Raw genomic sequence first — 72,089 nt, forward strand, 5'->3', positions numbered from 1 at the left:
TTATCTCTGTCCGCATCCGTATGTAGGCAGGTATGTGTGTGTTGCTGTTTTCTGAGACCAAGTTACAGGCACCTTCAGGCCTGAGGGCATGGCCTGGCTTGAGGACTGGCCACACCTAAAGTCCTTGCCACACACCTGCTCCTCATCTGGGCTCGTTGGGGGAGCTATTTAGAAAAGTGATGGAGCTTCCACCGACGCTGGATTATTGCGTTTGACTTCATGTCAGTCTTCTAGCATAGTCAGAAAGCGTGAGTGTGTGCCTGCTGGGATATAGTGTGTTAATGGCTGCCACTATTGTTTTCCCTCAGGAGGAATGTGGAACGAGAGAGAGCAGTGAGCACGGGAGTGCAGAGACACTGGAGCAGAGAGCACTGCACTGGGGCTTCTTGGGAAGAAGACACGACACGGGAGTCTGGGACACTAGGGCATTTATTTTTGCTTACTTCACCACCTTGTAAATAAAACACTGTTTGCACTGAAGAGTCCGGCTTTTGGGTCCCGTTTCCCCACCTCCCCACGGTCTGCCGACACAGACCGTGACAACAGCATATCACTGCATCATACACCAGAAAATGCTGTGTGGTAAAGTCTTAAAAATGGAGCATGTAATGATCACCGTAACGCAAACCGTACATTTTATCTGAGCTAAAAGTTTAAATCACCTTTAATTTCAGTCTATTATGTGGGAAATAGATTAAGGGTTTGCCGACATTCCTTATCATACAGAGGTCCGTTGGTTGAGTTGGGGAAAAGTTCTCAATCGAGTTTTTGAGCTCAGCAAGAAAATCTGTCAGTTCATGGACATGGCATGTATGATGCTGTGAAGGCATTTCCAGTGAAGCTGTCACAAATGCACCAGTGCAACTTGCCTCACTTTCCCTGTTGTCAAGTAATGTTGAACAAAGTCGGCGTCTACATGCGGCTCGAACCTTGTATATGCTTTCATTTATTTTTTTCTGGGGTTTTGGCAGCATGTTCATATTTCTAACTTGCATATTTTTGACAGGATATATTATTATGGAGAGCAAAATATTTAAAGTTATAGTTTATTTTTTTAAGTTTATTTATTCTGGAATAATATTCCTGTCTGTTTTTATTCATATTTATGTTTAAAAAACATTGTTTTAGTGTGTTCAAAAAATGTTTATCTTGTTTGGCCCGCGACCTAAAGTGGGCCTTGAGTTTTGGCCCCCTATGCAATTGAGTTTGACACCCCTGGTTTAAACGATGTTAGGACAGAAAGATTAGCTTCTGTCATGACCAATAAAGTTACTAGTTAATACAGTTTACAGTAAAGTGATTAATCACAGCCACAGATTGACAGTAAATATCTTGATTAGCTACAGTGCATCTATAATAAATATGTGCACGTTTCAGTTTTTTCGAAATTCTATATGCGAAAAGTTAGCGCGAGAGCCCTCGGTGCGCCTTCTTGTTGCTGAAGTCAAAGTAAACTTTATTGTCATCTATGCTACATACAGTCCAGTATATAGAGAGACAAGACAACGAGGCTCCAGTTACAGCAGTGCAAGTAAACAAACGATAAATATAAGAAGAGTAAGAAAATAAATATACACTTTAGGACTCGGGGTAAAGGGCTCAATAACAATTTAAGATTTATATTTTTATAGTTTGATGATTTAAAGTCTCACACACAACCCGTCGAAAGGGGAGGGGGGGCGGCTGCTTCCAAATAGAGCACATTTCATTCATAATGTTGTAAATCCAAGCCCGTTACGTATTCATGATTTGAATCTGGTTGTGCGAAATCCAAGAAATAAACCTTAGACAAAGTGAATCTGTGAACTAAGGTGTAGGTCTGTTAGGTTATGTTGTGGTGATTCTCGGGTTGGGGGATGGGTGTTCATACTGGAGTGCAAAATTAAAACCAAGATGGACAAGAAACATTCAAAGCCATCAGGTCCTCAGTTTAGGAAAAAGAGAAAAGAAGAGGAGGAGAAACGAGCAAAAGATACAGGTAAGCAGATGTGTCATTGGATAATGGCAGGTCATCCTGAAACAATCAGAATCAGAGTCAGTGGGAGTGTTCGCCCAGGGCGCCAAACAGGCTAGGACCGGCAGGCACTGGTCCTAACTATCACAAGAACATTTATATAAGCCAGTAAAACTATGATAATTTCAGTGTGGAGAGTCCAAAATATCACTATCACAACCACAGCAGGAGTAAGACAGGATTTCTTACGGCGGTAGATTTTGTGCAATTTGCAGTAAATTGTGCGGCACAGACTTTGTAATTTACATTTGTGTCACTCATTTAAATCTTCTTCTCCTGAAAGTGAAACTCTTACAAATAAATATGTCATATCTTTGAGTCACAAACTGACACTGAGTCTCTTCAGTAAATCCAGCAGCTTTTTAACTTGAAAAGACGTCTTTGAGCTGCTGCACATGTTAGTAAATCTGACCCCAAATGTACATTTAGGGTCCTTCTTCTTTAACATTCAAATGTTGTAATGAAGGGAACTTTTTAACAGGCTGTTCTCGTTTGTACAACAGGGTTAAAACACATTGTGACGAAGTAAGATGTTTGTTTTGTAGTCCATCTTCTGCACAATGTAGTTTCAACAGGCGGACATCCGGTGGCACATCGTTACAGAGAGACGAGTGTAAGGCTGTTCCAATTCAGGGTCTGCAGCCTTAAAGGCCGCATTTTAAGGCCGATTACATCACAGCGATGCGGCGAAGGCTGTCCCAATTCAAAGGCTGCTCGAAATGCGGCCTTTATTTCCCTGAATTTGAAGGATGTGGTGCTGTAGACTTCATGGCCCAACATATCCCACAATTTATAGCGCGGCGGTGGGTGTGGATAATTTTGCCGAAACAAACGGAGGAAGCGGAGCGGCCGAAGAGTAAACTTTTAAAAGTACAGAATCTTATGTAACTTATGTGCAGTGTTGGTTGTAACGTGTTACTAAGTAACGCATTACTGTAATTAAATTACTTTTCCACTGAAAAAGTAGAGTAACTAATTACTGTTCATTTTTAGGTATTTTAATTACAGTTACTTACAATGTAATTGTGTTACATTGTAAAATAATTAAACTTGCTGAATATCATTATTTAATTTCAACAATTTATCTTCTAAACGTAGAAGTAAACTCTGCTGCTTTAACATCGCTGTAGTGCAGGTGTACGTCATTTTACGCCAGTTTGCTGCATAGTCGTATTCTACAGCGGAAGATGTCGGACTTGGCTGAAGCGAGTGGCTGTTTTATGACATGGACATATTCCCGTCTCTTCACTTTTCTGAAACAAGCAGACAAGAACATTACAGCAATATGTAAGCTATGTGCTGGGAAGAAAAAACTATCGGCTGCTGTTAATAGTGCGAGTAATCTACTGAAGCGCCTGACACAGAGCATAGACTAACACTTCTGAGTGATTCCTGTTCATCATCCATGGATAACACCGCGGCAACTCCTGCTAAGCAGCAAAACGTGATTTTACTTCAGCAGCAGTGAAAGCGTCTGAAAATGAGCTTAAAATAATGATTGCAGGCTACATTGTGGAAGAGATGCTACCGCTGCGTACTGTAGAGTCTCCGTCTTTAAAAAAATGTATTTATCATTTAAAGGGTTTAATTTCTATTGTTTGTCCACTCAAGGTTTATATGGATTTTAAGAAGTATTTAGTTAAATACTTATGTAGTAACTAAGTTACTTTTCTGACACAGTAATTAGATAAGTATTTTAAATACAATATTGACAAAGTAATTAGTAATTAATTACTTTTTTAAGTAACTTACCCAACACTGCTTATGTGCAAATGTTTAGTAGCAAAGAAAATTAAAACATTACTGTTGGCCATATGTCGGCAAAGTTATGTGACATTAGGGATGTTTGTACTAACTTGGTTTTAAAGTCTTTAAACTATACGAGGCACAATAGTTTACTTTAATATTACAGAGAATGTGATGATTTTATGGATAATTAAAGTCAGTCATCCACAAACACAACAAGCTGAAAGTCAGTGATGCTGCTCGGTTTGCAGTCCTGAATATGACGGCACAAGCAGGATTCACTGCACTGTTAATGTTAGCTATGTTATATTGCTGCCTCTGTTCGGTGGTGTCGAGCCAAACGGACTTTAACGTGTGTTTGAACGAGCTGACGGTTCACTCGTTAAGCTGAAAGAAAGATGCTTTAATCACAGGAGTCACACATGTGTCCACTGTACCATCTGGAACTCTTCTTGTTTAGCACTCGTAATAACACAAACACTAAATCCTCCTTCTCTTGTGCTGTTTTGTAGCAGTGTATACACCTGAGACTGTCACCTGTCTGTCTGTCCTGCACTCTCTCTCTGTTTCTTTCTCTCTGATTGTGTAATAAAAGTATGAACATGTATTTATAAGTTACACTTGGACTGCTAGAAAAGTTTAAAATAACTAATTGTCTGTCCTGAATCAGTCTTATTAGGTAATGTTCAAACAATTTTATCATTCCAGTGTTTTCAGTGTGGCAGAAAGTACTCAGGGCCTTCAAGTTACACACTATGAAAGGCAGCAACAAGTTTAATATTCAGAAACCTAAAGTATGTATCAGCAGCAGAATGGAGCTAAAAATAAATGTTTGTTTCAGTTCAATGAAGCTTTGAGTATTTTGGATTAGTAGCACTGCTGTGTTTGTTGCATCATGTTGCTGTAATTGTTTATATGCTTTATATATTCTGAGGTAAGTGAATACATCATATTCTATAAGGATGTTATGTGTTTGTATACTTTCTGCCCAGTTTGACCCATTTAGCAGAAGTCAGCCTGTTTAAGGCTCTGATATCTATTCTGTATGACTTAAAGCAGTTATGACATGGTCTGATTTTCTCACCCAATAAAGGAATATTTCATATATCAGTCTACTCTTCATTTTATCAGACACAGTTTTCACAGCATTTTCTTTTTATAAATATATGTAAGCATTGAGCCAAATTTAGTAATGCCAACATACTGAAGGAACAACATTTGTCTCCTATATATAATACATCTACATATACACTGTCAAAGAAACTTGTCTTTGAGTGACGATTTAAGGTGATAGGAAATATAAACAACCGCAACTTGAATCTTTACTGAAGCTCAGTATTTGACACAGAGTTCACTCACATGTGCTGTACCAGTGTACCTGCACATGTGATGTGACAATAAAAGTGATTTGATTTGAGACTTCAAACTCACTGCTGTAATAACTAATAATGATTAATATAATAAGTATAATATTGGCCACATTAAATTTACATTACCAAAGTGAGATGACTTTAGTCTCATGAACGACATTAGCTAATTGTTATTTACTAGCTAATCTTAAATGACTGTTGAAATGAAGCCCAACAATCATGTTTTACAGTCCTGTGGTCTCAGCCTCAGATACTTATTAAATCACACAAAGCTCGTGTAGAAACAAACAAATGAACAAAATATGTTCTCCTTCATTTCTGTCAAATAAAGCTGTATGAAACGTTTCCAACGGTTAGTATCATGGTTGCTAGGCAACCTGGGCAGTGCGACGGAGGTTAGACCGTCCCATTTCACAAGCCTCGCACTCAGTGTTGCCAACTTAGCGACTTTGTCGCTATATTTAGCGAGTTTTCAGACCCCCTAGCGACTTTTTTTCTATAAAAAGTCGCTAAAAAAAGACGTGAAAGCGCGTATCGCTTTTACTCTCAACAAGCAGCGGGTGCTGTAACGCAGTCAGTTCTTCTTTTAATCTTTTACTCTTCTGCTGTTTTGTGGATCACAAGGTTTAAAACTACTTATAAACACACACAAACACAAAGTAACTCCACCAGAGTGCCTATTTCGGGTCACTTTTGCCGGTCCAAGCCCGGGTAAAGGAGCAGGGTTGGAATTGTGACATTAAAAAAACAATAATTGCTAAAAGAAATTTAATTTGTAGTTCTAAATAAACTCTAAATGCATTTAGGACGTTTTTTACTCACTTTATGTCTCTTCCACGATGTTATTTCTCTCTCCAACAACATAGGTTACAATTATATTAGCGTGACCAATTATGCAAATTAGGTGATGACGTCATTTAGCGACTTCTAGCGACTTTTAGGACAGCCAATAGCGATTTTCCTTACTGAGGAGTTGGCAACACTGCTCGCACTTCCGGCCTTAGCGGTCTTTGAGTACGCGGCCCTTGTGGACCGGTAAGGCTGCGTACTTTAAGGCTGCAGAACCTGAATTGGGATACAGCCTAAGGCTGTTCCAATTCTCAGCACCGCTCCTCTCTTTCCCTGAGTCCTTAGCAAATCTCCTTCCCACGATTTCATCGAGGCCAAGAAAAAGAGTTTAGGAAAAGGAGATAGGCACTAATTTTGAAACAACACCCCACGTGGTTACGTTGCGCAGCTGAGTCACGTGACCGCACATTAACAAATCACCACAGAGCCAGGAAAAGGGGGCGGACAAAGTGAGTGTGTGCAGGAGAGGAGTCGAGCAGAGAGAGCTGCTTTTTCATGAAACGGGAGTAAAGTAGTGAACTTACAGGAACATATACCACTACCAACGTTTGGATCGATATCTGCATCGATCTGCACACCCTTGTCTCCTGGATCCTAGCTGAGATCAGCGTGAACCACGTGGGTCTCTGCGCCCTGATCTGTTTCTTAAGACTTCCAGCTTCATCACGGAGTTTATCTCGGTTTGTGGGCTCATCTAAAGGTAAGCACCGAGCTAACTTTAATGTGGGTTCAGTTTATGTTGAGTTTAGCTCTGTTGAGAATAATTGATTGCTTGGTAGACATTGGAGTTAGACAGACTGTAGAGTTTGTGATTGCTTGCAACATCATAATATGGCGGTTGCAAGGGGGAAAGAATACATACAGAAAAATAGTCTTGGAATATGAACAAAAGGATGGGGTGCAGGGCAGAAGAACAGCCAACCCCCACCCTCAGGACATGAAGCCACAGGTACGAGCGTGGGGGAGGGCAATCAACCTTTAGAATAGGACTTCATAGGATGATCTCCAGATGCATCCGTATTTTATTTTTTTCCAGGGCAAATAAAGACGCCTGATTTTGGAAGTAAAAGTAGCCTGATCGCTACCATCAAAAATCCGTGAAGTCGGCGAAGTGTGTTCACAGTTTAGAAAGAGTGAGAGACTGTTTGCAGAAAAACACCAACTAATCATTAGCTCAGCATGCTGGAAAAATGTTGAGAGTTTGCTTGCTTGTTCAATTATTTCCATCTGGCTTTGACTGTATATATAATGATATATATTAGGGATGTAAGAAAATATCGATACAACGAAATATCGCCATATTTCGTGCAATGATACTGAATCGATATTCAAAATCAGTGTTATCGATTTTTTTTAAATGAAAAATTACATGCACTTACTGTTTTTACTTTTGTATGTTGCAATTCAAACTCCGGCCACTGGTTTGCAGTTTTTACCGCCTTTACTTTGACGTAAAAACAAGGTCTCGCGATAACTGTAGAAGCGTCTATTTTGCCAAAACCAACGAAGTAGAACAGTGGATGTGTAGCCAATTGTGCTAGCTAACTGATGACTGAAGAGGAGAGGATACAGCCGGCCCCCGCAGCTTTCAAAGCTGATGTGTGGACTTATTTTGGATTTAGGACAAAAGAAGGCGGTAAAGACTATGACAAGAGCTATGCGGTCTGTAAAATCTGCACCGCCAGAGTCAAATATTCTGGTAACACAACAAATTTACGAACACACGTGTCTAGACACCATAGCGACGTAGCATCAAATGCTAATTTTAAAACGAAATGAGGTGACCCCGCTCAATGGACAATTGAAGAAGTTAACTTTTCGAAACTACCAGCAACTTCAACTCGTGCAACAAAAATAACGCAGTCAGTACTTGTTTATTTGCAAAGACATGCGCCCTCTGAGTGTTGTGGAGAATAAAGGATTTCGTAATATGATTAAAACGCTGGAGCCCCGTTACACCGTTCCTTTCCGACAACACATCACGGACATCGCTCTGCCAAAGTTGTACCAAGAAGTCAAAGCGACAGTGCTGGACTCCCTCAGCTCGGCAGAGACAGTTGCTTTGACATGCGACGCTTGGACTTCGAGAGCCACTGAATCGTACGTAACTGTTACAGCAGCAGACCAGTGGAACCTTCAGTCTCATGTACTACAAACCCGAGCCATGCATGACAGTCACACAGATGAGCACATTGCAGCGTTACTAACTGACGCTGTGGCTGAATGGGGATTGAACACAAAGGACCTTGTTGTTGTTACCGATAATGCACCAAACATGGCTCTTGCAGCTAGACTTGCAGGCATGATGCGCATACAATGTTTTGCACACAGTCTGAATCTCGCCTCACAGAAAGCACTGAAAATACAATCCGTGGTGCGACTTCTCGGGAGGATCTGACGTGTAACAGCCTTTTTTTGGCGCAGCACCACAGCCAGCAATCAGTTGAAGCAGAAACAGCGCCTCCTTCAGCTACCAGCTCACAGATTGATCATGGACACAATTACAAGATGGAACAGCTCCTATGATATGATAGAACGATCTTTAGAACAGCAACCAGCCATCTGTGCAACTCTGCTTTCTGCAGAAGTTAGGAAGAGTGAAAAAGAAATTTTCACATTAAGTGAGTCTGACATCACATGTGCAGAAGAGGTTGTCAGGGCACTCAAGCCTATGAAGGACGCCACCCTGGTAATGTCAGAGGAGAGCATGCCAACCCTGTCCATCATTGCTCCTCTTCATGCCAAGCGTGATGGGTGCACAAGAAAGTGTTGATGATACACCGACAGTAAGGGACATTAAGACTGCCATAGCAGAAGATCTGTGAAAGAGATATGTAAATGAGAGGGAGACGCTATGGATGGCATCAACAGTTGATCCTTGGTTTCAGGACCTGCCCTTCCTGTCTGAAGCAGAGACCAGTGAGACCTATTCCAGACTGTTTGAAAGTGTGGTGACTGTGATAAAGAAAGAAAAAATGTAAGTAAATAAATGAATTTATTTGGAAAAATTCAACTGAAGTTATAACCAAGTGAATAAAGTAAAAAAAAAAAACGCATATTGATGACATTTGTCATTAAATATTAGTGAAAAACAGGGTGAATCTTGGATTTGAATTTTGATTTTCTGACATTTTTCAGCAGCAAGAGAATAAGGAGACTGACGAACAGGTGGAGGAAGAGAATGCCACAGAGGAGGCTCATCACCCACATATCAAAGACCAGGGGTGTCCAAAGTTTTTTAACTGAGGGCCACATATATAAAAATATAGGAGGGGCTGGGCCACTTACTAGAAATTAGGTATATAGCCTTAACTTTAGTGTATTAAAGTTGGAAAAATCACTTAAAAGTGGTCAAATATGTTATATTGTTGAATATAATTAAAGACAAAACTGCCTTCATCACAGCTTTCCATAAATGGATCTTTATTGATTTATTCAGAAAAAGCTTTGGTAGCTCATTCTCAGAACAGCAACCTCAGAAGATTTACTGTACAGAGAAAAAAACAATAAAGGGGAAAATGGGGCGGGTAAATTTCAAGTTTGTTATTTGGCTATTAAGTTATTAGGTTTAGCAACACACCTATTAACGTTCGTTTGAAACCGTTATCAACATTAACAGACTGAACTGGACCCAATAACAGGAGTGGATAATTTTAGTAAATTATTCTGGTGAGTATCAGCTGCGCTGGGTATGTAAATCGGGCCATCCAGCTGCGGTGCTGATCAGACGCCACTTGTGCCAAAAATCCGGACAAATGTCACTTGATCAAGGAGCAGATCTGCATCAGATGAGATCAGCTGACTTTGTGTGTGCGTGCGCTGTGCACAGGGATGTGTACTCCGTGTGTTAACAAGAAAAACACATATAAGAAAGTGGTGCGCAAAAGCAGGGTAGTGACAGAATTGATGCGCATTGTTGATATTTGAAGCATGTGTACCTGCACATTAAAGCATGGGTACTGTGGAATATATTTTTTACTCACCTAAAGTGCTCGTGCTCTCATCCACTCCCTGCAAAAAAATTAGCAGCTGTGCGGCGTCTGTGGCATCAGTGCTCTAAAAATCAAAAGCACAGCTTTATCAGACAGTTGCAGTTTAATGTTGGCTGACGAGTCTTCAATGCGTAACACAACTGTATTTCTGGACATGCTGACGTTGTTGAAGTCCTGCACTTTTTCCGGGTACATTATTTCGGTGACTTTAACGAGGCCGTGTTTTATGAGGTCTCCATCTGAAAAAAGCTTGCCATGTTTTGCGATGAGTTGGGCGACCTCATAGCTGCTATTGTGGCCTTTTCCTGGACAATTTGAGCACGAAAAAAACGCTGTTGCTGACCCTGCAGGATAGCTACCCTTTGCTTTAATTTCTGCTCTCACTTAGCACCAGTGTAGGATGCATAGACCTGATGTTTGGTTTCATAATGACGTCGTACATTATACTCTTTCATAACTGCCACAGTTTCAGTGCAGATCAAAAAGACACACGTATATATGTATGTATATATATATATATATATATATATATATCTATATCTATGTATGTGTGCGTGCGTGCGTGCGTGCGTGTGTATGAGGTGCCGTAAGGGACATTATTACTGAAACGCTCTCACACACACTACTGAAACGCTCTCACACACACTACTGAAATTTTACCTCTCACACACACTACTGGAAAACCAAGGCATTTCAGTTAAACAGGAAGGCGTTTCAGTTGAACAGGAAGGCGTTTCAGTTAAACAGGAAGGCATTTCAGTTGAACAGTAAGGCGTTTCAGTTGAACAGGCAGTTAATTCTTGACAAGGAAACTGAAGGAAAAAGTGGTAGATTTCAACAAACTACTACACAGATGTCTACTCAGCAACCTGCTAGTTAGGGGTGGGTTTTTATAATCGATTTATGATTAAAATCGATTCTGGCTTGGATAACGTGAAATCGATTCATTAAACTCCTGAATCGATTTTTTAATATAAATTTATTTTGCCCGAAATGCCAGAATCTCAGGTGAAACCTCACAAAATTTCAACAACCACCAAACAGCTAAGACAGTAAATGAGAGCAGGTACACGGATTCTGCACAAGGACGTAAACACACAGCGCGGACCCGCGGATCAAAATCAGTGAGATGTCGCCTTTCTCACCCGACAGCACGGACTAACGGAGCCGACAGCTCGCTGATTCTGATCTGTCGGCGGGTCCGCGCTTTGTGTTCACGCCATTTTTGCGCTGATTCTAAAGCTGTTAGTTTTATCTCTCTCCAAACAATATTGACCGAACCGGCAGCAAAAGAAGATCCAAACTACGCTTCACATAAACATCGTCATGAATTCCCTCTGACGTTTACTGTTTTGCTTCCACCACGATAAAAATCACACTTCATGCACAGCTCTCTCTCGAGAGAGCTGTGCATGCTCTCTCTCTCTCTCTCTCTCTCTCTCTCTCTCTCTGTACTTCAAGAACAGTTTCCCGTCTAAAAATCTGTTTTCTGCATTATTCGCTTGCTTGTTACGCACAAGTCTACTGTTGTTTACAGCGCTGTCGGACGCTGGTTTTTTTTTTTTTGTTTTTTTTTCGTTTTACATACTTCCGAAAAGAAAACCTAATTTCTGCCGTTCAATACTGAACAAATTTAAACTTTTTAAAATTATGCAAAATGCAAAACGCTCAGCCGTGTCTCTAATAAAACCGCTGGAACATCAGAGGTAACATTCATATGTTGATTAATGGTTTTCTTTCATTTTTGATGTACTGCAGAATATTTTTTATAAAATCCCAGGCCAGGAAAACCACCTTCATGTTTTTCTGTGTTTTATCTTCAGCTACTTTGACACAAAGGCATCTGCTGTGACGCTTACACCTTTGATAAAGTCTTGTGTGTGTCAGCTTCCTTTTTATTGATACAAAAATATGTAAATGTACTGATCTGAATTATAATATTTCTGACTGTCAAAATTTCCCAGAATCAAATAGAATTGAATCGAATCGAATCAAATCGTGGATCAAATCGATTCTGGACCTTGTGAATCGGAATCGAATTGATTCTAGAAATCAGTGACGATACCCAGCCCTACTGCTAGTAGCCTAAGTGAAACAGCTGCATTACTTAACAATATATTAGCCTCAGCATAAGTCAAAATTTAGAATAGCAGACGGGCATTATCCTGGTTATTTTTTTTGGCATATGTGCTTTTTGTCTTTTTTAGCAAAGAAAAAAATATCTTAAAATCATCAATAAAACCAGGGAGAGAAGGCTTAGCGTTCCTCCATTTAGCACAATGGATACGATATTTACTCAAAAGTATGATGATGTTAATAATGTCTGAGACACCCAATGCTAGATGATCCATATAAAAAAATTATGATGTAATTCAAATAGTGGCACATCATTAATATTTAGGGAAATCCATTTTTTAAGTTGCACCAAATGCATTGTGTGATAGGGCATAGGAAAAAAGAGATGTTCTAGGGTTTCATTTTTATCAGTACAAAAAGAACACTGATCCACCTCAAAGCCAAATCTCTTTTTTTTAGAAATTCTGCCACAGGATTAATTTTGTTTATTACTTTAAAGTTTGTTTCTTTAACTTTAGGTAGAATAGGCTATTTCATAATTTTTTAGTGTGCTTTATCCAGTGTATATGAAATAACTAAATTAGAACCATGCAATGTAACCATTCTGTTGTAACTATGAAATATTTTGTCTTTGAAGAAACTACTAATAAATTTCTTATTGCGTTTTTATCAAACAGCTGACATTGCCCTAGCAATAAATTTGGGAGCACTGATGAGAAATTATTGTGTATCATAAAATATTTAATCAAATGAAGCAGAGGCAGTGGGACCAGTTCACAAAATTTGTTATATTCTCTTTGAGAACAGTTTAGACAATATTTTTCTGAAAAGTCTGTGTAACTTAGAATGACACCGTTATCATCCAACAAATCTGTTATGAATATAATCTTTTTGTTTAAACCAGTCACTCTTGAAAATTGATTTTTGATTAAGTGTTATTACCCTATTATTCCATAAGGTTGAATTATGGGGAGAAGTTGTGGGTAAATCTCATTTTCCCAAAAATGCAAAGTCTGTTTTGGAAAGTTTGATATCTTTATGGGGATTTTATTTACCGCAAAATCACATTTCAAAATAAAGTCTAATCCTCCTATTTTATTAAACAAGGATCATGGGATGTGGAGCTAAGTAGAGTCTGGCTGTGACAGACAAGATTTTAACCGTTTAATTCTAAGGGTGCCAACCATAAATTCTAATTCTGGAGTTTTGATACCTCCTTTATTGTATTCCTTCACAAGCTGAGATATTTCAATGTAATGGGTTTTATTCCTCCACAAAAATTCGAAAATAACTGTGTTAGCCTTATTAAGGCTTTTAGAGGAGATATATAGAGAGTGACAAGGATAAATCAATTTGGAGATGCCTTCAGCTTTAGATAGGATGTTTCTGCCAAAAATAGCGAGGTCTCTGATTAACCAGTGGCTAAGTGATTTCTTCATCTCCATGATACAGTTAGAAATATTGGTGTCTTTTCTGCTAATTGGGTTTTTTAGATATTATCAGCCCTATATATTTAACTTTAGATTCAACTCTAACTAAAGCTATTGAGGAGTCAGAACTTGTATGAATCGGGAGAAGTTCACATTTTTTGATACTGAGAGATAAAAGAGAAGCTTTAGAGAAAATTTCGTTTTCTCTACCACGTATTTATCTTTCAAAAAAATAGATGTATCATCTGTGAATTTACTTATTTTGAAGTCTTTATTAAAAATTGATATTCCTTGTCATTAGAATTTTTGATTAACAGTGTTAACAACTGAGTTGCCAATATAAAAAGCTTAGGGGAAACAGGACATACTTGCCAAATTCCCTGTTGCACCTTGAATCCATTCCTTGATTCAAGGAAGCTAAAATATTGTTAAGTAATGTGGCTGCTTCACTTAGGCTACAAGCACAGCCGTCCCCAACCCCCAATTCCTGGACCAGTACCGGTCTGTGAGTCGTTTGGTACCGGGTCGCAAGAGTTGAGGCTTGAGTTTGAAATTTATGGTTTTCAGGGTATTTATCGTTTTTTAAATTTTTATATTGTTTACGTGGCGCAAAAAAGGTTGGGGACCGCTGTACTAGCAGGTTGCTGAGTAGACATCCTTGTAGTGTTTTGAAATATACCACTTTTTCCATCAGTTTCCTTGTCAGGAAACAACTTCCTGTTCAGCGGAAATGCCTCTGTTTCAGTGGAGTGCGTGAGAGCGTTTCAATAGTGTGTGTGAGAGCGTTTCAGTAGTGTGTGTGAGAGCGTTTCAGTAGTGTGTGTGAGAGCGCTTCAGTAGTGTGTGTGAGAGCGCTTCAGTAGTGTGTGTGAGAGGTAAAATTTCAGTAGTGTGTGTGTGAGAGCGCTTCAGTAGTGTGTGTGAGAGCGTTTCAGTAGTGTGTGTGAGAGGTAAAATTTCAGTAGTGTGTGTGTGAGAGCGTTTCAGTAATAATGTCCCTTACGGCACCTCATATGTGTGTGCGTGCGTGTGTGTCCCAGCTGAGTAACAGGAGTCTGTTGGAGCAGCAGAGGAACAATTTTGGACTCAGCTCAGCTACTACAGAGGAAACAATGACTTCAACACAAAAGGTGAGAAAAGTATCACAGTTACATGGTTATTGAAACTGTGTGTTCAGCTGGTTGGTTTTTAAAAACATGTTAACAGCAGCTTTATCTTTTCCATTCTGCATATATACAGAATCTACAGTCACAGCCAAAAACCACTAAAGTTAGAAGAAAATACAAAGATCATATTTTATAGGCACACATTGAAACAACATTATCATCAGTTGAACTTGCAATTTCTTTTGCGTAAAAGATTTTCTCCGCTGATCAATATTTTTTTAATAATGCAATTTTCTTTACAACTCTCATTGTAGCACATCATTGTAATGTGATACTGTCACCAGAAGGTGGTGGTAACACACCTACAATGTGTTTGTTGACATGTTTGATTCCACTGACGGAGGGAGTTTCAGTTTGTTCCACGACTGCATTTCACTCACTGCCTCTGTTTGTATCTCTGTCACTGCAGGACCAACATGGAGCGAGAAGTCAGCGCTCTCAGGAGGCCGACAAACCTCACAGAAGAAAGGGAGAGAAAACCTACAGCTGTGATGAGTGTAGGAAGGATTTTACCCAGGCTGGACACTTAAAAACACACCAACTCTTCCACAGTGGAGTTAAAGCATACAGTTGTGACTTGTGTGGAAAATCTTTTACCCAGGCTGGAAGCTTAAAAAAACACCAACTCATCCACAGTGGATTTAAACCTTACAGCTGTGACTTGTGTGGAAAATCTTTTACCGAGGCTGGAAGATTAAAAAAACACCAACTCATCCACAGTGGAGTTAAACCGCATAGCTGTGACTTGTGTGGAAAGTCTTTTACCGAGGCTGGATCCTTAAAAAGACACCAACTCATCCACAGTGGATTTAAACCTTACAGCTGTGACTTGTGTGGAAAGTCTTTTACCCAGGCTGGAAGCTTAAAAACACACCAACTCTTCCACAGTGGAGTTAAAGCGTACAGCTGTGACTTGTGTGGAAAGTCTTTTACCCTGGCTGGAGGCTTAAAAACACACCAACTCATCCACAGTGGAGTTAAAGCATACAGTTGTGACTTGTGTGGAAAATCTTTTACCCGGGCTGGAAGCTTAAAAACACACCAACTCATCCACAGTGGAGTTAAATCGTATAGCTGTGACTTGTGTGGGAAGTCTTTCACCCTGGCTGGAAGCTTAAAAACACACCAACTCATCCACAGTGGAGTTAAACCGCATAGCTGTGACTTGTGTGGAAAGTCTTTTACCGAGGCTGGACACTTAAAAACACACCAACTCATCCACAGTGGATTTAAACCTTACAGCTGTGACTTGTGTGGAAAGTCTTTTACCCAGGCTGGAAGCTTAAAAACACACCAACTCATCCACAGTGGATTTAAACCTTACAGCTGTGATGAGTGTGGGAAGAATTTTACCCGGGCTGGACACTTAAAAACACACCAACTCATCCACAGTGGAGTTAAAGCACACAGCTGTGACTTGTGTGGAAAGTCTTTTACCAAAGCTGGAGACTTAAAAACACACAGACTCGTCCACAGTGGATTTAAACCTTACAGCTGTGAGTTGTGTGGAAAGTCTTTTACCCAGGCTGGACACTTAAAAACACACCAAGTCATCCACAGTGGAGTTAAAGCATACAGTTGTGACTTGTGTGGAAAATCTTTTACCGAGGCTGGAAGCTTAAAAAGACACCAACTCATCCACAGTGGAGTTAAATCGTATAGCTGTGACTTGTGTGGGAAGTCTTTCACCCGGGCTGGAAGCTTAAAAACACACCAACTCATCCACAGTGGAGTTAAACCGCATAGCTGTGACTTGTGTGGAAAGTCTTTTACCGAGGCTGGATCCTTAAACAAACACCAACTCATCCACAGTGGATTTAAACCTTAGAGCTGTGAGTTGTGTGGAAAGTCTTTTACCCAGGCTGGACACTTAAAAAGACACAAACTCATCCACAGTGGAGTTAAACCTTACAGCTGTGACTTGTGTGGAAAGTCTTTTACCCAGGCTGGAGATTTAAAAACACACCAACTCATCCACAGTGGATTTAAACCTTACACCTGTGATGAGTGTGGGAAGGATTTTACCCATGGTAAAGGCTTAAAATTACACCAACTCATGCACAGTGGAGTTGAAGCACACAGCTGTGACTTGTGTGGAAAGACTTTTGCTCAAAATAGCAGCTTACAGAGGCATCTAGTTACCCACTCTGGAATTAAGGCGTACAGCTGCGACTTCTGTGGAAAAAGTTTCAGCGACAAACACTACCGAAATATTCACCTACTGTTTCACACTGGAATTGATGTTTCCTGCTGTGATCAGTGTGGGAAACTGTTTACAACAGATGCACAGTTACAACGACACGTTTAGCCACACTGAGGAGAGACCTTATAAATGTGACCTGTGTGAGAAGACTTTTAAATCTCCACATCAGCTGAAAAAACACCAACAGATCCACACCAGAAAGTAACTCTACAAGTGCAGTTACTGTGAGGTATGCATTGATTTTTATCTTGTAATTTTAACCTGATTGTTTGGAACAAGTCTGATCAGTAAACTTATGGAGTTATACTGAATGAACTGTTTGGAAAAATGAAGACTCATTTTCGCTCAGTAAGCTCAGTGTTGTAATGTAAACAGTAAAATGTAATTGGCGTTGGCAGAGATGCTCTTTATTTCAGGCGACGTTCAGGATAAAAACGTTGAAGGAATTCCCTGACTTACACTGACTTTGTTTAGAAGTGGAGCAAAGCACATGGATCCAGTTCTCAGCCCTGTCGTCACTGTGGTGGTGGGAAAGAGTTTCTCTGTGACCTTTGTAGAAAAATCTCCAATCATGAACGGGACCTAAAACCACATCAATGTAGACACACTGGAGACAAAATGAACTACTGCAAAGAATGTGGGAGAGGCTTCCACACACCAAGTATATTAAAAATACATGAACTCTTCCACAGTGGGGTCAAAAAGCACATCTGTGACCAGTGTGGGTCATCCTTCACCACTGGACATGAGCTCAATGAAAAAGCATAAGGGAAACCACACAGAAGAGACACCATACAAGTGCAGACACTGTCACAAAAGCTTCTCACAATCAGATCATCATAACAAACATAAGCGTACACACATGGAAGTGAACTTCAGCTGTGACCAGTGTGACAAGAGCTTCAGGAATCTCAGTTCATACTCCGAACACAAACGATTCCACGCTGTAAATAAACTGTTTCACTGTTACCAATGTGCAAAAACATTCACTTCATTATCTGCTCTGTGCAAACATCAGCCTGATCATGCAGGACTGAAATCACTGGATCACAATGAATCTGAAGAGAGAGAAAGATCCTCTTCTGGTTTCAGGGTCAGACTTAAAAACCTTGAGATCAGGCTCCACAGAGTTCAGATGGAATCTCCTGTAAAGAGTGTCAGCTGATGTCACACTTGGATCTGATGAGGTAGCTCTGATTTCTGGACCTGCAGTGAATAATCCTGAATGTTACATTTAGGAAGCTGCATGTATAGATATGCATATAAAGTTTATGTTCTCCCTGTTACATTTTAGTCTTTGTTTCCTTAGGACACAGTAGTGTTTAGTAGTTGTACTTGTTACTGTATTATTAAAGTTATAGGAATGTCTTTTTTACCAAACTAATAATGTATCAGAATTGCAGATATGGATATGTATTTCAATTTGTTTCATTTGAACTTTCTTAGTTTTTCTAAAATTAAATTCTTTTTTATGTATTCATTTAATGTGTTGCCTCAGTTAAATTTCAGTTCTTCATTCATATTTAATCTTTTGCTGATGTAAAATCTTCTCTTAAATCATTTTCTCCCAAAACTGTAAATAATTTCACAGCAGTTGCTGTTAAAACCTCCAAAATGAACTAAATCTGTCCACCAGCTTTGAAAAAACACCTGCTGTGACTTTATGTTCAGAAAAAAGAAACTCAAGCTAAACTGGTTTTGGGCTGTACTTCCATATAATACCAGTTTGAAACAGAAGATGGAGCAGTGAGTCAGTGTAACCTTTATTCAATTAGGCAAAGAACACAATCTTATTCACAGTGGCAGCAAAGAAATGTAGAAAGTTAAAAACAGCAGCACACATCTGGACCATTTTAAAGATCACAGGTGACTTTTACTTAATTCAAATTCTGTTAAACCTCAATTTTTTGCTCCTCCTTTCACTTTAGTGTATTTAGTCCTTGTAGTCCACGTTTTTTTTTAATGAATTTTGATCCACATGTTTGCAGCTGTTTTCTTGTTGATTTGAAGTTTGTATTATGAAATCCTGATAATGTTAAAGTGTTAGTTATATTTGATGAAGTCTGTGTAGAGTTTATCTTATTAAACAGTTTGGTGTGAAAAATAAAGAAATGGTCTCAGAACAAGTAGTTTGAGCCATGATTTCAGATTCAAACTAATTTAACTGTTTTCAGTGGTACATGTGGAGGTTTATCAGAGGAGGAGACTTGGCTGTTCTCCACTCACACAGAACAAGGATCCTGCAGCTCATTAAAAACTCTAAAATGATCTTCAAGGATAATATGTTTGATTTTTCTTAAAAACATGCTGTTGGCATGAAGTTTTCAGACAGTGTGTTTAAGAGTCATTGTGGTTAACATCTCACACATTCCAATAAAGCAGATGTTCCTGCATTGCAACAGCGGTTTGGAGTTGCGTTCTCCCCCCTGCTCGTCTACAGGAGTCTCATGGAGCACCACTTTGAAACTTTGTAACTGTCTGCAAAATACAATATATAAAGACCAATGCTGGGCAATTAATTATATACTTACTTCTTCAAAAATGTTACCGAGTATTGCAAACAACAAAGATTTTTGCAGCTGTTTACCTAAAAATGCTGCTAAGGCATTTTTTTAAACAAACATTTCAAACTATTTACAGAACAATCAGCTGTTCTGCATCAAATCTGATGCCACACAAATTATTTGTGCCTCTCCAAAAAATAATTTCTGTCTGTTTGAATAACCAGGTTATTCATTATTATGTTTTATTCATTTATATCTTTTGATTAAGCTTTTAGTAGTGGTTCCTGATTAAAACATTTGTTCAACCTATAACATATATATAGTTTTAGTTAGGTTATTAGGTACATGAGAATTGGCCTCTCTTCTCATAAGACAAAGTTCGTGTGAGGTCGACACACACACATAGACACACTTACACAGCAGTTAGACTCAGGGGTAGGTGAAGGTTCAAATAATATTTTGTAAAAGCTTGCAACTGCAAAATTGTGTCTGCACAAGTGACAGTGTGCCTTGAGACATGCTGCTGATGTTCCAGCCGATAAGCAGGGCGTCCGGTGGCGACAGGAAGACACCTGGGATGGAGACGAGGCGATGTTCTTTTCAAACTGTGTTAAAAGTCATTGTGGTTTTGATTTGACGTATGCATGTATTGTATCGGATGACGTATGAGAGGGCGTCAGTTAAAAACACCTCGATGGTATAAAACTATTCCTGTGTAGTTTTGGGGCGGAGATCTACAGCTGATGTTTTGCAGTGTACATCTCCCAACGCTGTGTGTGTTCATTAAAATCGTTGTTTGACCAAGCTTTTCTGGACCATGGTTGTTTTTACTCTCGTCCTCAATATTGAACCTTAACAGGAGCTAAGAGGAAACAAAGATAATTAAATGTGCACAAACAGCTCAATAAGTTTCTGGGGACTTGAGATGTGACATCAGGACGACCCTGCTGTTGGATTTTAAAGATTTAGTCCTGGTTACACTTGTTTTATACAAGCAGGTGCTCCCACTGCTCACCTCTTCATTGTAGATCATGTGTGCAGTGATCCCAGATTAGTTAGCAGCTGCATCAACTTTTAGAAGGTCTACACACATATAAACTTGAAGTACCATGTTCTGCCTGAAGTATTTATGCCATGTATCATGTTCACTGTGTAAGATACTGAAGCAGAAATAAAGAGACAGACATGTTTCAGCTTGTGGCTTCATCAGAGCCATTAGAAAACATGTTACAGAAAACATTTTATATTAGAAAGGTGCAAAGATGTAAACTTTCACTGAAGACACTAACAGGGCTGTGCTTCTGATCATGTGCCCAACAGGAACAGGGCCGTGCAGAGTGCTGCTGCTGATAGTGCTGGAGGGCAGGGCTGTGTTGATCTGAGACTGTAAAAAATCCACAAGAGAGATGGCAGCTGAATAAACAAGAGTTTTTTTATATTGTCGTTCCATAATTATGTTTATATGCATAGTTTTTGTGAAATCCAGCAATTGACCATTCAAACAGCAGTCGCTTTCTAAAACATTAGATATGGATACAGTACCACATATGAAAGTGACCCAGGTCAGATTTGAAAATATCAGATTTGTGCTGTTCAAACTGTCATACCATGATGGGATATGGGCTGCAACGGGTCAAAAAAGTTAGATTCGATGCGTTTCCACTTGCAGTGTGAACACAGCCTAAATATGTTCCCTAAAACGGTGGACAGAGCTACAGACCCACAACACCCTTACCCTGTTAGCCAGCAGTACTACTTGTGCAGTTGATAAAAGGACAGGTAATGTTTGTCGTGCTGTGTTCATTTTTGTGTTCATTCATCAGGTTCAATTCAATTCAATTGACCTTAGTGTCTGAAGAGGACTCTCCATTTACATGTACAAACTGGAGTCTATTAGATAGATATGATACAAACCACTGCAGTGCAGTACCTGTAATACCTACAGCATGTTCTAATCGCTCTAATAGGATATTATGGTCAACAGTATCGAACGCAGCACTGAGGTCTAGCAGGACAAGCACAGAGATGAGTCCACTGTCAGAGGCCATAAGAAGATCATTTGTAACCTTCACTAAAGCTGTTTCTGTGCTGTGATGAGCTCTGAAACCTGACTGAAACTCTTCAAATAAGCCATTCCTCTGCAGATGATCTGTTAGCTGTTTGACAACTACTCTTTCAAGGATTTTTGATATGAAAGGAAGGTTGGAGATTGGCCTATAATTAGCTAAGACAGCTGGGTCTAGAGATGGCTTTTTAAGTAAAGGTTTAACTACAGCCAGCTTGAAGGCCTGTGGTACATAGCCGATTATTAGAGATAGGTTGATCATATTTAAGATCGAAGAATTAATTAATGGCAGGACTTCTTTGAGCAGTTTTGTAGGAATGGGGTCTAAAAGACACGTTGATGGTTTGGAGGAATTAATTATTGAAGTTAACTCAGAAAGATCAATTGGAGAAAAAGAGTCTAACTTAACATCGATGGTACTAAGAGTAGCTGTAGATAATATTACATCTGTGGGATGATTATTGGTAATTTTTTCTCTAATGATAAAAATTTTATTTGTGAAGAAGTTCATGAAGTCATTACTAGTTAACGTTAAAGGGATGGTTGGCTCAGTAGAGCTCTGACTTTTTGTCAGCCTGGCTACAGTGCTGAAGAGAAACCTGGGGTTGTTCTTATTTTCTTCAATCAGTGACGAATAGTAAGATGTTCTGGCTTTGCGGAGGGCTTTCTTATAAAGCAGCAAACTATTTCTCCAGGCTAAATGATGATCCTCTAAATTTGTGACACGCCATTTCCTCTCCAGCTTACGAGTTATCTGCTTTAGGCTACGTGTTTGAGAATCATACCACGGAGTCAGGGACTTTGGATTTGAGGCCTTAGTTTTCACAGGAGCTACAGTATCCAGAGTCGTACGTAGTGAGGAGGTAAAATTATTAACAAGATAATCGACCTCTGTTGGAGTAGCGTTCAGATAGCTGCTCTGCTCTATGTTGGTACAGGGCATTGAAGATGATAACAGTGGGTGGATTATATTCTTAAACTTAGTTACAGCACTTTCAGAAAGACATCTACTTTGATAAAGTCTACTCTCCACTGCTGTGTAATCAATTATTGTAAATGTAAATGTTATCAGGAAATGATCAGACAGCAGAGGGTTTTCAGGAAACACTGTTAAATATTCAGTTTCTATGCCATACGTTAAAACAAGATCTAGAGTGTGATTAAAGTGGTGGGTGGGTTCTTTTACATTTTGAGAGAAGCCAATTGAGTCTAGTAACAGATTAAATGCGATGTTGAGGCTGTCATTTTTAGCATCTACATGGATGTTAAAATCACCCACAATAATTATTTTATCTGAGCTGAGCACTAAATCAGATAAAAAGTCTGAGAAATCAGAGAGAAACTCTGTGTAAGGCCCAGGTGGACGATAGATGATAACAAGTAAGACTGGTTTCTGAGTTTTACAGCTGGGGTGGACGAGGCTAAGAATCAGGCTTTCAAATGAATTAAAAGTCTGTCTTGGTCTTTCGTTAATTAATAGGCTGGTGTGAAAAATTGCTGCCACACCGCCCCCTCGGCCTGTGCTTCGGGATTTCTGGTAGTTAGAATGACTCGGGGGTGTTGATTCATTTAAACTAACATACTCATCCTGCTGCAACCAGGTTTCTGTAAGGCAGAGTAAATCGATTTGTTGATCAATTATTAAGTCATGTACTAACAGAGACTTGGAGGAGAGAGACCTAATATTTAATAATCCACATTTCACTGTTATACTCTTTGGTTCAGATGTGGATACTGTATTGTTCTTTCTTTGTGATTTTTTATGTTTAAGTTGTTTATTGCTGGTTTTTAGTTTGTTTTTTGTCTTTTTGGGAGCTGACACAGTCTCAATGGAGATGGGTTTTTGGGGGGGTAGCAGGAGGAGAGAAGCTGCAGAGAGGCGTGTAAGACTGCAACTCTGCTTCCTGGTCCCAACTCTGGATAGTCATATTTTGGGGGGTTTAATGAATTTGTCCATATTTCTAGAAATGAGAGCTGCTCCATCCAAAGTGGGATGGATGCCGTCTCTCCTAACAAGACCAGGTTTCCTCCAGAAGGTTTGCCAATTATCTATGAAGCCCACATCGTTTCTGGGACACCACTCAGACAGCCAGCAATTTAAGGAGAACATGCGGCTAAACATGTCACTCCTGGTCTGATTGGGGAGGGGACCAGAGAAAACTACAGAGTCCGACATTGTTTTTGCAAAGTTACACACCGATTCAATATTGATTTTAGTGACCTCCGATTGGCGTAACCGGGTGTCATTACTGCCGACGTGAATTATGATCTTACTGTATTTACGTTTACCCTTAGCCAGCAGTTTTAAATTTCCTTCAATGTCGCCTGCTCTGGCCCCTGGAAGACAATTGACTATGGTTGCCGGTGTCTCTAGCTTCACATGTCTGAGAACAGAATCACCAATTACCAGAGTTTGACCCCCGGCGGGTGTGTCGCCGAGTGGGGAAAAACGGTTAGACACATGAACAGGTTGGTGGTGTACCTGGGGCTTCAGTTTAAGACTATGCTTCCTCCTCACCGTCACCCAGCCGCCCTCTTTCCCCAGCTGCTTGGGGTCTGCCGGGGAACAGCTAGCGGGGCCTACGCTATCTTCGGCTGCACCAGCTACAGGGGCCTGGCTAGCTACGGGTGAATGAAGGGTGCGAAGCCGAGTCTCCAATTCAGTAATCCTGGCCTCCAGAGCTGCAAATATGCTACATTTATTACAGGTATCATTACTGCTAAAGGAGGCCGAGGAGTAACTAAACATCTGACACAATGAGCAGGAAAGTGCAGGAGGGACAGGTGAAGTAGCCATGGTGCTAACGAGTCGGCTACGAGCTAAGCTAAGCTAGCGAAACAGTAAAGAGACAGTGAGTGAATACTTTGGCTATAAATTAGGTAGTGAGTACACAGAAAGGGTGATTCAGATGAAGCACGTTAAGATTATACTATGAAAAAGGGATGTATCAAAAGATTTAAATTAAATTGCTAAGCAGAAAAGCTACTCAGAAACACCACTGTGTTTGAGCAGGAACAGGAAGTGATACTATACCACAGAGCGAGCGAACACCAAGTGACAGCGCCACCAAGAGTCAGGTTTCAGCTGTTTCTCAGCAGAGGATGAAGAAACAAATTTTATTTGTATACTTTCTGTGTCACCAGGTCATATTGGTGACACAGGCATGATGTTTGACACTGTCTGAGGTTTTGTTGACACTGAACTTGCTGCTCGTCTTTCTGCTGTGTTACGTTCTTTGTCTAGGTGTGTATTGAACGCAACAAGAAAGTGTCCCCACTCACGCGCCACCCAAGAAAGAACACAAACAGTAGTATCTTTTAAAGTGCTAAGCAGCCATTTATTTGCTTCAGCAGTGAGCAATGCCGAAAATAACAAACAAAACTCCCTTATGGTCCCTACGCTTTCCTACACAAAATGAAAACCAAACAAAAGACAATTCACTTAGCTAACTTTCTAAATGAAAAACAGGAGAAAACTTAATCAACAAAAATGGCTTCTCACGCCTACTAGGCTGCTGCAGTGAAGAATATATTCATATTCATGCCAGAAGAAGTGGAAAACCAACTTAAATGGTTATGAAAATTTCTTAAACACTTTCTTTTTTCTGAGTAGGAATCATCCCTGAAGTCAATCAATGCAGCAAATAACATTTTCTGGAGAAAGTAGAAACAAAACTAGAGAACAGATGAGAGTTATTGCTGAAAATTGAGTCATCTTTCATACTTTGATCCACTTTAACATTTTGTTCTTATTTTTATTGTTGTTACCAGGTTATTACAGGGAGAAGCTCAAAGATCTCTGCTACACTTCAGTTTCTCATTAAAAATAAATAAAAGATTTCACATCACGATACATCACAAAAATATGTACAAAAAGGATGTTCATTTGGTTTACATGTAAATATTAATTGAAAACGAAAAGTTTAAGCAATGCTGCAATTATAATATAAATTATTATATAGCTTTCTTGTAAGAAAAGTTACATAAGAGGTTATCAAGAGATAGAGAGAGAGAAAAGTGTCAGTGTGAAACTACATGGAGCTTCACTTTCATAAAACACTTTAAACACTCTGCAACATTCAACCTTTGATAAACTGGACTGACTTAAACGACCATGCAAACTTGTTAACTAAAAAAGGAAACCAAAAACCTTCACCTAAAGAGGGGATTGTCACACAGAGTTCATATTTTAGACCAAAAGTTTTTTTTAAAAAACCCAATAACTGCTTTTGAAGCATTTTACACAATTCTTTATACGACCCTTATAATTCCCAAACTGTCCCAAATGTGATTCAGTCATAGCTGATCAATGGATCCTGAACATTATCAGGCACATTGTTGATCACATATAAGCCACAGAACTTCATCGACACCCAGATCATCACATACAGTGTTTGTGTTTTCTGAATGTCTGACATCTAAATTAATCTGCTGATGAATGTAGGATAGTTGATCACTAGATGTAATCACGTTCAGGTACCTTGTATGAACCCTTGTCATTACAATATTTGCACATCATAAAAACAGGAAGAAAAATAATACCAACAACAACAGTAATACTACCACTAACAACAACGGGCACAGCAGAAACTACCAGGAAAAGTAGATTGTTTAGTCCAACAGATTCATCCTTCTTCCCTCCTTCCTTCTTCCCTTCTTCCCTTCTTCCTTCTTCCCTCCATCCTCTGTGACTCCTCTTGGCTGACCTGCAGGTGAGAAAAAGGTGTGAGGTGTCAGCTGTCAGGTAGGTGATGAGTGAAGAACAGACCCACAGTATCCCACCTAGACTGCAGGACTACAGTGCTCTCTGTGGGTTTTTGTCGTATACAACAAGTGCTGTGGATCGTGGGGATGCAGAGCTGGCTCTTACGGTGCAAAAACAACACAAACCCCCGACCAAAGCCAGATCACTCTCAAACAAAACAGAGGCCCTAAATCAGAGATTTACTACAACTGCTTTGTCCACAAGTGTTGTCCACTGATTGTAACTGAATACTGGCTCTATACAAACATTCCCAGTATCTCAGTGGAGTTATCGGTTTGGACCCTTCACCACCAGCTCTGCAACAAAGCTGGATCAAAGATTTCATCACCTCAATCTATCAGACCAGGTCGATTGAGGCCCTCCCCCACTCAGCACCAGGGCAACATTCTCACCTCTGATCACACACACTCAACTCTACTCACTCACCTGGAGGAACAACATGAAGGCAGATTAATCAATCAATCAATCAATCAATCAATCAATCAATCAATCAATCAATCAATCAATCAATCAATCAAGCTTTATTTATAAAGCACTTTTCATACAAAAAATGTAGCACAAAGTGCTTTACATGGTTAAAAGCAACCCACCCCACCCACCCTCCCACTCACTCCCCACTCACTCCCCACACTCTCATTAACATAAACGATCATGAATACACATATTCACGGCAGACATTTCCTCCAGCACCGAGGGTCTTAGTTTGTTCTAAATGTCTGAGTCTGTTTGGATTTTCAGTGAATAACTGAACCTGAGTTTAAACCTGACTACCTGAGATTAAATTTAAGGTTTAAATAAAGTCCAATTTTCCATAGAAATGATTCCAGATTCAGACACCAATGCTGGATAAGAATCGCTTCTATCACTTCTTAAGCCTTTTGAAATATGTGAGCAAAATGGATCCTCAGCAGCTCTGTGTGATTGCAAAAGAAGAATGATTGCAGACACTACTGCTCCAAGAGGATCATGGATGATGGCGAAGGTCTTAAGTGTAAACCAGGATGCGAAAGGCTTGGTGTGTTCTGTGAGACAACAAACAAAGTGTTTTGGAAAGGCCAGCAGCAAAACTTCTAACTTAAAAACATGATCCAAAACTTAAAATAAATAAATAATAATAACAAAGGTCAATCACGTGGACCAATATGGCAAAACCATAATATTCCATTTGGTAAAATAAATCGAATGGGCATCCTTCTTGGCCTTCAGACAATAATTCTGATTCCTCAATTTAAAAAAATGAGGACGCGAGCTTGTTTCCGGCTCATAACCAGAGCGCTCTGCCATCAAAGGGTGAGCTTTGGTTAATGTAGTCATGTGACTGATGCAAGCCAGGTCCTTTTATTTAGCATATTTGTGATTAATAGTTAAATGTTTTTGTTCCAAACCCTTAAAAAGAATATTGCATCCAAAAAATGGAACTTGGCGCACCCATCAGGAAAGGGGCAGGTGCTCAAGCCCCGCCCCCCCTCTGCAAGTGCCTGAATATGAAACCTATTGGAGTTCCAAAAAAAAAAAAAAGCTAAACAGATTTTAAACTTTATTAACAATAAAGAAACAAAACAAATGAGAGGACTGTACAACATCTGTTACTGAGTGAACACAGAGCAGGATCACAGAGATTTCTGATACTAAAGGAAGCTCATTTGGTTTTTAAGTCTCACACTATTTTCATAAACACTTGGAAACTACAGTGTAAAACTACATGGTTCTTTACTTTCATATAACACTTTAAACACTCTTTGGTTACCTTTGGTAAACTAGACTGACTTAAACGATTATGAAAACTTGTTACCTAAAAAAACAAAAAAACAAAAAAAAACCCTCACTTAAAGAGGATTGTTACACAGACTTCATTTACTTGAGGGGGAAAGAGTCACACAGAGTTCATATTTTAGACCAAGATGAAAATAAGTCTGTTTTGAAGCATATCATACACTTTCCTATACAACCTCTATGAACTCTAAACCATGCCAAATGTCATTCAGTTATAGTTGATCAATGGATCCTGAATTATCAGGCACATTAACGATTGTCTATGAGCCACAGAACATCATCTACACTCAGATCATCACATACACTGTTTGTGTTGTCATGTCAGGGAGTGAGACCCGAATTCTGAATGACTGACATCTAAATTCATCTGTGGACTAATAGCTGGTCAGCATCTTTCAGGACTTATATAAGTCATTTAATGCGTAGTTCATAATTTTCCAAAGAAGACAATGGTTCTTGGGTTCTCCAGGGTTAAATACTCTAAAGACCACACTGCAAAAACTCAAAATCTTACCAAGAGTATTTGTCTTATTTCTAGTCAAAATCATCTCATTACACTTAAAATAAGACAGAATCAGCTAAAGGGCAACATTTCAGTAAGTTCATACTCAAGTTTAAATAAACAACAACACTAAAGCTATTCTGTTATACCTGTGTGTAAAAAAAATACACTGCACCCAAAATATTTCATAGTTCAGCAACACTGATCAATCTAATAAACCTTACCTAACTTAAAACCTAACTTAAACCTACTCCATCCTCCCTATTCTGGTATTTTAAAGAGTACTTAGCAGAAATATTAAGCAACCTAACTAATAGGGTTGCAAACTCCCAGCAAAAAAAAAAAAAATAGGGAACCACCCCCCACCCTCCACCTCATGATGCTTAATCGATGTAATCAACTTTAATTTGATGCAGGGTGAAAAAAAATGCACAGAAACAAATTATTTTTCAAGAATAATTAAATAGATTCAACATCTTTCTTCAACAGAATTGCAGAATTCACAGATGGTACTTTCCCAAAGGAAAAAGTACTATAGCTTACTAGGGTATATAGACCTAATAGTTACTATATACAGTAATGGACTTCTATACATTTTACATCAGATTAAAACTTTGGGTGTAAGATTCAGATAATTATTTATTAAAAGCTACATATTTTAAATGAGAATAAGAAAGAAAAGTATGTCTTTGTGCCCCCTTTTCCCTGTTCATGCCCTATCGGGCCTCCTGGCTAAACTTTGCTAGATCCGCCCCTGCACAGTTACCAGCCCTCAGCTACGTAGAAAAGGATCCTGGTGTAGAAAGTAATATTAAATAAATTCTAACAACAGCTTATCAAGCGTAAACGTGCTGCTGTTGTTCAGCCGCTGGTTCCCTCTTTCTGGCGCGAAGTGGGCCAAAAACAAAGAAGAGAGACGGACTCACGACAGAAAAGCCGATCAGCTGATCGTTAAGCAGTTTCACGATTGAAGTAGCGGCAGGAGAGGCAGGGAGAGAGAGGCAGTCGCTCCATATATCGGTTGTTAAGCTTAACATGGGAACGCTTTACAAACATTCAGAGATGAACTTACACACTTGCTTTACTTCTCTCTGGGATAACTTCCTCGGAGATGAAATGCTGGTTTGGTAGCGAGGCTACAAATACACACAGCCGCTCAATCACTTGACGCATACTGCTGCAACGTGCTACGGTTATGAGCCGAGTTACGCGGTGTTGCAAGTTTTGTGAGATGCTTTTTTGATATTTAATGGATCGGATTACATTTTTTATTTTTCGCCGATATCCGATCCAGTAATCTAGGTCAGTATCGGACCGATACCGATAGGTAATATCGGATCGGTCCATCTCTAGTTGTAACGTGTTACTAAGTAACGCATTACTGTAATTAAATTACTTTTCCACTGAAAAAGTAGAGTAACTAATGTTAAGGTTCAGATATTGAGGAGGAATCCAAAAATAACCACTGATCCGGCCTGGTGCAATTAGACTAAGATTTTAATGTACACATGTGGAGTCCAACACTTGTGCAGATTTCAGTGTTGAACTATCTTACAATAGTCAGAACAAAGACTTTATAGGGTTGGCAGTCTCAATACAGCATACGTCAATCCAAAACCACAAACGTTCAGTTAACTTTGAACACAGTTTAAAACAGAACATTGTCTTCGGCTCGAACCCAGGTGCTTCCTGTCACCATCCTGCCCAGGCTTATCTTCTGGAACATCAGGTCCACGTTCTGCACAAACTGTCACTCATGCAGGCACAACTTTGCAGTTGCAAGCAAAACATAATTAAACTCTTACCTATATAAATGAGTCTATCTAATATGTGTGTGTATGTGGGTGTGTGTGTGCTGTCCTTTATTTCACCCTTCACTTCATCAGCTAAACCTTGTAACCTTTCCACCAGACAGAAGGCCAGCACAACTGAAACTATGTGTGTGCATGTGTGTACGTCTGTCTGTGCGTGCACAGAGTGTGCATATGCTCTCTGCACCTTAGTTAACCTCAACTTAGGCAACCAGGCTAAGGCCATCCTGTGTGTAATGATCTTAACTTCTATGTAAAATATATAAAACAAATGTTTCAATCTAATACAACTACTTAAAGCTTAATCAAAGCTTAATCAAAGATAAATGCATCAAAGATAATAGCATCATCGAAACTGCTCCTCAGAATTACTTGCACTGAGACTGTGCTTTCGGTTTCACTTCTGCAGAAGCATGTAACTTCAAAAACATGTAACTTCCTGTCTTTACACAGAGTATATTTCCTGTCCCTGCAGTCTGCACAGAAACATTTAAGATTATAGGAGCATTGAAAAGCATTTAAAATTATAGATTCAACTCAACAGTTTAAAGTGGTTCTTACTGGACTTGTAATAAAAGCTTAATTGGGTGCCAATATGTTTAAACATCTAAATGCACTATCCCTACTTGGAGATTATGTGATTAATGCCATGGTAATATGAACAATAGCAGTGAAATAATTTCTCTAATCCCAATACTAATTACTGTTCATTTTTAGGTATTTTAATTACAGTTACTTACAATGTAATTGTGTTACATTGTAAAATAATTAAACCTGCTGAATATCATTATTTAATTTCAACAATTTATCTTCTAAACATAGAAGTAAACTCTGCCGCTTTAACATCGCTGTAGTGCAGCTGCACGTCATTTTACGCCAGTTTGCTGCATAGTCGTATTCTACAGCGAAAGATGTTGGACTTGGCTGAAGCGAGTGGCTGTTTTATGACATGGACATATTCCCGTCTCTTCACTTTTCTGAAACAAGCAGACAAGAACATTACAGCAATATGTAAGCTATGTGCTGGGAAGAAAAAACTATCGGCTGCTGTTAATAGTACGAGTAATCTACTGAAGCGCCTGACACAGAGCATAGACTAACACTTCTGAGTGATTCCTGTTCATCATCCATGGATAACACCGCGGCAACTCCTGCTAAGCAGCAAAACGTGATTTTACTTCAGCAGCAGAGAAAGCGTCTGAAGATGAGCTTAAAATAATGATTGTAGGCTACATTGTGGAAGAGATGCTACCGCTGCGTACTGTAGAGTGTCCGTCTTTAAAAAAATGTATTTATCATTTAAAGGGTTTAATTTCTATTGTTTGTCCACTCAAGGTTTATATGGATTTTAAGAAGTATTTAGTTCAATACTAAATACTAGTCAGAAAAGTTACTTTTCTGACACAGTAATTAGATAAGTATTTTAAATACAATATTGACAAAGTAATTAGTAATTACTTCTGCCTACTCCTTTTCAAACAAATAATGGAATGATATTTGGAAATGATTGTGAAGGCACATGTTTGAAATAAAAATGAACTGAACTGAACTGAACTGAACTTTTTTAAGTAACTTACCCAACACTGCTTATGTGCAAATGTTTAGTAGCAAAGAAAATTAAAACATTACTGTTGGCCATATGTCGGCAAAGTTATGTGACATTAGGGATGTTTGTACTAACTTGGTTTTAAAGTCTTTAAACTATACGAGGCACAATAGTTTACTTTAATATTACAGAGAATGTGATGATTTTATGGATAATTAAAGTCAGTCATCCACAAACACAACAAGCTGAAAGTCAGTGATGCTGCTCGGTTTGCAGTCCTGAATATGACGGCACAAGCAGGATTCACTGCACTGTTAATGTTAGCTATGTTATATTGCTGCCTCTGTTCGGTGGTGTCGAGCCAAACGGACTTTAACGTGTGTATGAACGAGCTGACGGTTCACTCATTAAGCTGAAAGAAAGATGCTTTAATCACAGGAGTCACACATGTGTCCACTGGACCATCTGGGAACTCTTCTTGTTTAGCACTCGTAATAACACAAACACTAAATCCTCCTTCTCTTGTGCTGTTTTGTAGCAGTGTATACACCTGAGACTGTCACCTGTCTGTCTGTCCTGCACTCTCTCTGATTCTTTCTCTCTGATTGTGTAATAAAAGTATGAACATGTATTTATAAGTTACACTTGGACTGCTAGAAAAGTTTAAAATAACTAATTGTCTGTCCTGAATCAGTCTTATTAGGTAATGTTCAAACAATTTTATCATCCCAGTGTTTTCAGTGTGGGAGAAAGTACTCAGGGCCTTCAAGTTACACACTATGAAAGGCAGAAACAAGTTTAATATTCAGAAACATAAAGTATGTATCAGCAGCAGAATGGAGCTAAAGATAAATGTTTGTTTGAGTTCTATGAAGCTTTGAGTATTTTGGATTAGTAGTACTGCTGTGTTTGTTGCATCATGTTGCTGTAATTGTTTATATGCTTTATATATTCTGAGGTAAGTTGATCTATAGTGTTACATCATATTCTGTGACATATGATGTCACAGGTCCGGAGTTTTTACTGCCGTCCCCTCCTAATTTAACTGTGAGTAACATGTTATGAAGCTTAACTTTAATCACAGCCAAACCGGTTTACTCAGGAACAAATAAAACACTGAAATAAACCAAACATTAACATTTAGAAGTGATCTAAGTAACTTATATATCATTTTTAACCTCAGTAGTGAAACCTCTATTAATAAAAATAGTGTACATGTACATACGTGTACATACCTTAATAAAAACAAGCAGGTGAGATGTTAGAAGGCTTTTATTTCTATTCTAGTGGACACTCAATACTATAGACAGCTGCTGGGGTTTCTTTAACCTGAGTAGTGAGAAGTCCGCGAGCGGGGGGGGGGGGGAACGATGTGCCGGGAGTCCGCTGTTGAGTTTTGGACGAAATGCATTCTGGGATATTTAGCTGTCCCAAGTCTACACCGATGCATGCTCGATAAAACGGGCGGATCGAGAACACATCCGGGACTTTTTCGCGTTCTCGGCGTGATGCGTACTTCGAATTGGAACAGTACTTGGTCTCCGACTGATGACGTATCACGAGTACACGAGAACGCAAGTACGCACAAGTACGCATATTGATAAACGCCCTCTGTCTTCTCGGGCGCTTCTCCGGCGCTGATAATCGGCGTCTGTCTCGTGTCAGTGACGTAAAAGACGGATTTAATAAGACCTGACCGTCTAAAACATCAGATATGTATCGGATTCAGGACCACATACGAGAGTGACCCAGATCGGATTTGAAAATATTGGATTTGTGCCGTTCACACTGTCATACCATGATCGGATATGGGTCGCATAGGGTCGAAAAAATCGGATTTGATGCGCTTTCGCCTGCAGTGTGAATGTAGCCTAATTTTGAAATAACACCCCGGCCGTTTATCAATGCCCAAGTACGCGAGTACGTACTCGCGTTCTCGGTGAGTACGTACTCGCAGAGAACGCACGGGAGTACGTACCCGCCGAGAACGCGAGCACGGACTCGCGATATGTACAATTGGAACACCTGCGTACGTGATGATGTCACAGGTCCGGAGTTTTTACTGCCGTCCCCTCTTAATTTAACTGTGAGTAACATGTTATGAAGCTTAACTGTAATCACAGCCAAACCGGTTTACTCAGGAACAAATAAAACACTGAAATAAACCAAACATTAACATTTAGAAGTGATCTAAGTGACTTATATATCATTTTTAACCTCAGTAGTGAAACCTCTAATAATAAAAATAGTGTACATGTACATACGTGTACATACCTTAATAAAAACAAGCAGGTGAGATGTTAGAACGCTTTTATTTCTATTTTAGTGGACACTCAATACTATAGACAGCTGCTGGGGTTTCTTTAACCTGAGTAGTGAGAAGTCCGCGAGCGGGGGGGGGGCGGAAACGATGTGCCGGGAGTCCGCTGTTGAGTTTTGGACGAAATGCATTCTGGGATATATAGCTGTCCCAAGTCCACACCGATGCATGCTCGATAAAACGGGCGGATCGAGAACACATCCGGGACTTTTTCGCGTTCTCGGCTTGATGCGTACTTCGAATTGGAACAGTACTTGGTCTCCGACTGATGACGTATCACGAGTACACGAGAACGCAAGTACGCACAAGTACGCATATTGAGAAACGCCCCCCACGTGGTTAAGTTGTGCAGCTGAGTCACGTGACCGCACAGTAACAAATCACCACAGAGGCAGGAAAAGGGGGCGGACAAAGTGTGTGTGTGTAGGAGAGGAGTCGAGCAGAGAGAGCTGCTTTTTCATGAAACGGGAGTAAAGTAGTGAACTTACAGGAACATATACCACTACCAACGTTTGGATCGATATCTGCATCGATCTGCACCCTTGTCTCCTGGATCGTAGCCGAGATCAGCGTGAACCACGTGGGTCTCTGCTCCCTGATCTGTTTCTTAAGACTTCCAGCTTCATCACGGAGTTTCTCTCGGTTTGTGGGCTCATCTAAAGGTAAGCACCGAGCTGACTTTAATGTGGGTTCAGTTTATGTTGAGTTTAGCTCTGTTGAGAATAATTGATTGCTTGGTATATATTGAAGTTAGACAGACTGTTGTAGGTTCCATTCTCTAGGGCAGAAATACCGTGGTAACTCGCACTTCTCATGGAGGAATAAACCACATACACGTTGTTAGAGTTTTACATCAGAGGCACACGCCCTCTTCTGTGCCATCATTTATTGAACACACACTTCCGTATTTATACCTTTCAGATTAAGCGCACATGCATATATGATAGGGCAACACCCCCACTTGCTCTTAACACTGTACATTACACATTTGCATAACATTCACAGATTAACATTTATGTTCCAAACAAAATATGCATAAACTTATCTATTTTCACTTTACTTACAGACTTAGTCATGATGTCTGCTACCATGTCTTCTGTTGCACAATATTTAACTTGTACTTCCTTCTCAGTTATAGCAGACCTAATAAAATGATACTTGACATCAATGTGTTTACATCTTTGACGGTTTATAGGATTTTTGGACAATGCAATTGCACCTTGATTGTCTGCAAGAACTGTAACTGGTGAATAGTGCCTTTTCATGTCCATGCCATTAAGTAGCTGTGAGAGGTATAAGCTTTCTTGTACTGTGGCGGCCATCGCCATGTACTCTGCCTCGCACGTTGACAAAGCTACTGTAGCTTGCTTCCTGGTTTTCCAGCAGATGACTGGCCCATTTTTGGATAGTACAAAACAATAACCCGTTGTACTTCTCCTGTCACTCAAATCTGTGGCCCAATCTGCATCGCTGTATGCTATAAGATTTAAGTTTCCTTCTGTCCTTTTATAGCACAGCTCTTTGTTTAGTGTCCCCTTAAGGTAACATAACACATGTTTTGCTGCTGTCCAATGATGCTCTTTTGGCTCAGACAGAGATTGTGACAGTTTACTCACTACCCAACTCAAATCTGATCTTGTACATGTCATTAAGTAAATCAAACTGCCCACCAATTCTCTATATTTTCCTGAATCAACTGATTCACCATGTGCATCAAAGTCATTTTTGAGTTCACAAGGAGTAGAACGTGGCTTACAGTCAGACATTTTGAACTTTTCCAGGACTTTTGTGACGTACCGTGTCTGGTTTAGTCTTATCTCATGGTTCTCTTGTATACAGTCAATACCCAAGAAGTGTTTGAGCTCACCAAGATCCTTCATTTTAAATTTCTCATTCAACATTTGTTTCACGTTTTCAATAGCGTCTTCACTGTTGGCAGCTATGATTACATCATCAACCCAGATGATAAGAATCACTGTCTCACTCGCTGTCTGTCTGGAATATACACAATGATCTACAGGATTTTGTTTGTAACCTTTTTCACATAAATGGTCATGTAACATCTTATTCCAGTTCCTGCCAGATTGTTTCAAACCATACAGTGATTTGTTTAGTTTGCAGACCAGTTTTTCACCTGTGTCTGATTTTACTTCAAAACCTTCTGGTTGCTGCATATACACCTCACAATCGATTGGGGCGTGCAAATAAGCAGTCTTCACGTCCATTTGATGGAGTTTAAAGTTGTACTGTACTGCTAATTGCATCAGAGTACGCACCGATGTCATATCTGCAGTCGGCGAAAAGGTTTCTTTGTAATCAATGCCTTGAACTTGGCTATAACCTTTAGCAACATATCTTGCTTTAAATGTTTTAGTCCGATTCGGGTTCTCTTTTGTCACATACACCCATCTCCCTCCCACTGCATTTTTACCTTCTGGCAGCGTGGTTAGAGTGAATGTATTATTGTCTTTCAAAGATCTCATTTCATCTTCCATAGCATCTGACCAACACTTAGAGTGCGATGACTGCATAGCTTCTTCAAATGTCTTTGGTATGTTATACATCACCCTGTAACAGTAATCTACAGTCAGCGATGTTTGGTCATCTTCTGCAGTTTGGACATAGTCTTTCAAGTAATCTGGCCTTCTCCTGTTTCGTTTAGGATATCGTTCAGACTCTGTTCTGTCACTCTGTTTGTCTGAGTTTTGTGTGTCATTTATGCCATTGTCTTGAATGTCACTTTCAGGTTCAAGGATCATACTTTCATTTGATCTCTGGTCATTCCCTGTTTTGTCCATTCTAGCGGGGTACTGCAAGATGTCCCCTGGAGTCAAATCATTATCTCCATTGTCATCATCCTGAATAGTCTGGGTTTGGTGCTCAACTACACTTTTGGTGGGGAACTTGACCAACCTATGTCTAAGAACTCGTCCTGTTTTAGGGTAGTAGACTAGATACGGACGGACTGTTTTTATCGTAACCCACAAAAACCCCTTCGTCACATCTCGCATCTAACTTCTTTTTGTTGTGTCCATAACCGTAGCAAACTGATCCAAAAATCCCCATCCTCGACATGTCTGGCTTCTTTCCTGTCAGCATGTAATAAGGGGTTTGCTTTGTGCGTCTGTTGTAACACCTATTACGAATTACTACGGCAGTCATAACAGCATAAGTCCATAATCTCTTTGGCAGGTTACTTTCAATCAACATACACCGTGCCATTTCAAAAAGTGTTCGCCATTGTCTCTCGGCAGTCCCATTCTGATGAGGTGAATACGGCGCTGATGTCTCATGCTTTATCATGTTTTTATTTAACAGTGTCTGAAACTCTTTAGATGTAAATTCAGTTCCATTGTCTGATCTAATTCTCTTTACTTGCCCATAGGGGGCGACGTCTGCCAAAAATCTTTCAGTTGCTTTTACGGTGTCACTTTTAGCCTTTAAAAAGTACACAAACATTGTGCCTGAGTAATCATCAGTAAATGCTAACGTGTACCTGAACCCGTCTTTAGCTTCTGGTTCTATCGGTCCAGCCAAGTCAGTGTGCACTAGCTCTAATGCTTCTTCTGCTCTTTCGTCAGGCTCTCTATTCCTGGTTTGGATAAATTTCCCTTTTATACACACTTCACAGTCTTGATAATGCTTAGCTTTACCTTTTATTTTCATACCCTCGGTAATGTTCTCTAGTTTAACCAAGTCTTCATAGTTACAGTGGCCGAGGATTTTGTGCCAAGTTTCTACATCATGACAGCCATTGCATTCGTTGTTGTCAACATAATGATCAGATGTAACACTGTTCAAATAGTATAGGCGTTCATATTCACTTATCTGAAACCTTGTCCCGTTCTTATGGATAAGCTGGTTGCAGCCCTTCTTGAAGGTTACTGAGGCTCCTTTGGCCGTCGCCGCCTGGACCGAGAAGATATCTTGCGGGTAAGAGGGAATGTAAAGTGCCCCCTCCAGTGTCGCCTTCACCTTTCGTCCCTCGCTGTCTTGTAGATAGACCTCCACATCTCCCCTCTTCAGTGTGACCCCACTCGTCCTCGTCCCGTCAGCTAACTCCATGAAGTGTCTTCCAGGTGTGAATGTCTCATCAAAACTTTTGAATCTCTGAATGTACGTAATAATGTTAGAAGTAGCCCCTGTATCAACCATTAGGCCTCTCTGTTTCAGCCCTTGATTTCCACAGTCTTTAGCTTTGAACGCGAAACTATGATCTTCTGCATCAGTTACGTGTTTAGCAGTAATCTTCTTTCGTCGGCGACAGTCGCTGTCCTTATGCGTTGAGCTTTTGCAGTAACCGCACCACTGCCTCTCTTTTTGTTCTTTCCTTTCGGCCTTTGTGTAACACTCACGTGCTATATGACCCTTTTTCTCACAGTTGTAACATATGATTTCTGCATTGTCTCTCTCTTTCTTCCAGTTATTTGCCTTCATCACATTATCTTCAGAACATGTGGCCTTTTCGGTGCTCTCGTAGCTTCTTAATTTAGCTTTAAATTCGCTAAATGTCATTGCTTTGTCACTGTGGGTTACGTGTATGGAGAACGGCTTGAAAGATTCAGGCAACCCTTTTAACACCATTGCAATAAGCAGTCCATCACTTAATGTCTCTTCTGCATTCCCCAGAGCTGTAATGGCAGTCTCAGCCCTTATCATATAGGCTGTGACGCTCTCACTGGGCATTTTCTGTAGCGACGTTAGCTCCGTGTACAGGCTAATCACACGTGGTGTCCCCTTACCGGCGTAGTGCTCTCTCAGGATTTTCAACGCTTTCCGTCCGTCATCCCTGGCATCTCTCATCACGAGTGAAAGACTTCTATCATCCAATACTTGGATTAGCTCTGCATAAGCTACTTCATTTTTTTCATCCAAGTCCTTATCTTCTTCCTCCGACTCGCCGGGCTCGTCCAAAATGGCGGCCCTTAGCCCAAGTAGCCGCAGGTATCCCAGGAACTTTGTTTCCCACAATTCGTAGTTTCTCTCGTCTCCGTCGAAGCACAGACGGTTCCACCGGCTTCCCACATCCCTTCTGGGCCCATAACCTGTTGTAGGTTCCATTCTCTAGGGCAGAAATACCGTGGTAACTCGCACTTCTCATGGAGGAATAAACCACATACACGTTGTTAGAGTTTTACATCAGAGGCACACGCCCTCTTCTGCGCCATCATTTATTGAACACACACTTCCGTATTTATACCTTTCAGATTAAGAGCACATACATATATGATAGGGCAACAGTAGAGTTTGTGATTGCTTGCAACATCATAATATGGCGGTTGCTAGGGGGAAAGAATACATACAGAAAAATAGTCTTGGAATATGAACAAAAGGATGGGGTGCAGGGCAGGAGAACAGCCAACCCCCACCCTCAGGACATGAAGCCACAGGTACGAGCGTGGGGGAGGGCAATCAGCCTTTAGAATAGGACTTCATAGGATGATCTCCAGATGCATCCGTATTTTATTTTTTTCCAGGGCAAATAAAGACGCCTGATTTTGGAAGTAAAAGTAGCCTGATCGCTACCATCAAAAATCCGTGAAGTCGGCGAAGTGTGTTCACAGTTTAGAAAGAGTGAGAGACTGTTTGCAGAAAAACACCAACTAATCATTAGCTCAGCATGCTGGAAAAATGTTGAGAGTTTGCTTGCTTGTTCAATTATTTCCATGTTGCTTTGACTGTATATATAATGATATATATTAGGGATGTAAGAAAATATCGATACAACGAAATATCGCCATATTTCGTGCAATGATACTGAATCGATATTCAAAATCAGTGTTATCGATTTTTTTTAAATGAAAAATTACATGCACTTACTGTTTTTACTTTTATATGTTGCAGTTCAAACTCCGGCCACTGGTTTGCAGTTTTTACCGCCTTTACTTTGACGTAAAAACAAGGCCTCGCGATAACTGTAGAAGCGTCTAGTTTGCCAAAACCAACGAAGTAGAACAGTGGATGTGTAGCCAATTGTGCTAGCTAACTGATGACTGAAGAGGAGAGGATACAGCCGGCCCCCGCAGCTTTCAAAGCTGATGTGTGGACTTATTTTGGATTTAGGACAAAAGAAGGCGGTAAAGACTATGACAAGAGCTATGCGGTCTGTAAAATCTGCACCGCCAGAGTCAAATATTCTGGTAACACAACAAATTTACGAACACACATGTCTAGACCAAGGTTTTAATAGTTTTGCAATTTTCATTAGTTTTAATTTTTATTTAGTTTTGACTTCAGATTTTCAATTTTATATTAGTTTTAATTAGTTTTTACTAATTGTTTGCTAGTTTAGTTTAGTTTTTATTTTTTTGAAAATCCTTAGTTTCAGTTTAGTTTTGATTAGTTTAAGTTATAGTTTTAGTTGTGTTTGAAATAATTAAGTGTAACAAAATCCCAGTTTCATCATATCAGTCATTCTCTTCTGCTTATCCTTGGGTATGTTGCTATTCCAGCTACCATACCCTGCACCCTGCACAGGTCGCCTGTCTGTCGCAGGGCTAACACGCAGAGAAAGACAACTCACATTCCCACCTATGGGTTCTTTAAATAAATAAATAAAGGCAGATGAACAACCATTGATACCAGGCAACTATAAAATCTATATCTTGGCCCCAATGAGACTATTAACTCTTGCAGCACCGGGTGTTAAGGCAATTGACTCACACAGTTGTGTAGATATCCCAGTCCTGTTGTCTCGGGATGCACCACGCTGCCTTGCCTGGGGTTAGCTTCTGTTTCTGGGGATGAGGGCTGAGTGTGCTCCCTTACCCTCTCAAGGTAAGCTAGGTTAGCCTTCTTGTGTGAGCTTTTCAAGTGCACTTTAAGGTTTGTGGGATTTTTTTCCCTTTAGAAATGTCCCTGATAATTTGTCTCTTTCCACTACAAGACACTTGCTTTATCCAAAACACAGTCATATTCAAAGTAATCCCAAATTGGACTCTGGCGCTTTCTCCAGACTTTTCCTGACATGATTCTGCGCGTGGACGGAGCAGCAACACAGACGACTCGACTAACGTACTTGCCACCTGCTGGCATAATGAGACACAGCAAGAAAAAAACCTGGAAACTAAACTTCATTTTCACCCTTGACTATTGTATGACACGCAAATATCAACGAAAACTAAACACATTTTTGCTATACAGGGAGTGCAGAATTATTAGGCAAATGAGTATTTTGTCCACATCATCCTCTTCATGCATGTTGTCTTACTCCAAGCTGTATAGGCTCGAAAGCCTACTACCAATTAAGCATATTAGGTGATGTGCATCTCTGTAATGAAAAGGGGTGTGGTCTAATGACATCAACACCCTATATCAGGTGTGCATAATTATTAGGCAACTTCCTTTCCTTTGGCAAAATGGGTCAAAAGAAGGACTTGACAGGCTCAGAAAAGTCAAAAATAGTGAGATATCTTGCAGAGGGATGCAGCAGTCTTAAAATTGCAAAGCTTTGAAGCGTGATCATCGAACAATCAAGCGTTTCATTCAAAATAGTCAACAGGGTCGCAAGAAGCGTGTGGAAAAACCAAGGCGCAAAATAACTGCCCATGAACTGAGAAAAGTCAAGCGTGCAGCTGCCAAGATGCCACTTGCCACCAGTTTGGCCATATTTCAGAGCTGCAACATCACTGGAGTGCCCAAAAGCACAAGGTGTGCAATACTCAGAGACATGGCCAAGGTAAGAAAGGCTGAAAGACGACCACCACTGAACAAGACACACAAGCTGAAACGTCAAGACTGGGCCAAGAAATATCTCAAGACTGATTTTTCTAAGGTTTTATGGACTGATGAAATGAGAGTGAGTCTTGATGGGCCGGATGGATGGGCCCGTGGCTGGATTGGTAAAGGGCAGAGAGCTCCAGTCCGACTCAGATGCCAGCAAGGTGGAGGTGGAGTACTGGTTTGGGCTGGTATCATCAAAGATGAGCTTGTGGGGCCTTTTCGGGTTGAGGATGGAGTCAAGCTCAACTCCCAGTCCTACTGCCAGTTTCTGGAAGACACCTTCTTCAAGCAGTGGTACAGGAAGAAGTCTGCATCCTTCAAGAAAAACATGATTTTCATGCAGGACAATGCTCCATCACACGCGTCCAAGTACTCCACAGCGTGGCTGGCAAGAAAGGGTATAAAAGAAGAAAAACTAATGACATGGCCTCCTTGTTCACCTGATCTGAACCCCATTGAGAACCTGTGGTCCATCATCAAATGTGAGATTTACAAGGAGGGAAAATAGTACACCTCTCTGAACAGTGTCTGGGAGGCTGTGGTTGCTGCTGCACGCAATGTTGATGGTGAACAGATCAAAACACTGACAGAATCCATGGATGGCAGGCTTTTGAGTGTCCTTGCAAAGAAAGGTGGCTATATTGGTCGCTGATTTGTTTTTGTTTTGTTTTTGAATGTCAGAAATGTATATTTGTGAATATAGAGATGTTATATTGGTTTCACTGGTAAAAATAAATAATTGAAATGGGTATATATTTGTTTTTTGTTAAGTTGCCTAATAATTATGCACAGTAATAGTCACCTGCACACACAGATATCCCCCTAAAATAGCTAAAACTAAAAACAAACTAAAAACTACTTCCAAAAACATTCAGCTTTGATATTAATGAGTTTTTTGGGTTCATTGAGAACATGGTTGTTGTTCAATAATTAAATTATTCCTCAAAAATACAACTTGCCTAATAATTCTGCACTCCCTATAAATTCAGTTAATTTTAGTTAGTTTTGTGAACACTCATTACAGTTGTAGTTGGTTTTCCTTTTTTTGGTTTTATTTTTATTTCCGTTAACGAAAATGTTTTTTCACTTCTAGTTTTCGTTATTTCGTTAGTTTTCGTTAACGATAATAACCTTGGTCTAGACACCATAGCGACGTAGCATCAAATGCTAATTTTAAAACGAAACGAGGTGACCCCGCTCAACGGACAATTGAAGAAGTTAACTTTTCGAAACTACCAGCAACTTCAACTCGTGCAACAAAAATAACGCAGTCAGTACTTGTTTTTATTTGCAAAGACATGCGCCCTCTGAGTGTTGTGGAGAATAAAGGATTTCGTAATATGATTAAAACGATGGAGCCCCGTTACACCGTTCCTTTCCGACAACACATCACGGACATCGCTCTGCCAAAGTTGTACCAAGAAGTCAAAGCGACAGTGCTGGACTCCCTCAGCTCGGCAGAGACAGTTGCTTTGACATGCGACGCTTGGACTTCGAGAGCCACTGAATCGTACGTAACTGTTACAGCAGCAGACCAGTGGAACCTTCAGTCTCATGTACTACAAACCCGAGCCATGCATGACAGTCACACAGATGAGCACATTGCAGTGTTACTAACTGACGCTGTGGCTGGCTGGGGATTGAAAACAAAGGACCTTGTTGTTGTTACCAATAATGCACCAAACATGACTCTCGCAGCTAGACTTGCAGGCATGATGCGCATACAATGTTTTGCACACAGTCTGAATCTCACCTCACAGAAAGCACTGAAAATACAATCCGTGGTGCGACTTCTCGGGAGGATCCGACGTGTAACAGCCTTTTTTTTGGCGCAGCACCACAGCCAGCAATCAGTTGAAGTAGAAACAGTGCCTCCTTCAGCTACCAGCTCACAGATTGATCATGGACATAATTACAAGATGGAACAGCTCCTATGATATGATAGAACGATTTTTAGAACAGCAACCAGCCATCTGTGCAACTCTTCCTAACTTCTGCAGAAAGCAGAGTGAAAAAGAAATTTTCACATTAAGTGAGTCTGACATCACATGTGCAGAAGAGGTTGTCAGGGCACTCAAGCCTATGAAGGACGCCACCCTGGTAATGTCAGAGGAGAGCATGCCAACCCTGTCCATCATTGCTCCTCTTCATGCCAAGCGTGATGGGTGCACAAGAAAGTGTTGATGATACACCGACAGTAAGGGACATTAAGACTGCCATAGCAGAAGGTCTGTGAAAGAGATATGTAAATGAGAGGGAGACGCTATGGATGGCATCAACAGTTGATCCTTGGTTTCAGGACCTGCCCTTCCTGTCTGAAGCAGAGACCAGTGAGACCTATTCCAGACTGTTTGAAAGTGTGGTGACTGTGATAAAGAAAGAAAAAATGTAAGTAAATAAATGAATTTATTTGGAAAAATTCAACTGAAGTTATAAGCAAGTGAATAAAGTAAAAAAAAAAAACGCATATTGATGACATTTGTCATTAAATATTAGTGATAAACAGGGTGAATCTTGGATTTGAATTTTGATTTTCTGACATTTTTCAGCAGCAAGAGAATAAGGAGACTGACAAACAGGTGGAGGAAGAGAATGCCACAGAGGAGGCTCATCACCCACAACACTGTGCTCAAACACAGTGGTGTTTCTGAGTAGCTTTTCTGCTTAGCAATTTAATTTAAATAGATACATCCCCTTTTCATAGTATAATCTTAACGTGCTTCATCTGAATCACCCTTTCTGTGTGCTCACTACCTAATTTATAGCCAAAGTATTCACTCACTGTCTCTTTACTGTTTCGCTAGCTTAGCTTAGCTCGTAGCCGACTCGTTAGCACCATGGCTACTTCACCTGTCCCTCCTGCACTTTCCTGCTCATTGTGTCAGATGTTTAGTTACTCCTCGGCCTCCTTTAGCAGTAATGATACCTGTAACAAATGTAGCATATTTGCAGCTCTGGAGGCCAGGATTACTGAATTGGAGACTCGGCTTCGCACCCTTCATTCACCCGTAGCTAGCCAGGCCCCTGTAGCTGGTGCAGCCGAAGATAGCGCAGGCCCCGCTAGCTGTTCCCCGGCAGACCCCAAGCAGCTGGGGAAAGAGGGCGGCTGGGTGACGGTGAGGAGGAAGCATAGTCTTAAACAGAAGCCCCAGGTACACCACCAACCTGTTCATGTGTCTAACCGTTTTTCTCCACTCGGCGACACACCCGCCGGGGGTCAAACTCTGGTAATTGGTGATTCTGTTCTCAGACATGTGAAGCTAGAGACACCGGCAACCATAGTCAATTGTCTTCCAGGGGCCAGAGCAGGCGACATTGAAGGAAATTTAAAACTGCTGGCTAAGGGTAAACGTAAATACAGTAAGATCATAATTCACGTCGGCAGTAATGACACCTGGTTACGCCAATCGGAGGTCACTAAAATCAATATTGAATCGGTGCGTAACTTTGCAAAAACAATGTCGGACTCTGTAGTTTTCTCTGGTCCCCTCCCCAATCAGACCAGGAGTGACATGTTTAGCCGCATGTTCTCCTTAAATTGCTGGCTGTCTGAGTGGTGTCCCAGAAACGATGTGGGCTTCATAGATAATTGGCAAACCTTCTGGAGGAAACCTGGTCTTGTTAGGAGAGACGGCATCCATCCCACTTTGGATGGAGCAGCTCTCATTTCTAGAAATATGGACCGATTTATTAAACCCCCCAAAATATGACTATCCAGAGTTGGGACCAGGAAGCAAAGTTGCAGTCTTACACGCCTCTCTGCAGCTTCTCCTGTTACCTGTTACCCCCCCAAAAACCCATCTCCATTGAGACTGTGTCAGCTCCCAAAATGACAAAAAACAAACTAAAAACCAGCAATAAACAATTTAAACATAAAAAATCACAAAGAAAGAACAATAGAGTATCCACATCTGAACCAAAGAGTAAAACAGTGAAATGTGGATTATTAAATATTAGGTCTCTCTCCTCCAAGTCTCTGTTAGTACATGACTTAATAATTGATCAACAAATCGATTTACTCTGCCTTACGTCTGTGAAGGTTCTCAGTCATCCAGGGCATCGTAGTCAAAAGAATTTGCAAAGCGTCTGGACTTCTTTAAGTTGCTTGAAGACGTTTCACCTCTCATCCGAGAAGCTTCTTCAGTTCTAAGGTCAAATGGCACAGAGTCCCAGATTTAAACACAGTGGGAGTATCCCCCCCAAAGAGGGACAAAGGACCCCCTGGTGATCCTCTAATCACATGAGCCAAGGTGTGAAAGCTGGTGTGGGACCTAATCAGCCAGGGTTTCGGGTGAGCTCATTGTGAAACCTGGCCCCACCTTGTCATGTGAATTCCTGAGGTCAGATGGCCCAGGATGTGAGTGGGCGTTAAGGCGTTAAGGCCTTACCACAACATACTTCAAATACAACGAAGGCTTCTACGGACAAAAACATGGCTGTGCCATGGGCTCCCCCGTGTCACCTATTGTAGCCAACCTTTACATGGAGGAAGTGGAAAGGAAGGCTCTTGGCTCTTTCAAAGGAAGAGCACCCAGCCACTGGTACAGATATGTAGATGACACCTGGGTCAAAATCAAGACACAAGAAGTGGAATCCTTCACTGCGCACATTAACGCTGTGGATAAAAATATCAACTTCACCAGGGAAGACACAAAGGATAACTGTTTGCCTTTCCTGGACTGCGCCATGCACATTGAAGAGAATGGCAACCTCAACATCGAAGTTTACCGGAAGCCCACACACATGGACCAGTACCTCCTCTTTGACTCCCATCACCCTCTGGAACACAAACTTGGAGTAATTAGGACCCTACACCACCGGGCAGAACATGTTCCCTCTAAGCCTGAGGGAAAAAAGAAGGAACACACACACGTAAAGGAAGCACTCAAAACATGTGGTTATCCTAACTGGGCGTTCATAAAGTCAGCAAAGAGGCACAGAAAAGAAGATCAGACACCAGCGAGGGAGGATAAGAAAGACAGACGCAACAACGTTGTCATCCCCTATGTAGCCGGTGTATCAGAGAAACTCAGGAGAGTTTTCTCCAAGCACGACATCCCAGTGTACTTCAGACCCAGCAACACACTCAGACAGAAACTGGTTCACCCGAAAGACAAAACTCCAAAACACAGACTTAACAACGTGGTGTATGCTGTACAGTGCAGCGAGGAATGCCCAGACCTCTACATTGGAGAGACCAAACAGCCACTTCACAAGCGCATGGCACAACATAGAAGAGCCACCTCCACAGGACAAGACTCAGCAGTCCATCTGCATCTTAAGGATAAAGGTCAATCTTTCGAGGATGCCAATGTTCACATTTTGGACAGAGAGGACAGATGGTTTGAAAGAGGAGTGAAAGAGGCCATCTATGTCCACTGTGAGCGACCATCTTTGAACAGAGGCGGTGGTTTACGACACCAACTGTCTGCCATCTATAATCCAGTTTTGAGATCCCTTCCCAGACGCCTTAACGCCCACTCACATCCTGGGCCATCTGACCTCAGGAATTCACATGACAAGGTGGAGCCAGGTTTCACAATGAGCTCACCCGAAACCCTGGCTGATTAGGTCCCACACCCGCTTTCACACCTTGGCTCATGTGATTAGAGGATCACCAGGGGGTCCTTTGTCCCTCTTTGGGGGGATACTCCCACTGTGTTTAAATCTGGGACTCTGTGCCATTTGACCTTAGAACTGAAGAAGCTTCTCGGATGAGAGGTGAAACGTCTTCAAGCAACTTAAAGAAGTCCAGACGCAAAATTCTTTTGACTACTCTGCCTTACAGAAACCTGGTAGCAGCAGGATGAGTATGTTAGTTTAAATGAATCAACACCCTCGAGTCATTCTAACTACCAGAAATCTCGAAGCACAGGCCGAGGGGGCGGTGTGGTAGCAATTTTCCACACCAGTCTTTTAATTAACGAAAGACCAAGACAGACTTTTAATTCATTTGAAAGCCTGATGCTTAGCCTCGTCCACCCCAGCTGTAAAACTCAGAAACCAGTCTTACTTGTTATCATCTATCGTCCACCTGGGCCTTACACAGAGTTTCTCTCTGATTTCTCAGACTTTTTATCTGATTTAGTGCTCAGCTCAGATAAAATAGTTATTGTGGGTGATTTTAACATCCATGTAGATGCTAAAAATGACAGCCTCAACATCGCATTTAATCTGTTATTAGACTCAATTGGCTTCTCTCAAAATGTAAAAGAACCCACCCACCACTTTAATCACACTCTAGATCTTGTTTTAACATATGGCATAGAAACTGAACATTTAACAGTGTTTCCTGAAAACCCTCTGCTGTCTGATCATTTCCTGATAACATTTACATTTACAATAATTGATTACACAGCAGTGGAGAGTAGACTTTATCAAAGTAGATGTCTTTCTGAAAGTGCTGTAACTAAGTTTAAGAATATAATCCACCCACTGTTATCATCTTCAATGCCCTGTACCAACATAGAGCAGAGCAGCTATCTGAACGCTACTCCAACAGAGGTCGATTATCTTGTTAATAATTTTACCTCCTCACTACGTACGACTCTGGATACTGTAGCTCCTGTGAAAACTAAGGTCTCAAATCAGAAGTACCTGACTCCGTGGTATAATTCTCAAACACATAGCCTAAAGCAGATAACTCGTAAGCTGGAGAGGAAATGGCGTGTCACAAATTTAGAGGATCATCATTTAGCCTGGAGAAATAGTTTGCTGCTTTATAAGAAAGCCCTCCGCAAAGCCAGAACATCTTACTATTCGTCACTGATTGAAGAAAATAAGAACAACCCCAGGTTTCTCTTCAGCACTGTAGCCAGGCTGACAAAAAGTCAGAGCTCTACTGAGCCAACAATCCCTTTAACGTTAACTAGTAATGACTTCATGAACTTCTTCACAAATAAAATTTTTATCATTAGAGAAAAAATTACCAATAATCATCCCACAGATGTAATATTATCTACAGCTACTCTTAGTACCATCGATGTTAAGTTAGACTCTTTTTCTCCAATTGATCTTTCTGAGTTAACTTCAATACTTAATTCCTCCAAACCATCAACGTGTCTTTTAGACCCCATTCCTACAAAACTGCTCAAAGAAGTCCTGCCATTAATTAATTCTTCAATCTTAAATATGATCAACCTATGTACCACAGGCCTTCAAGGTGGCTGTAGTTAAACCTTTACTTAAAAAGCCATCTCTAGACCCAACTGTCTTAGCTAATTATAGGCCAATCTCCAACCTTCCTTTCATATCAAAAATCCTTGAAAGAGTAGTTGTCAAACAGCTAACAGATCATCTGCAGAGGAATGGCTTATTTGAAGAGTTTCAGTCGGGTTTCAGAGCTCATCACAGCACAGAAACAGCTTTAGTGAAGGTTACAAATGATCTTCTTATGGCCTCTGACAGTGGACTCATCTCTGTGCTTGTCCTGCTAGACCTTAGTGCTGCGTTTGATACTGTTGATCATAATATCCTATTAGAGCGATTAGAACATGCTGTAGGTATTACAGGTACTGTGCTGCAGTGGTTTGTATCATATTTGTCTAATAGACTCCAGTTTGTTCAAGTAAATGGAGCGTCCTCTTCACACACTAAGGTCAATTATGGTGTTCCACAGGGTTCAGTGCTAGGACCAATTCTATTTACATTATACATGCTTCCCTTAGGCAGCATCATTAGAAGACATAGCATAAATTTTCACTGCTATGCAGATGACACGCAGCTCTATCTATCCATGAAGCCAGATAACACACACCAATTAGTTAAACTGCAGGAATGCCTTAAAGACATAAAGACCTGGATGGCCGCTAACTTTCTGCTTCTTAATTCAGATAAAACTGAGGTTATTGTACTTGGCCCTGAAAATCTTAGAAATATGGTATCTAACCAGAGTCTTACTCTGGATGGCATTACCTTGGCCTCCAGTAATGCTGTGAGGAACCTTGGAGTCATTTTTGACCAGGACATGTCCTTCAACGCACATATTAAACAAATATGTAAGACTGCTTTCTTCCATTTGCGCAACATCTCTAAAATTAGAAATATCCTGTCTCAGAGTGACGCTGAAAAACTAGTTCATGCATTTATTACTTCCAGGCTGGACTACTGTAATTCTTTATTATCAGGATGTCCTAAAAACTCGCTGAAAAGCCTTCAGCTGATCCAAAATGCTGCAGCAAGAGTCCTGACAGGGACTAGAAAGAGAGAGCATATTTCTCCTGTTTTGGCTTCCCTTCATTGGCTTCCTGTTAAATCCAGAATTGAATTCAAAATCCTGCTCCTCACATACAAGGTCTTAAATAATCAGGCCCCATCTTATCTTAATGACCTTGTAGTACCATATCACCCTATTAGAGCACTTCGCTCTCGCACTGCAGGCTTACTTGTTGTCCCTAGAGTATTTAAAAGTAGAATGGGAGGCAGAGCCTTCAGTTTTCAGGCCCCTCTTCTGTGGAACCAGCTTCCAGTTTGGATTCGGGAGACAGACACTATCTCTGCTTTCAAGATTAGGCTTAAAACTTTCCTTTTTGCTAAAGCATATAGTTAGGGCTGGACCAGGTGACCCTGAATCCTCCCTTAGTTATGCTGCAATAGACGTAGGCTGCCGGGGATTCCCATGATGCATTGAGTTTTTCCTTTCCAGTCACCTTTCTCACTCACTATGTGTTAATAGACCTCTCTGCATCGAATCATCTGTTATTAATCTCTGTCTCTCTTCCACAGCATGTCTTTATCCTGTTTTCCTTCTCTCACCCCAACCGGTCGCAGCAGATGGCCGCCCCTCCCTGAGCCTGGTTCTGCCGGAGGTTTCTTCCTGTTAAAAGGGAGTTTTTCCTTCCCACTGTCGCCAAAGTGCTTGCTCATAGGGGGTCATATGATTGTTGGGTTTTTCTCTGTATTTATTATTGTGCTATCTACTGTACAATATAAAGCGCCTTGAGGCGACTTTTGTTGTGATTTGGCGCTATATAAATAAAATTGAATTGAATTGAATTGAATATATAAAGACCAGGGGTGTCCAAACTTTTTTTAACTGAGGGCCACATATATAAAAATATAGGAGGGGCTGGGCCACTTACTAGAAATTAGGTATATAACCTTAACTTTAGTGTATTAAAGTTAGAAAAATCACTTAAAAGTGGTCAAATGTGTTATATTGTTGAATATAATTAAAGACAAAACTGCCTTCATCACAGCTTTCCATAAATGGATCTTTATTGATTTATTCAGAAAAAGCTTTGGTAGCTCATTCTCAGAACAGCAACCGCAGAAGATTTACTGTACCCAATAACAGGAGTGCATAATTTTAGTAAATTATTCTGGTGAGTATCAGCTGCGCTGGGTATGTAAATCAGGCAATCCAGCTGCGGTGCTGATCAGACGCCACTCGTGCCAAAAATCCGGACAAATGTCACTTGATCAAGGAGCAGATCTGCATCAGATGAGATCAGCTGACTTTGCGTGTGCGTGCGCTGTGCACAGGGGTGTGTACTCTGTGTGTTAACAAGAAAAACACATATAAGAAAGTGGTGCGCAAAAGCAGGGTAGTGACAGAATTGATGCGCATTATTGATATTTGAAGCATGTGTACCTGCACATTAAAGCACGGGTACTGTGGAATATATTTTTTACTCACCTAAAGTGCTCGTGCTCTCATCCACTCCCTGCAAAAAAATTAGCAGCTGTGCGGCATCTGTGGCATCAGTGCTCTAAAAATCAAAAGCACAGCTTTATCAGACAGTTGCAGTTTAATGTTGGCTGACGAGTCTTCAATGCGTAACACAACTGTATTTCTGGACATGCTGACGTTGTTGAAGTCCTGCACTTTTTCCGGGTACATTATTTCGGTGACTTTAACGAGGCAGTGTTTTATGAGGTCTCCATCTGAAAAAAGCTTGCCATGTTTTGCGATGAGTTGGGCGACCTCATAACTGCTATTGTGGCCTTTTCCTAGACAATTTGAGCACGAAAAAAATACTGTTGCTGACCCTGCAGGACAGCTACCCTTTGCTTGAATTTCTGCTCTCACTCAGCACCAGTGTAGGATGCATAGACCTGATGTTTGGTTTCATAATGACGTTGTACATTATACTCTTTCATAACTGCCACAGTTTCAGTGCAGATCAAACAGACACACGTGTATATATATATATATATATATATATGTGTGTGTGTGTGTGTGTGTGTGTGTGTGTGTGTGTGTGTGTGTCCCAGCTGAGTAACAGGAGTCTGTTGGAGCAGCAGAGGAACAATTTTGGACTCAGCTCAGCTACTACAGAGGAAACAATGACTTCAACACAAAAGGTGAGAAAAGTATCACAGTTACATGGTTACTGAAACTGTGTGTTCAGCTGGTTGGTTTTTAAAAACATGTTAACAGCAGCTTTATCTTTTCCATTCTGCATATATACAGAATCTACAGTCACAGCCAAAAACCACTAAAGTTAGAAGAAAATACAAAGATCCTATTTTATAAGCACACATTGAAACAACATTATCATCAGTTGAACTTGCAATTTCTTTTGCGTAAAAGATTTTCTCAGCTGATCAATATTTTTTTTTTTTAATAATGTAATTATGTGTGCCTATGCCAAGAGGCACACATATTACTATTCCTCGGATTTATTATTATTATTATGTGTGCCTATGCCAAGAGGCACACATATTACTATTCCTCGGATTTATTATGTGTGCCTATGCCAAGAGGCACACATATTACTATTCCTCGGATTTATTATTATGTGTGCCTATGACAAGAGGCACACATATTACTATTCGTCGGATTTATTATTATGTGTGCCTATGACAAGAGGCACACATATTACTATTCGTCGGATTTATTATGTGTGCCTATGGAAAGAGGCACACATATTACTATTCGTCGGATTTATTATTATGTGTGCCTATGCCAAGAGGCACACATATTACTATTCGTCGGATTTATTATTATGTGTGCCTATGCCAAGAGGCACACATATTACTATTCGTCGGATTTATTATTCTTATTATTATTATTCTCCATCTTCCGCCTAAATTTCGGCACGTATCACGCCCCGCAGTTTTGAGACAAGCTTCATATATGTTACCTCATTTTGTGCGGCCGGATCTGGAATGGTGTGCTATGACTTTTGGTGTTTATGAATTTTATAGTTTTTTAAATATTAATATTTTAGTGAAAATTTTCCCGCGCTCCTCTGCCAAACAGTTTTGACATTAGGATTACATATGTTAGATCATTTTGTGCGGCTGGAGCTGGACTATTATGTTGTGACTTTTGGTGTTTATGACTTTTATAGTTTTTTTAATATTAATATTTTAGTACAAATTTAGGCCAATTCATCTTTTGGCGCCAAATAAACAGACTTCATTTGTGGTGTCTTGGCTCTCTCTAGTGGTATACCGGGAGTAGTACAGCCGAAAAGATTTATCCTTGTGTTGAAAACTCCATATCCCACAATTCATAGCACGCCTCTACAGAGTGAACAATGGCGGCCACCACTTCGTTTTATATGTCTTTTATTCGTGTTTCTAGGTCACAAAATAAACTTTTAAGATATTTTCAGGCGAGAATGTAGGTGTGTAAACTTCAAATATCTGCTTGTTTTATCAAGACATCCCATATTTAGCGACAGTGCTCTGACGACGTTGGTCCTGCCTGACAGCTAGCCGGCTACCTAGCTAGCTGCCGCACTTGGCTGCAAATGGATAGCGAGGGGACTCTCTCTGTCGTTTCACCTCCCCGGTCTCTCGCAAATGCTCGCACAGAATCGGAGTTACAGCTGGATGTGGAAAAAATAACTGAGTTGTTTGGTGGTGCTATAACGCGGAGCTACAACAGTGGGCAGCTATCCACCGGTGTATGACAGAAAGGACATGCCGCGAACGAGACATACGAGGCGGGGCAGGCGACCGCCGATCGACCGGTGTTTGCTAACGCGGAGGTCAATCGTGGATCAGGGAAAGCGAAGGCAGGAGCGTGAGGTGAACTGAATTTCAGGTAAGAATTTATGACCTGCACTCTATTTGGGTCAGATATAAACCGAGTTTGGGTGTAGTTTATTTAGCAGCAGTTCTCTTACGTGTTGCTGATAGCCGGCTAGCTAGCTAGCGCCGCTAGCATAGTTAGCTAGCGCCGCTAGCGACCCTTCGTGAAAAAGCACCCAGGCTTGGCTTATATTGAGGCGGGTGAAACTCGTGTCAGCACCCGGTCGCTCGCCGACAGTATGTGTTTTAGCTGGACTTATTTTTCGTTTATATGGGCCGATGATGCTGGAAACCGAAGGCAGGAGCGTGAGGTGAACTGAATTTCAGGTAAGAAGTTATGAACTGCACTCTATTTGGGTCAGATATAAACCGAGTTTAGGTCTAATTTATTTTCGTTGACCTTTTACAATCGTACTGCCACGGGAGTTTATATACAGCTGTGTGCGCACTAAGTTACTGACGTTGGACTTTATTTTATTCATTAGGGTTAGTTCATAGAGTTGCCGTGCCATACAAACGGAATCGTCCCACATTCAGAGAAAACATTATGATTTATTCTGTCGTTACGAAGCCTCCCCTGTCATTCTCTCGCGTGTTGAAACGTCAATCATGAAACTGATCAATGATCGGCTGTTCGCTCTTATTTATCGCGCTAAATAACAGCAGCACGTTTAAGCTTGATCAGCTGTTGTTAGAATTCTTTTGATTTTAATTTCTAGTATCAGCTGATGTTTGCTGGAGCATGAAGGTGAAATCAGGAGATGTCCTTACTGAATCATCAGAGCTGAACTGGTGATGGAGAAACAGGTTTACACTGTAGGTGACATGAATGAGTTGAAGGGAAGTTATGAGTTGTTTCTGAGAGACAAAGACCAAGCTCCTTTTTTGTGTAGCTGACAGCTGGTAACTGTGCAGGGGCGGATCTAGCAAAGCTTTTAGGGGGGGGGCAGCTAGGGCATTAACAGAGAAAGGTGGACACAAAGATATACTTTTCTTTCTTACTCTCATATAAAATATTTAGCTTTGATTAAATAGTTATCTGAATCTCACAACCAAAGTTTGTATAATAATACACAAGATTGGCTGTAGACCATTGTTCATAATTCAGAACACTGTGTAAAAGTAACAAAAAACAAAAAGTGAATGCATGTGTGAAAAGTGGTCCATAATGTAATGCTTCAAAGCGTGTTCATGCAAACATTGTCGGGTCTGCCGTGGTACAATGGGACTTCTGCTCGTGAACCTGTGTGCACAGCGTATGCAAATCGGCGCTGTACGAAGTAACTTCATCTTTACACAAAACTGTAAGCTGTCATCTGTGAAGCGTGAGCGGTGTTTGTTTTTACCATAGTTCATGGTGGAGAATGGCTGCTCTTCTGAGTTTTGCTCTCTGTAGTCGTATGAATGGCAAACTACAGTGATTAGCAGCGGCATAGGCACACTTAAAATTTCTTCTGAAATTTTCGCTTTCTAGTTTTCATTACAACTCTCATTGTAGCACATCATTGTAATGTGATACTGTCACCAGAAGGTGGTGGTAACACACCTACAATGTGTTTGTTGACATGTTTGATTCCACTGATGGAGAGAGTTTCAGTTTGTTCCACGACTGCATTTCACTCACTGCCTCTGTTTGTATCTCTGTCACTGCAGGACCAACATGGAGCGAGAAGTCAGTGCTCTCAGGAGGCCGACAAACCTCCCAGAAGAAAGGGAGAGAAAACCTACAGCTGTGATGAGTGTGGGAAGGATTTCACCCAGGCTGGACACTTAAAAACACACCAACTCATCCACAATGGATTTAAACCTTACAGCTGTGACTTGTGTGGAAAGTCTTTTACCCAGGCTGGAGATTTAAAAAGACACCAACTCATCCACAGTGGAGTTAAAGCATACAGTTGTGACTTGTGTGGAAAATCTTTTACCCGGGCTGGACACTTAAAAAGACACCAACTCTTCCACAGTGGAGTTAAAGCGTACAGCTGTGACTTGTGTGGAAAGTCTTTTACCCTGGCTGGAGGCTTAAAAACACACCAACTCATCCACAGTGGAGTTAAAGCATACAGTTGTGACTTGTGTGGAAAATCTTTTACCCGGGCTGGAAGCTTAAAAAGACACCAACTCATCCACAGTGGAGTTAAACCGCATAGCTGTGACTTGTGTGGAAAGTCTTTTACCGAGGCTGGACACTTAAAAACACACGAACTCTTCCACAGTGGAGTTAAAGCTTACACCTGTGACTTGTGTGGAAAATCTTTTACCCGGGCTGGAAGCTTAAAAAGACACCAACTCATCCACAGTGGAGTTAAACCGCATAGCTGTGACTTGTGTGGAAAGTCTTTTACCGAGGCTGGACACTTAAAAACACACCAACTCATCCACAGTGGATTTAAACCTTACACCTGTGACTTGTGTGGAAAGTCTTTTACCGAGGCTGGAAACTTAAAAACACACCAACTGATCCACAGTGGAGTTAAAGCACACAGTTGTGACTTGTGTGGGAAGAATTTTACCCGGGCTGGACACTTAGAAACACACCAACTCATCCACAGTGGAGTTAAAGCACACAGTTGTGACTTGTGTGGAAAATCTTTTACCGAGGCTGGAGCCTTGAAAACACACAGACTCGTCCACAGTGGATTTAAACCTTACAGCTGTGAGTTGTGTGGAAAGTCTTTTACCCAGGCTGGACACTTAAAAAGACACCAACTCTTCCACAGTGGAGTTAAAGCATACAGTTGTGACTTGTGTGGAAAATCTTTTACCGAGGCTGGAGCCTTGAAAACACACAGACTCGTCCACAGTGGATTTAAACCTTACAGCTGTGAGTTGTGTGGAAAGTCTTTTACCGAGGCTGGAAGCTTAAAAAGACACCAACTCATCCACAGTGGATTTAAACCTTACAGCTGTGACTTGTGTGGAAAGTCTTTTACCCAGGCTGGACACTTAAAAACACACAAACTCATCCACAGTGGAGTTAAACCGCATAGCTGTGAGTTGTGTGGAAAGTCTTTTACCGAGGCTGGATCCTTAAAGAGACACCAACTCATCCACAATGGATTTAAACCTTACAGCTGTGACTTGTGTGGAAAGTCTTTTACCCAGGCTGAAAGCTTAAAAAAACACCAACTCATCCACAGTGGATTTAAACCTTAGAGCTGTGACTTGTCATCATGTCGACTGAGTAGCTTATGATTTAGCATTATTGCAGGCAAACCAGCATATGAAATGAATGTAACAAATCCAAACTGGGCACCAACACTGCTCATGGGCCTCTAAAAACATACTAAATTGCTCTCATTGTACACTAATCCGCACATAACTTCCAGATGAATCACACACCTGTCATGTGCACTAATTTTATCTTACAGGCTTTTATTATGCAGCTGCAGAGTCTGAAGGTGTGCCCCGTGCAGAAGTAATCGATGAAGATCTGACAGAAGAACAACAACAAAATCACAATGTCATGGAGGCTGTGGACAGCAGTTGTGTTGGACAAGTGGAGGTTGAGGTACCAGCTGCAAATGTGGACAGTGGCAATCGGACAGTATCACGGAAGCTAAAGGGCAGACGAAGGATTGTGTGTGCAATGAACAGGGCAGAGCAGAAATAAACACAACACTGCTTGATAAGATTGTTAAGGTTTGCTGTGTTTTGGTGAATATGTGTGGTTGTCAAACCAGCGCCAAATGAAACTTGCTCTTGTTGAATATTCATAAAGCTGTTGTGTTGCATGTGTAGTTCATTGTAAATAATTGTACTTTGTGTGAAGTAGTTTCAATAAAACAGAAAAGAATAGTATCTTTGTTTGTTTTTTTATTCTTGATCTGTTCACAAGTACATAAAAATGAAATGCAAACTATTTACATGGCAACACACAGCTGGCATCAATCTTGAACCACAAAATGAAACATTACAGGCTATTTAGAGCAGCACATTGTTTGGAAAAGTATTTCCCAACAAGTTCAGGAAGACACACTTTAAGAAAGAAGTCTTGTTCTTGCTTTAAACGTGGTTCCCAGAAATCCACATCAGGGAAGATGCGTATCACAGCAAGGTCTCTCTGTGTCCACACAACGAGGTCACACTGGTTGGAGTGCAGTTTCATTCAGTCGTTGTGAGTGCAGTACCTGAAACACACAAAAACCACTTTTAATAAAAGGTCTGTAATGAACCAAGGCTAATATAGATGGGTTGACTGTACATGCAAATCAAAAACTGTAACATGTAAGTTGTTTAGAAAGTTATCAAGTTCAAACCGACTTACCTTTGTCTTAACGACAACGTACTCGCAGCGTGGAGGCTTAAAGACGGACAAATCTTGCACCCATCCGTTCGTGAATTGGATGTGGGCCTCCAGGGATTTATAATTCTTAAACTGGTTTGCTGTGTATGCGCTGACTCCACAGACAAGGTATGCGAAGATCGGGATAGGAAAAAGGCGTAGGTCGTCTGGGTTTCCACTCCGCTACCTTATTTCATACGTGTCCACATTACCGATGCACGCAATTTTTTTCAAAGTACCGTCTCTTGGCGTCTGGGCGCAATCGGTTGTGATACAGGTCTTTGTCTTTTGTGCTGATTTTGAGCATGTTTCTGGCAGTCCCGATTCCAATTCTCGAACACTGTGCACTGGTTTTGCCTTCTAGCCTACTGACATGGCGCCGCGATCCCACAATGCACTGCGGCGTGACGTCAACTCCAAAGCCCTATTGGAGCGATGATTTCTATGACTTTGTGTATATAATTTGGAATTTTGTACAAATGTAGGCCAATAATGAATATATGATATCATTTCATTCTTTTCAAAGGTTTATTTGCATGACGCACAAACAGACACATTTGAAAGGTACAAATGTATTGTGCATGAAACGAATTCAAACGTGGTGCAGATGTGTGTCACAAGTTGATCTGGCTGTAGGCTGTGGCACTTGGCCAGAGGTGGCGCTGGTTGACTCGAGTCCATGTTAGTGCACACAAAGTAAACTGCATGCTTTAGTTGTGAAGCAAAAACGCTGAAACCGGAGAAAAAAAACGTGCGAGGGGAACGATAACGACGACAAGAGTCTCCCGATCATTTACTCTTGCTGTCCTGTGAACAGCACCGGCGTGGTGTTAATTGTTTGCTGTTTTCGCGATCGCGTTGCGCATGAGGATATCACCAGGTAAACTCGCGACATTTTTAAATATTTTGTTGTTCAACGGCATCAAGACTGACGGAGTGTGTTTGAGATAACCTCACAAGTGTCACAGATGACACATTTGGTGGTTTTTTTTGCTGGTTTGTCGGTAGCAGCTCCTGAAACGCAAGACTGCCACACATCTGTTTGACCAACGCCAGTTAATCTAAACGCCAGTAGATCTGGAACACCGTTACTGTCACTCCCAAAACTCTCCCTCTTCCTAAATAACCAAATCCTACTTGTTGACTTTTTTTTTTAAATTGGTCGACATGGTACATTTTTCCACTGATAGGAAAGAGGTGGCTTTTTTTCCTTTCTTTACTGTTTTCGCACTGTCCTTAGAAAACGCTTAAAATGCACACACACAAGAACGTGACGACAGTATTTAGAAAAAAGCTTGGCTTATATATATTATCATAACTCTGGAATTACTGGCCTGTAATTAAAATTTAAAAACTTTGAAGTCCGAACTTTCAATGTGGGCTGAAATAGAGACTCAGCATGGCTGCAGTTTGTTGCTACGTCAGCTTACATCAGTCATGTGATTTGGAGGTGCAGCGTGTCCGTGCACCATAGAGGGTTAATAACACTCACCTTCCTTTCATTTCCAGAGTGTAACATCCAACCACCTGTGTAAAATCCGAAATTCCCATGGTGTTGTTCAAAATATGCTCTGGCACAATCATAAACATCACTTGCTACTGAAAACAAGAAAAAAGCTGGTCCTGCTTTGCGCTGAACCATTTGTAAATGGTGGAGGGGGGGAACACTATGCAATATATTCAGTTTTAGTATTGTGGAGGAGACAGAGGTTTCGTTTGGTCTTGCTTCACGTGAGCTAGCCAGGGAGCACAGCCGTTTATTTAATCTGCCCAGAACACTGCCGCTACCTCACTGCTCCGCGTGGCAACCTCAGAACAACAACACAAAATGGCGCTCTCTCACCCGGAAACACACAGTTGCAGAGAGAGCGTCACCTGTAACCATGGCAACAGAACAACAGAACATAAATGTCAACAACAAATCCCCGAACAGCCCTGGCCCGCTACAGTATTTATATTCACTGTTGACTGTAACTATGCTCAAACTGTTAATGCTATCTTAAATGTCCATGCAAATGTCCATGTGTCTTCCTTCGGCGCGCAGGCTGATCTCGACCAGCAGGGGAAGAGTCACTTGGATGAGAACCTGGGGTGCCACCAGCATCCCCTGCCCCGGTGGCTGCTGGAGCGGGCGGGCGGTACGGTGAGAGCCTGTCCTGGTGCAACACCGCCACGCGCCCTGGGCCCGGCATGCGGATCCGGTACACCACTTCTGTTAGCCGCCCCACGACTTCCGCCGGCCCTTGCCAGTGACTGCACAGCCTGGGGGACACCCCTCTCTTGCGAACTGGGCAGTACACCCAAACCTTGTCGCCAGGCACGAAAGCTCCCCCTCGGCACCTGGTGTCGCAGGCTCTTTTCTCTCGTACTCCGGCGCTGACCTGGGCCTGGCGGGTGTAGTCATGAACCACTCGCGGCCGCTCCCTCAGCCTCCTGTAGCAGTCCCTGGCCACCGACACGTGCCGGTTCCCTGCCTCGGGGACGGGTAAAGGCCCTAGGACGTCTCCTCCCACTCTCCCCCTCGGGGCCCCCACCCGATGCTGCTGTAGGGGGGCAGTGAAGCGTTGAGTGGGGCCCTTCCGTGCCGTACAGGTGTCACAGCAGTGCACATGAAGTTCCACATCCCGTCAACAACCAGGCCAGTAGAACTGTCCCCTGAGACGGCGGAGAGTTTTAACATTCCCATAGTGGCTGGCCCCCACTGAGCCATGGACAAGCTCGAGCACCTGCGACCGCAGCGACCGAGGCACCAACAGCTGCGGGAGATCCTTGCCCTGTTCGGGGGCCCGCCATCTCCGGTACAGGAGGCCGTCGTGGGTCTCCAGATTGTTGTACTGGGAGTAGTAGGCCTTCACTTCGGGCCCCTGTCCTGACACCCCTGTCCAGCCTGGGCGTCGTGCTGCCTCCAGCCAGACCCCCACCTGAACCAACGTCGCATCAGCCTCCTGCTCCTGCTTCAGCTGCTGCATGGTCAACAAGAGCCATCCCCCTCCACCGGCTGTGGCCCGAGCAGTAGCCACGCCCCGTGCCTCCTGGGCCGGCTCTCCCTGCCGTTTCGAGAGGGGCAGCTGGCATGGGCGCAGACAGATGAGTTGAGCAGAGCCGGTGTCGATGGTGCGCTGAACCAGCCGCGTCTGCCTTCAGTCTCTGGTTCCCTGCTTTTGACCGCACTGGAGGGCCAGAGTCTCTGTACCAAAAGTGATAGCCAGCTTCGCGGTGTCAACGCAGGCCCCCCAGCGGGTCAGCAGATCAAGGGCGATGATGCACTGGTCTTGGATGTCAGCAAGCCAGAAGTCGTGCACCAGCTCCAGATCCTTCATTCGGATCCGCAACGGTTTCTTCCCCCGCATGTCAGTTCTCTCCCCCGTCACTGTCATCAGCTGGGTGTCGGTGGGCGACCCACCCATCACAAGCAGCCCGGAGGTTCCAGGAAACACACCAGGTCGTATTAGGGAAATGGTGGACCCCGTGTCCACCAGGGCCTGGCAGGACTGGTCCTCAACACAGCAGCTCAGGTAGAGTCCCTTGAGGTGCCCGACTAGGCCCGCCACCGTGCATCGTTCTTGGAGGGGGGCAGGAAGCTGGAGCGGTGGTCTCCTTGCTGTACTGCTCCCCCTCTCATCCCCCTGAGGCCACATAGTTCTGGCCTTTGGGGCGGGCGCCCGGCAGTCGCGTGCCACGTGGCCAGGCTCATCACACCGGTAGCACCGGTCGGTCGGTTGACGGGGACGCCTCCAGGGCACCGAGGGCTGCGGCTGGCATATGCCCGCGACCTCCCCCTCACTGTCGCAGTCTGCGGCTCTGATTTGAGGGTAGTTTGGGGGGCGTAACTGCTGGTCAGGTCGCGATGTGAGCACAAGCTCGGCCTTTTCAGCCTCAAGGAGCGCCTCACGGAGAGTCTGAGGCATGGTCAGGCGGTCGTGTTGGCGTAGTCAGAAAGCATGCAGGCTAAGCTCCTCACGGGCTGCTGCTGGGAACTCTGGGTAGCCACGACGAGCATACAGCAACACATCCGCTGCAAAGGTGCCCAGGCTCTCCCCTGGCCTTCGGCTCCAGTTGGTCAGCTGCTCCCTGCTCTGATCAGTGGAGTGCCGCTCCCCGAATCGCCTCTCGAGTGCTATGGTGAGGGCCTGGAGCTCATGCTGTTCTGACGGGGCTAGGTCAAGGAGTACCTGCAGTGCATCTCCTTCCAATGCTAGCGCTAGGTGTGTAGCAGCCTCTTCGTCGCTCCAGCCATTATGCCTCACAGCTAGCCGTACTTGTGAGAGGTAGGGCTCTAGCGGGGTTAGCCCGTTGTATTTCGGTACCTTAGCTGGCGTTGCAGGCATCACTGCTCGCTGTCGGGGGCCCGGCGTGTCGGTCGATGGAGGCAGCCCATGAAGCATTGTCCTAGCGTCGGTCGCGACGGGCCGCTGCCGCGGTGCGCTCGCGCCGTTGGGACCCGTCGGGGGACTTACATGGCCGCTCGCTTGCTCTCTCTTCAATCGCTCACTTCCCAAGCAGCGAATGCTCTCCTCGACGGCTTGCTCCAGCCTCTGAGTGTCTCTCTCCATTCCGGCGAGGGTGAGCTATCCCACTTCTGACACCAATGTGGTGAGCTCAGACATGGAGGAGACAGAGGTTTCGTTTGGTCTTGCTTCCCGTGAGCTAGCCAGGGAGAACAGCCGTTTATTTAATCTGCCCAGAACACTGCCGCTACCTCACTGCTCTGCGCGGCAACCCCAGAACAACAACACAAAATGGCGCTCTCTCACCCGGAAACACACAGTTGCAGAGAGAGCGTCACCTGTAACCATGGCAACAGAACAACAGAACATAAATGTCAATAACAAATCCCCGAACAGCCCTGGCCCGCTACAGTATTTATATTCACTGTTGACTGTAATTACGCTCAAACTGTTAATGCTATCTTATTTTAATAAACAACACTGTCATATGCAAAACTGGGGTGGCACTTGGGGTGGCAAGGGATCATTTTAGGGTGGCACTTACCACCCAATGCCACCCTTCTAGATCCGCCCCTGTCCGAAAGAGACTCTTTTTACATGTTTATTTGTTTTATCACAGCAGGACTTTATTTAATGAGCTTTTTAATGAATTGGGGAAACATTTCACGTTGCCTCCTAGCTTGCACAGACATGTGTGGGACAAAAAGGGACCCATAACTCAAAATTTCAAGTTATTTTCTCAACATTTTGAGAAAAGTAACTCTAAATGCTTCATGCTTCACATTACAGTGAAACACAATCACAGAGCATATGTGCAGCATGCTTTGTAAAGTATTTCACACTGTGCTGACAGGTTTGAGTCATCCACCTACACAAAATACATGCTTTTACATAGCATCCACCCCTTTAACTCCAAATAAGTAAACACTTCTAACGGCAGTCATCACAGCCACATTTAGCACAATGTGCACCAGGTTTATTTCAGTGATAAATGAAGTGCATGATGCAAATCATAGTAACACTGTATTGCATCTTATTTGTTTCATTCATCACTTTGACAATTGAGAAATCTGTCTAAAAGTGTGAGAATGAGGGCATTATTGTAGGGATCCAAGCTGGAGCTGTGACGGCAGCACGAAGTGTTATCTAACCCTGAGTTACCCCACTGACCCGCACTGACAATAGCCCTTTGGCCAATAATGTCTCTTCTGACTGTTGTGAAGTAAACTTGCCTCAGCAGATAGACCAATTTGGAATTTCCCTAGTCTCCATTGTCAGACCTCAGGATACAGGAATACTCAGAAGTGCAATAAAAGGCATCATATGAAAGGGGTCTAAGGAGCTTGGAAAGAAAAGCGTCTGGACTTCTTTAAGTTGCTTGAAGACGTTTCACCTCTCATCCGAGAAGCTTCTTCAGTTCTAAGGGTCAATGGTGGAGAGTCCCAGATTTAAACCCAGTGGGAGTTTCCCCACCAAAGAGGGACAAAGGACCCCCTGATGATCCTCTACCTAATCACATGAGCCAAGGTGTGAAAGTGGGCGCGGGTCCCAATCAGCCAGGGTTTCGGGTGAGCTCGTTGTGAAACCTGGACCCACCCTATCATGTGATTTCCTGAGGTCAGATGGCCCAGGATGTGAGTGGGCATTATATGAAAGGGGGAAGACTATTTCAGAGTTTTGGGGCAGCCCTGTCACCTCTAGATATGAACTGGGAGCGTGGAACAAATTAAAGCATCTGACTGGAGGAGTGCAGAGATCGAGTGGGTAAGTGCAGGCTAAGAAGATCTGAAATGTAACCTGGAGCCAAACCATGGAGAGCTTTAAAAACAAATAGTAAAACCTTAAAATCGATTCTATATTTAATTAGCAGCCAATGTAGAGATACGAGTATCGGAGTAATACTCTCTCTCTTTCTGGTACCTGTCAGGAGGCTTGCGGCTGCATTTTGAACAAGTTGCAGGCGGGTCAGGCTTGAGTGACAAATGCCTAAGTATAGAGAGTTACAATAGTCAAGACGTGATGATATGAAAGCATGGATAACAGTTTCCAGGTCTTTAGATGACAGGATATTTTTGAGTTTAGAAATGCTCGGGAGTTGGGAAAAACTGCCACGAACAACTGAATTTATTTGCTTGTCCAGCTTGAGAGTGGAATCAAAAATGAAACCAAGATTTTTTACATGAGGATGTATATTAGCTGATAGTGGGCTCAAATTGTTTCTTATGAGACTAGTAGAGTCCTGCTTACCGAAGATAATAATGTCGGTTGTGCATGATTTTGTTTGAGAAAGTTCAGAGACATCCAGCAATGTATGTCGCTAAGACACTCTGAGACTTTCTGCAGTGTACTATCAGCACCTGGTTTGAAAGAAAGGTACAACTGTGTATCGTCTGCATATGAGTGGTAGGAGATCTGGTGTTTCTGAAAAAGGGAGCCTAATGGGAACATGTATAAGGAGAATAAGACAGGGCCCAGAATAGAGCCCTGAGGTGTTCCACAAGTGAGTGTAGCTGGGGAAGAGTATTTGTTACTCAGCATCACAGAGTATGATCTGCTCTATAGGTAAGAGGCAAACCATTTTAGAGCAGAGCCTTGAATGCCGACACGTCTTTACACGGTTTAATAGGATTGTGTGGTCGACAGTGTCAAATGCTGCACTCAGGTCTAAAAGAATTAAAACTGTACTTTTTCCAGAGTCAGCAGCTAAAAGCACATCATTGAACACCTTCAGTAAAGCAGACTCTGTGCTGTGGAAGGCCCTGAAACCAGACTGATGTTTATCCAGAGTATTATGTGTGTCTAAGAATGAGGATAATTGGTGGAGGACAATTTTCTCAAGAACCTTAGAGAAAAATAGCAGCTTAGAGATTGGTCTAAAATTGCCAAGAACCAGGTTGTTTTTAGAAGTGGCTGGACAACAGCTTATTAAAACAAGTCAGGAACAGTTCCATATGAGATGCTGCCATTTACAATAGTGAGGATGTTGGAGCCGACTGTCTTTAGCACATCTCTGAGAAATGGTGTAGGTAACACATCCAAGGGACACGTAGTTGGTTTTATGTGCATTATTATATCAGTAAGATGGGATAATGAAACTGGTTTGAATTCTGAGAAAAGGAATGATCATGTAGGTGGTTCAGAGGGGGTCTTGGGATGAGAGCGGGATATAGGCTCGGATATTATCAATTTTTTCATTAAAGAACTTTTGAAAATCCTCAGACGTGTGTAATGCAGGACAGTGATGATTGTGTTGAATAGAACTTCAGTATTAGCAGAATTCTTAGTAATAATCTTGGAGAAATAATTTGCTCTTTCTACCTTGATGATGCGCTGATAGTTACTTAAACAATCTCTGAACACTTGGTAATAAACGTGGAGCTTATCTTTCTTCCATTTTCGTTCTGCTTTCCTGCCTGACGGCACGAGTGACCTTCTTTAGCCAAGGCTGAGTTTTAGATTTTTGACGTCTACATTTAAGAGGAGCAATTGAGTCCATTATGTTGGTAAAAGCACAATTAAAACATGCAAGAAGCTCATCAGGATTATTGCAATGAGGAGAACTTTCATCAAAGGTGATGAAGGAGATGCAGCAAAGGCAGCTGAGAATTGGGGAGCAGTTTCAGGTGTTATAGAGCGTATAAGAGAGGGGGCCAGGGTTTGTTTGGAGGGTGAGTGAGGGGTGGAAATATTAAATTTAAAAAATTATGATCAGATGGACACACATCAATCACTTCAACGCAGATCACTGAGAGCCCAGATGACAAGATGAGGTCAAGAGTGGGACCCTGCTTGTGTGAAGGGCCGTTAACAGACTGGCTCAGGTTAAATAAGTCCAAGAGTTGTAAAAATTCCCTAACCATAGGTTTAGAGGGGCAACACATATGGATATTGAAGTCGCCAAGGATTAGAAGCCTATCAGTGGTTTGCAATGTCACTGATATAAAATCAGAAACTTCCTTGATGAAGTCTTTGTTAAGGTGAGGAGGCCTATAAACTAGAGCACAGAGTGCAGGAGAGGACAGATCCAGCATAAACAGTTGCAGTTCTAAACTAGTGTATTTGCATAAAGAAAGGTAGCATCTTGTTCAGCGTGTGCCTAAAACTGATGAGACTGCAGTTTGCACATGATTGGCTCCAGCCTGAATAAAGCAGCCATGCCTGTGGAAGAAAAACATCCTGCAATTTTGACAGAGATATGCGTGTGTCAACATTAATTTTGGGCTGTATCCATCAAAAGTTGGGACATGCAGGTAGAGCGCACATGCTGTCAAAACTAATACAAAAATACTAGATAGTAAATCTAAATTCGGCTGCCAGCAAAATCATCTCTTGTTGTACCATGTGTAGATGCAACAGAGGAAAGTTTCTTGAACAAAAGATGGCAGATCTGCACAAAGATTGTCCTGACAGTCATGGTTCCATTCCCAAATGTTGGAGTAGACTACTTTGGGCCGATAACTGCTTAAGAGGACGAGGTCTCCTTAGAAGGTATGGAGTTTTTTACTTGTTTGACCAGTCGTGCAGTACATCTGGAAATTGCACATGTACCCTTAATACAGAATCCTGAGTAAATGCTGTTCCGAGGTTTATCTGTGGATGAGGCCCAGTTTTGACCATCAGATCTGATAATAATACAAATTTTGTTGGTGCAAATCAAGAGTTGAAAGAGAGGTTGACTGCGCTGAACCATGCTAAAATTCAAAATGCTTTTGTTCAGGATGGCATCAAATGGAACTTTAATTCACCTCTGCCTTTGTGTCGTTGCCCTTATGATTGGTATTTGATCCAAGTGATCTTCATGTCAGGAAAAGGTGGAAACTGGTACAGTACCTGGCAGAGTTGTTCTGGAAGAGATGGCTTTCTGAGTACCTACCTCTGATGCACGAAAGACAAAAATGAATGAGGACTAAAGGATGTCTTATACCTGGAGATAATATCTTGATTGCAGACACTCCTGCTCCAAGAGGATCATGGATAGGGCTGCTCAATTATGGCAAAAGTGATAATCACGATTATTTTCACTGAAATTGAGATCTCGATTATTTGACGATATTTATTTAACAATAACAATGTATTGAATAATGGCTTTAAAGATGTCAAAAAATATAGAATAGTGTGCAAATACTGTTAACAGTGCAAATGTTTGCAATATAAAAAAATAAATGAAAAATGTAAACATCTATGTTTAGTGAACTTCAAAATACTGCACAATATTTGATCCACGTCTGACTCCGCGAACCCATAATGTTTCCACCAATGTTCCCTCTAATTTGTTGTTGTTCACTGTGTTAATTGAGCAGTGGTCTTTGGCGAGGAAAATGTTACCGCGTTTGTTTTCTCCTTGTGTCTCTGGGAGCTGGTGGGATATTTATTCGCGTTGTACAGGGTAGCGTGAATGGAAGTCTGTGAGGATGAAGCAGGTGTTGTCAAGAGTTTTTCTCTATGTTAATAATAATACATTTTATTTGAAAGCGCCTTTCAAAACACTCAAGGTCGCTGTACACAGTAGGAGAGTTTACACAATCATAAGACATAAACAAATTTAAAATAGCCAAATGGAGAGGTTATGTGGGATAAGCTATTTTGAACAAGTGGGTTTTGAGTTGGGACTTAAAAAGAGAGAAGGTAGAGATATTTCTTAAATCAGGAGGTAGGTTCCTTCATTGTTTGATCATATGTCACATTGTGAGCGGTCTTCAAATGATTGAATAAATTTGTACTGTTGCTCTGTGGTGCAGCTACGACACCGTAGCAAAGTTTTCACACTATGTCTACTTGATCCACGTCTGACTCCACGAACCCATAATGTTTCCACACCACTGAAGTGGTTTTATCTCTCTTTTCAACCAATGGCATTCTTTCTTCAGCAGCCATTATCCTGTCCTCTCCAAATAACTTCTGCTTAGCTTTCCGAGCTTCCCTCAGGTCCTCTTAATTGTTGTGATGTGTGTTCGAAACGCAGAGAGGTGCGCTCGATTTGCCACACAGAGCAGCGCGAGAGTAAAGCACAAGGGAGGTGCTAGTAATCGGCTCAGTCATTTTTAATGATCGTTGAAAGCCCAGATCGTAATCAAGATTAAAATTCGATTAATTGAGCAGCCCTAAACATGGATGATGGTGAAGGTCTTAAGTGTAAACCAGGATGTGAAAGGCTTGGTGTGTTCTGTGAGACTACAAACAAAGTGTTTTGGAAAGGCCAGCAGCAAAACTTCTAACTTAAAAACATGATGCAAAACTTAAAATAAATAAATAATAACAAAGGTCAATCACATGGACCAATATGGCAAAGCCATAATAATCCACTTGGTAAAATAAATCCAATGGGCATCCTTCTTGGCCTTCAGACAATAATTCTGATTGCTAAAGTTTCAAATAGGACATGCAAAAAAAAAATAAAAAAATAAAAAAATGAGGATGCTCTTTGCGAGCTCATTTCCGGCTCGTAACCAGCGCGCTCTGCCATCAAAGGGTGAGCTTTGGTTAATGTAGTAATGTGACTGATGCAAGCCAGGTCCTTTTATTTAACATATTTGTGATTAATAGTTAAATGTTTTTGTTCCAAACCCTTAAAAAGAATATTGCATCCAAAAAATGGAACTTGGGACACCCATCAGGAAAGGGGCAGGTACTCAAGCCCCGCCCCCCCTCTGCAAGTGCCTGAATAGGAAACCTATTGGCGTTACCAAAAAAAAGCTAAACAAATTTTAAACTTTATTAACAATAAAGAAACAAATCAAATGAGAGGACTGTACAGCAACTGTTACTGAGTGAACACAGAGCAGGATCACAGAGATTTCTGATACTAAAGGAAGCTCATTTGGTTTTTAAGTCTCACACTATTTTCATAAACACTTGGAAACTGGAGGGTAGTTTCTGGTGTGACTCCACTCAGGCAGCATGTTCATGGTCACAGTTAGGGTCACATTCACCCTTTATGAGGATTTTTTTCTACCTGGCATTCCCAAATAAAAACATGACAACAGAAGAACTGAGAAGATAATAATAATGGATTGCATTTATATAGCGCTTTTCTAGGCACCCAAAGCGCTTTACAATTCCACTTTTCATTCACTCTCACATTCACACACTTGTGGAGGCAAGCTACAGTTGTAGCCACAGCTGCCCTGGGACAGACTGACAGAAGCAAAGCTGGCATATCGCACCATCGGCCCCTCTGGCCAACACCAGTAGGCAGTAGGTGAAGTGTCTTGCCCAAGGACACAACGACCAGGACAGAGAGAGTAGGGGGATCGAACCGGCAACCTTTGAGTTACAAATGAGCTTCCCAAACCCCTGCACCAGAAGACTTGAGTAGAGAGTGTGGCGGGATGTGGCCTGCACGGCACCACAGACCACGCCCCACCACAGAGAGATTTATTCTAAACATTGTTAAAGCTCGAAGCTGCATCATGTACGGTTTTATTTTCCGTTAATTCAAGAAAAAATATTTAAAGATATTAATCAAAACAAAAGAAAGGAAATATTTAGCTGCTGAGTTCATTCATCAGGGTTTCTCAGCACAGGAAGAAGAAACTTTGTGTCTTGTCACCAGGTCATGTCGGTGACAGGTGAATGATGTTTGATTCAGAAATTTTCCTCACACTGAACCTGCTGCTTGTCTTTCTCCTGTTCTTCATATTTACACCAGAAGAAAGGGAAAAACTAATTGGTTATAAAATTGTTGAGAAATAGGTTCCATGTAACATAATTTTTTTTGTTTGTTTTGTTTTGTCTTTCCTTTTTTTGGGGGGGGGGGGTTACTGTTTCGTTAATCTGACTAGGAATCATCTTCCCTGAAGTCAATCGACAAGAGTTGGTGCTGAAAATAGAGCCATCATTCCAGTCCTCACACAAACCCCTGTGGCCCTGTATTGGATAAAAGGAGGAACGTGGATGGATTTTTAGGCAGCTTCTGTTGCCATAGACACGTTCCCATTGCTTTAGCTGAACCTACAAAAAGTGTCAAAGAAAACATAGACAGATAAAATATTTTTGTTCACCAAGAAGTTGATTAGCAATGAGCTACTAGTCAAAAACATATCCAAACAAGCTGTTCAGTGTGTTGTTAAAAAATTAAGACAACTGGAGAAAAAAAGACCCTAAAAAAATCAGCCATCAATTTTAATTTATTTTTTGGTACTTTGAGACACTAAAATTTGGTTTTTATTATTAATATTACCAGGTTATTACCAGGAGAAGCTACACCTCAGTTTCTCCTTAAAATAAATAAAAGCTTTCATTTCATGGTACATCAGGAGAACAGACAAAAAAGAAAGGCATTGCACTTGATGTAGAACCTCACAGAATTTATATTATTTAGCTTTTCTGCAACAAAAGTTAGATAAGAGGCTATCGAGAGATCAGGACTGGTATTGTAGCGGCAACCTTCGGTCCTTCTTTGCCGCTTCTGCAGGACGTAAAGTTTCTGACTCGTGCTCTTGTTAAAACGCTTGGACGCGTTCCAGTAGCAAAAACGAGGCGAAGGAAAAAAGGGCAAAACATTTATTCTCAGTACAAACCAAAAAAATACAAAACAAATGCCTCCGGTGGGAGCTCCGTTCACTTTCCATTTATGCTACAACGAAAACAACATTAAACGGCGACGGTCAGAAAACTGTTGCTCCACGTCCTGCTTGCTAGCCTAACCTTTTTTTCCCCCCCACATGCGGGCAAAAAATACACACCCCTTTACGACATCTATCAACACTTTACAACAACACAAAAGATTAACAAAGCAGGATTAATTTATGGAGCACAGCATATTACATTATAACATAAAATAATGAAGATTATAACTAGAAACTCAAAGATCATAACAAATACTCAAATATGGCCTGATGTAATTGAGTAAAATATTGGCCTGAACTGTCTAAGCTCCAACATCCTGGCCCCTAATTGTTCTTGTAAGCCACAAAACAATTACTCTTATACGTATATATATTGTTCAGAACAACAAATCAAACTTCCAGATGACGAACAGACAAATATACAAAGTACTTGAACTGCCCATATGGCACATTAATGTCCTTATTCCAACAGAAACTTCGCTCTGCCTTGTTACAGCAGGAACTCTTCTTAAGCTGGAACATATCTTCGCGGATGCGTATATGTGTGTGTGTTTTGGGGAGATTAGGGAATGGAGTCAGAGGTTCAAGCACATGACTCACCGTAGGAGACCAGCCTTTACCGCTGTCTCTTGAGTGATATGTAGAAGGGGCGCTACATATCACACTCTAGCAGCACACAAAGCTTCATCACAGGTCGTAGGAGAATGTTCTTGCTGGTTTTCACCTTGGCCTGACGAACCCGACCTTTGGCATCCTCAAACGTCTGAATCACTCGACCCATTACCCATGAATTTCTTGGAGCGGAATCATCCACGATGAGGACAATATTACCTTGACTGATATTCCTTTGTGGCAGGGCCCACTTTTGTCTCTTTTGCAAGTCCGGCAGATACTCCTTAATCCACCGTCTCCAAAACAAATCTGCCAAGTACTGGACTTGACGCCATCTA

General features: G+C 41.5%; 2 protein-coding genes and 2 long non-coding RNA genes across 4 annotated transcripts; 3 read left to right on the forward strand and 1 right to left on the reverse strand.

Annotated features, from left to right (window-relative positions):
• The first annotated feature begins 6,191 nt into the window (after window positions 1-6,191).
• On the forward strand, window positions 6,192-9,309 carry LOC109201400 (uncharacterized). The gene is made up of 3 exons (XR_002061430.2): window positions 6,192-6,679; window positions 8,868-8,956; window positions 9,118-9,309. It is a non-coding gene; the product is annotated as an uncharacterized LOC109201400 (long non-coding RNA).
• A 5,887-nt stretch (window positions 9,310-15,196) lies between these two features.
• LOC109201375 (zinc finger protein 98-like) lies at window positions 15,197-16,093 on the forward strand (the record flags this gene model as incomplete). Its single annotated transcript, XM_025905839.1, has 1 exon — window positions 15,197-16,093. A coding segment is annotated over one exon (897 nt), but the record flags the coding sequence as incomplete, so codon positions are not given.
• Window positions 16,094-23,357: 7,264 nt separating this feature from the next.
• On the reverse strand, window positions 23,358-24,212 carry LOC112846308 (uncharacterized; the record flags this gene model as incomplete). The annotated part of the gene is made up of 1 exon (XM_025905815.1): window positions 23,358-24,212. A coding segment is annotated over exon 1 (855 nt), but the record flags the coding sequence as incomplete, so codon positions are not given.
• A 10,521-nt stretch (window positions 24,213-34,733) lies between these two features.
• Window positions 34,734-44,602, forward strand: LOC109201399 (uncharacterized). Its single transcript, XR_002061429.2, has 3 exons — window positions 34,734-34,794; window positions 44,154-44,242; window positions 44,404-44,602. It is a non-coding gene; the product is annotated as an uncharacterized LOC109201399 (long non-coding RNA).
• The last annotated feature ends 27,487 nt before the right edge of the window (window positions 44,603-72,089 follow it).

Source organism: Oreochromis niloticus, linkage group LG3 (assembly GCF_001858045.2).
Source record: "Oreochromis niloticus isolate F11D_XX linkage group LG3, O_niloticus_UMD_NMBU, whole genome shotgun sequence".
NCBI lineage: Eukaryota > Metazoa > Chordata > Actinopteri > Cichliformes > Cichlidae > Oreochromis > Oreochromis niloticus.